The 70,268-nt window shown below is 42.4% G+C and overlaps 3 protein-coding genes across 4 annotated transcripts; all 3 read left to right on the top strand.

The window, feature by feature from the left end:
- The first annotated feature begins 9,867 nt into the window (after window positions 1–9,867).
- Window positions 9,868–11,419, top strand: LOC310730132 (endonuclease domain-containing 1 protein). Its single transcript, XM_083548945.1, has 3 exons — window positions 9,868–10,199; window positions 10,467–10,623; window positions 10,870–11,419. Exons 1-3 carry the CDS (start codon window positions 9,903–9,905, stop codon window positions 11,256–11,258), a joined length of 843 nt encoding a protein of 280 aa, XP_083405071.1. The 5' UTR covers window positions 9,868–9,902; the 3' UTR covers window positions 11,259–11,419.
- Window positions 11,420–13,887: 2,468 nt separating this feature from the next.
- LOC310730102 (bifunctional polynucleotide phosphatase/kinase-like) lies at window positions 13,888–30,658 on the top strand. 2 transcript variants are annotated; one of them, XM_083548890.1, is made up of 18 exons: window positions 13,888–14,027; window positions 14,168–14,358; window positions 17,214–17,260; window positions 17,372–17,620; window positions 17,714–17,983; window positions 18,752–18,831; window positions 18,947–19,004; window positions 20,984–21,091; window positions 21,206–21,277; window positions 23,072–23,120; window positions 25,292–25,362; window positions 25,520–25,612; window positions 26,312–26,408; window positions 26,516–26,577; window positions 27,528–27,637; window positions 27,719–27,806; window positions 28,798–28,865; window positions 30,312–30,658. In XM_083548890.1, the coding sequence occupies exons 2-18, from the start codon at window positions 14,238–14,240 to the stop codon at window positions 30,430–30,432; spliced, it is 1,764 nt and encodes a 587-aa protein (XP_083405016.1). In that variant the 5' UTR covers window positions 13,888–14,027; window positions 14,168–14,237; the 3' UTR covers window positions 30,433–30,658. The 2 variants fall into 2 exon arrangements, with proteins under 2 accessions (XP_083405016.1, XP_083405017.1); XM_083548891.1 differs by having other exon boundaries at window positions 13,913–13,987.
- A 6,744-nt stretch (window positions 30,659–37,402) lies between these two features.
- Window positions 37,403–46,091, top strand: LOC310730024 (bifunctional polynucleotide phosphatase/kinase-like; the record flags this gene model as incomplete). The annotated part of the gene is made up of 12 exons (XM_083548766.1): window positions 37,403–37,447; window positions 38,294–38,401; window positions 38,516–38,587; window positions 40,383–40,431; window positions 40,832–40,902; window positions 41,061–41,153; window positions 41,852–41,948; window positions 42,055–42,116; window positions 43,013–43,122; window positions 43,204–43,291; window positions 44,265–44,332; window positions 45,745–46,091. The coding sequence occupies 12 exons, from the start codon at window positions 37,403–37,405 to the stop codon at window positions 45,863–45,865; spliced, it is 984 nt and encodes a 327-aa protein (XP_083404892.1). The 3' UTR covers window positions 45,866–46,091.
- Window positions 46,092–70,268: the final 24,177 nt, after the last annotated feature.

The raw sequence follows: 70,268 nt of genomic DNA, 5'->3' as shown, positions 1-70,268 counted from the left end.
TGAGCACTGTGCATGTTTAAACTTAAGAACCAGGAAAATTGATCTGGACTGCAATTAATATAAACATTATAAACTGATATAAACGGATACAGTTGCCATGAACATTTTTGCATTCAAACACCTATCAGTGAACAGCTGATAACCTCAACAACGACACATCTATAATGGGTGCTGGGTTTGGTGTCACCCAGATGAGGATGGGTTCCCTTTTGTGTTCGGTTCCTCTCAACGTTTTTTTCTCATATCATCATTACTGAAGTAATAAATAAAGCATGCTAACAACGATGAGCACAAATATGTTGGTGTTTGGCTCTTATAGGGATGCTGGTGCTGTAGTCGAAACCTGCATTTATTAAGCCGTGACTCACTCTCAAGACTTGTCACGAAATAATTAGCACGTTATGTGCTGAAGCAGGCCTTGTGAACTGTGATGTACTCCCTTAAATGTGACTTTTGCATCTTTGTACTCATATATACACTTCAGGTTACTCTGCCTGAAGTAATTTCATTTACATTTCTTGTGCACAACTGGAGGTCATTCAAATTAATATCTCACATGATCAAAAAGGTTTAATATTTACTCCCCGAATCTCAGACACATTGATGTATTTTTTTTTATTATTTTTTTTATAAAAAGTAAATATTTATCATTCCTTATTTATTTTATCCTGGGCAGCGATGATGTAAACAACCATTTTTAGTAAAACTGTAGTCATGATTACAGCAGTGGTGGGCCGTGAATTTGGTATCCACCTCTTAATACCACCACTATCATGTCGCGATTATAGAAACCATCAATACTATACAAAAAAACGCAATATAACAACACGTGGCGTTACAGAGAGGAATTTAACACCAAACCTCTACACTACAACCGCAACTGTGCACCTACATCATCTGGAGTCATGTTATTTTGTCCTCTCCTTGAACTGCCACCTTAACGTGGTGGAGGGGTTTGAGTACTCGAATGACCCTAGGAGCTATGTTGTCCGGGGCTATATGCCCCTGGTAGGGTCTCCCAAGGCAAACAGGTCCTGGGCGACGGGTCAGACTAAGAGCGGTTCAAAACCCCTTATGAGAGATACTACATCAGGGACCGTGACGTCGCCCGGTATGGCGCAGCCGGGGCCCCACCCTGGAGCCAGGCCCGGGGTTGGGGCTCGTATGCGAGCGCCTGGTGGCCGGGCCTTCCCCCACAGGGTCCGGCCGGGCTCAGCCCGAAGGAGCGACGTGGGGCCGCCTTCCAGTGGGCTCACCACCTGCAGGAGGGACCGTAAGGGGCCGGTGCTAAGAGGATCGGGCAGCAGTCGAAGGTGGAGGCCTCGACAACCCGATCCCTGGACACGGAAGCTAGCTCTAGGGACGTGGAATGTCACCTCGCTGGCGGGGAAGGAGCCTGAGATTGTGCGTGAGGTTGAGAGGTTCCGACTAGAGATAGTCGGGATCACCTCTACGCACGGCCTGGGCTCTGGAACCACACTCCTCGAGAGAGGATGGACTCTTTACAACTCTGGAGCTGCCCATGGTGAAAGGCGTCGGGCTGGTGTGGGTTTGCTTATAGCCCCCCAGCTCAGCCGCCATGTGTTGGAGTTTACCCCGGTGAACGAGAGGGTCGTTTCCCTGCGCCTACGGGTCGGGGATAGGTCTCTCACTGTCGTGTGTGCCTACGGGCCAAACGGCAGTATAGAGTACCCGGCCTTCTTGGGGTCTCTGGGAGGGGTGCTGGACAGTGCTCCGACTGGGGACTCCGTCGTTCTACTAGGAGACTTCAATGCACACGTGGGCAGCGACAGTGACACCTGGAGGGGCGTGATTGGGAGGAACGGCCCCCCTGATCTGAACCCGAGCGGTGTTCAGTTATTGGACTTCTGTGCTAGTTACAGTTTGTCCATAACGAACACCATGTTCAAGCATAAGGGTGTCCATCAGTACACGTGGCACCAGGACACCCTAGGCCGCAGGTCGATGATCGACTTTGTGGTCGTTTCATCTGACCTGCGGCCGTATGTCTTGGACACTCGGGTAAAGAGAGGGGCGGAGCTGTCAACTGATCACCACCTGGTGGTGAGTTGGATCCGATGGCGGGGGAGGAAGCTGGACAGACTCGGCAGACCCAAGCGTACTGTGAGGGTCTGCTGGGAACGTTTGGCCGAGCCTCCTGTCAGAGAGATCTTCAACTCCCACCTCCGGCAGAGCTTTGACCAGATCCCGAGGGAGGCCGGAGATATTGAGTCCGAGTGGACCATGTTCTCCACCTCCATTGTCGAAGCGGCCGCTCGGAGCTGTGGCAGTAAGGTCTCCGGTGCCTGTCGAGGCGGCAATCCCCGAACCCGGTGGTGGAAACCGGAAGTAAGGGATGCCGTCAAGCTGAAGAAGGAGTCCTACCTGGCCTGGTTGGCTTGTGGGACTCCTGAGGCAGCTGACGGGTACCGGCAGGCCAAGCGAACTGCAGCCCGGGTGGTTATCGAGGCAAAAACTCGGGCCTGGGAGGAGCTCGGTGAGGCCATGGAGAAGGACTATCGGCTGGCCTCGAAGAGATTCTGGCAAACCGTCCGGCGCCTCAGGAGGGGAAAGCAGTGCCCCACCAATGCTGTTTACAGTAGAGGTGGGGAGCTGTTGACCTCAACTGGGGATGTCGTTGGACGGTGGAAGGAATACTTCGAGGATCTCCTCAATCCCGCCGTCACGTCTTCCATTGAGGAAGCAGAGGCTGAGGGCTCAGAGGCGGACTCGTCCATCACCCAAGCTGAAGTCACCGAGGTAGTAAAGAAACTCCTCGGTGGCAGGGCACCGGGGGTGGATGAGATCCGCCCTGAGTACCTCAAGTCTCTGGATGTTGTGGGGCTGTCTTGGCTGACACGCCTCTGCAGCATCGCGTGGCGGTCGGGGACAGTGCCTCTGGAATGGCAGACCGGGGTGGTGGTCCCTCTTTTTAAGAAGGGGGACCGGAGGGTGTGTTCCAACTATAGGGGGATCACACTTCTCAGCCTACCTGGGAAAGTCTATGCCAGGGTACTGGAGAGGAGAATACGGCCGATAGTAGAACCTCGGATTCAGGAGGAACAATGTGGTTTTCGTCCAGGCCGTGGAACACTGGACCAGCTCTATACCCTCTACAGGGTGCTGGAGGGTTCATGGGAGTTTGCCCAACCAGTCCACATGTGCTTTGTGGATTTGGAAAAGGCATTCGACTGTGTCCCTCGCGGCGGCCTGTGGAGGGTGCTCCGGGAGTATGGGGTCGGGGGCCCTTTACTAAGGGCTGTCCGGTCCCTGTATGACCGAAGCAGGAGCTTGGTTCGCATTGCCGGCAGTAAGTCAGACTTGTTCCCGGTGCATGTTGGACTCCGGCAGGGCTGCCCTTTGTCACCGGTTCTGTTCATAATTTTTATGGACAGAATTTCTAGGCGCAGCCAGGGGTCGGAGGGTGTCCGGTTTGGTGACGACACGATTTCGTCTTTGCTCTTTGCAGATGATGTTGTCGTGTTGGCTTCATCAGACCAGGACCTTCAGCATGCACTGGGACGGTTTGCAGCCGAGTGTGAAGCGGCTGGGATGAGAATCAGCACCTCCAAATCCGAGGCCATGGTCCTCAGTCGGAAAAGGGTGGCTTGCCCACTTCAGGTTGGTGGGGAGTTCCTGCCGCAAGTGGAGGAGTTTAAGTATCTTGGGGTTTTGTTCACGAGTGAGGGAAGGGTGGAACGGGAGATTGACAGACGGATCGGTGCAGCTTCTGCAGTAATGCGGTCGATGTACCGGTCTGTCGTGGTGAAGAAGGAGCTGAGCCGCAAGGCGAAACTTTCAATTTACCGGTCAATCTACGTTCCTACTCTCACCTATGGTCATGAGCTCTGGGTCATGACCGAAAGGACAAGATCCCGGATACAGGCGGCCGAAATGTGCTTCCTCCGCAGGGTGGCTGGGCGATCCCTTAGAGATAGGGTGAGAAGCTTAGTCACTCGGGAGGAGCTCGGAGTAGATCCGCTGCTCCTCCACATCGAGAGGGGTCAGCTGAGGTGGCTCGGGCATCTGTTCCGGATGCCTCCTGGACGCCTTCCTGGGAAGGTGTTCCGGGCGCGTCCCACTGGGAGGAGACCCCGGGGAAGACCTAGGACACGCTGGAGAGACTATGTCTCCCGGCTGGCCTGGGAACGCCTTGGTGTCCCCCCGGAAGAGCTGGAAGAAGTGTCTAGGGAGAGGGAAGTCTGGGCATCTTTGCTTAGACTGCTGCCCCCGCGACCCGGCATCGGATAAGCGGGAGAAGATGGATGGATGGATGGAACATGACAAAAACATCAAAAATCTTAATTAAAGCCAACCGACTCACCAGAGATACATGCTCATAATGTGCACCGCTCCTCAGCGGGCGTAAGCCAGTGGTACCGCTCGTATTCACTGGTCTGGAAGTGAACAAACCCTTTCCCAAGCTGAGACACACTAGCTAGCTTCAGGGTCGGCCGACCTCCTTTACGATGTCTAGCTTTTCTTCAACATTTATTTTGAAGTATGTCGGAGACCAAATCAATTTCTCTTCCTCCGTAGGCATAAAAAAGTCTAACACAGATGTGTTTTGCCAGTCGAACTTGTCTGTAACAGTATCCCTCTGACCAACCAATCAGAGGACGGAAAAATGCTGACTCTATTCTGGGCCGGCTAGCTAACAAACTTATTGATAAGATTCTCTATGGTAAAAAGGCTAGCGCTACTGATTCTGAAGGCTCTGGGCAGATTAGATTGACATGGCAGCACATAGAGGCTGAAATCTGAAACATCCACATACACGTGCTGGAAGAAGTTCAGCCAAGAGAAACGCTACGAAATGAAGAGAATAAACTGTTGGGAGTAAATTAATACAATTTCATGAAACAAATATTAGAATTTAGGTTATAAGTGTTGGTCAGTGCTTCGGCTAGCAGAGAAGGCCTTGAGGGCCCTGACGGCCCACCACTGGATTAAAGTGCTCCTGGATCAGAGAGGGTTAATGGCCTTGCTCAAGGTCCTAACAGTGGCAGCTTGGCAGTGCTTGGGCTTGAACCCTCAACCTTCCATTCAGGAACCCAGAGCCTTTACCACTGAGCCAATCAGGTTCCATCTAATTGATTTGGTCCAATTTGGTGAGCAATTGTATATGATTATTATTTATGATCAGCATTTGAGATGACTAAGTGTGAGGAACCTTTTTTCATACAAAGAACCTTTTGACCAATGAAGAGGACCCATGGATATAGAAGGTTCTTCACAGAACCATACACCTTAAAAACCAGGGATGGAATATATCCTGGATGGGACACTATTCTATTACAGGGCACCACACATGCTTGTGTTTACTGCAATGCAGTGTACATTATATTATTTCACTTGCTCACACAAAAGCAAAACAAACTTTCCATACACAATCCATATGGCGTCAGTGGTCCTGAGAATGTGTTAATGGGTTCCAGTGGGGCTACAACCTTAGTCATGGTGAATGGTTTTCGGTTGTGATAGGCTCAAAATGGCGTAGATGGGAGAAAAAAGGGTATGTAGCTACACCCCATTACCCTTAACAGAAGGTAGAGGTGGACCACAAAGATTCAGAGGTCTCTGAGGAGCTAATTTCACATATTCATTTGTAAAAACTACTGATCCCAAAGGTACACAAGGGTATTCACAGTAGAGTTATGCTTGCTGAGGTAGTTAGTCATACCAACATTGCTCATGTGTATTCCGACCTCAGCTATACAGTAACTACAGACTTAATCTGTATCCAGAAGTTCAGAGTTGCACATACAGGGTAAATGAAACTGTGTTTCTGTTAAAGATCTCAGCCTGAGTGAGGACTAAACCCAGGTCATCTATCAGGGTTGATGAGAAACATTCAAACCCAAATGCAAATGGAAAAATTGTTTGCAGTCCAGTCTGAGCTCCATGTCTTCATATATACACTATATGGACAAAAGGATTACCTTTTCTGAACATTTGTGGTTCCTCTCCGAACTTTCACCACAATGTTGGAGACACACAACTGAATAGGATGTTTTTGTATACAGTATTCAATTCATTCAATTTATTCATTCAATTAATTTTTATTTGTATTGCGCTTTTAACAATGAACATTGTCTCAAAGCAGCTTTACAAAGATAATGTGGTGATTAAAAGTAAATATGTTCTTTATAAGTGTAAGTTTGTCCCTGATGAGCAACTGTGGCAAGGAAAAACTCCCCGAGACGGCATGAGAAAGAAACCTTGAGAGGAACCAGACTCAAGAGGGAACCCATCCTCATCTGGGTTGCACCGAATGTCCATTTGAAGCAGATATACAATATTGCGGGGTCCAGTGATGATGATCAGAAGCGAACTGTAGTCCTGAGTCAGTGTAGCAGACTGTTGACATTAACTACAGTCCAAATCCATCCTCAAAGCGCCCGTTCTTACTCCGGAATTTCATGGAAACACCCAAGGCGTTGATGAGAAACCATCCCAAGCTGCACAGAGTGGCCTCCAGTCGATGTGAACACTATCCAGAGGCAGGCCTGGACGAAGTGAGAAGATCCACGGAGGGGAGAGGGGCACTGGAGCCTCAGGAGCATGTTCAACTCGACAGAGAGAGAGAGAGAGAGAGAGAGAGAGAGAGAGAGAGAGGTGACAGGAAGAGATGGATATGGATTATTAAGTGTCTTTATTGTTGTATTAAAGTTAATGTAACTGTGCAGTTTGGACTCCGGCAAGACTTTGGAATCCCTCAATACAGACATGAGGGATCTCTGGGATAAGAGACGACCCACCACACCACTGTCAACAAACCTGAGTGTCCATCTCCATTGTCCATGTGCACAAAGCCAGTTCAATGTTGATATGTTTTCCATGGGATGAAGTGAAATCTCTTGCGTGACCTGCTACATAGTTTTGACCTAAACCCTACTGAGCAACTTTGGGATGAATTGGAACGTTGACTGCACCCCAGAACTCCTCAACTCACCTATATCAGTACCTGACTTTAACACTCTTGTGGCTGAATGAGTACAAATCTCCACAAACACACTCCGAAGTCTAATGGAACATCTACTTAGAAGAATAAAAGGTATTCTAACAGCAAATGAGGATTGGCTCATATCATTTCGCCTCAATGCGGACTTCCTGTTTGTTGGGTCAGATGCAGATGCTGGGATGCATGTGCAATCTACTGAAGCAATGACTCTGCATTTACTATGCATGAGAAGGTTGTAAGTTCAAATCCAAGCATCACCAAAATGCCACTGCTAGGCCTTTAAGCAAGGTCCCTAACCCTCAACTGCATCTTCATCTATAATCTATAAGCATCTGAAGCTTTTTATTAAATAAAAATGATTCGAAAACAATTCTCTCTCTCCATCTTTAAAAACTTGAACACACAGAGGAGATACTTTTCTAATATGAGCACCAAACTTTCAATAATCACGATGGTGATCTACCCAGCGAAAAGGTTTGCATTTGTAGATTAATCCTCAAGACTGAGGTAAAAACAATAAACATGGTGTACAAAAGATGGCAGATCACAGCTAAAAAATATCAACACAGGAGAAGTTCGCTAACAAAAGATCGACGGCTTGATCCTAAAGCATTAATACTTTGTATCGAGATCTTGTCTCGAGATTCTTACAGTAAAATATTGATCCTACCTGGGACTTTTTTCAAGTGAGTTTTATAATAATTTCATGTGAATAGGAACTATTCCTTCTTCAACTGTGCTTCATTATACAAACAAGTATCTTGAGATCACAGCATCAACTGGACCTTCTGAGAGAATTTTCTCAGAGAAAGTAGAAGGGATTTGTCTCAGAGTTTGTCAGAAAAGATCAGGCTAAGGGAGGAAACGTTTCAACACGAAAAAAACTATAAAAGAGAAGACACATCATGTTTGAATGTGGTTTGTGTGACGGATTCTCTATTTTCTTTCATGAATAATTATTCAAATAAATGCAACAAAAGAGACAGCCAGTAAATTGTAGACCATTTAATATTAATAATGATGGGTTTGAAGATCTAATTGTATAACCCATCCCATATATTATGCCTTACATCCAGCCTGCATGTTTCACTTACAGATTTTTATGTACATAAATATTCTTACCAGGAGTAAGAGAAAAAAAAAGGAAAGGTGAAAAATTTCTCCATCTAGTGACCAAAATAAAGAAATGCAAGTTGAACTTATTAGAATCAAGTCAGAATAGAACAAGCCAAAGCATAATAGAAGACAACAGACACTTTTCCTCATTTATTATAATGTAATCTGTTTAGCCCTATCACGATGCCAATTACCTTTACAGTTTTCAAATAATTTATTATTCTAATGTCTTCCATTATCATTTAATCTATTTCGTTCTGACACCATATGCCAGGGTTTTTTTTTTTTCAGGTCAAGGACCCCCTAGGCGATAGAGACATGAGGCAGGGACCCCGTGATACAAAATGTGTCAAACACAGCCAATGATATTAATAAAAAGCAATCACATTATGCTAGTTATATTGTGTTAAGACAATTAGATCGATGTTGTTGTTGTACATGCATCATTGTCTGTATATGTTCATATATTTTTAAATCTTTCAGAAAGATTTATGCATCATAACAAACATATATTTTGCAATTAAAAATCGAATAGAATAGATGTGCAGTTTCAAACATTTTCTTTTTACTAGCAAGTGGATTATTATATATTTACATGAACATCAGCTTTAACTTTAATAGATCTTTAATGTAATAATTATAAAACCTTTTAAATTCAATATTTTATCTTTAATGTTTTTACCTGTGTTTATTTTTACATTTTTAAACAACAACAACAAAAAAAAAGATTTGTGATTTAACCTTAACTAGCGGTCCTCCTGCAGTACCGCCGCGGTCCCCCTAGAGGTCGCGGAAACCCGGTTAAAGGCCCATGTGATGTGCTGTTTTTCTTATCAGATGTCTAATTATAATCTCTTAGCTATTCTGATCTTATATCATGTATAAGACATACACTATATAAACAAAAGTGTTGGGACACCTGACTTTTTCAGTCATATGTGACTTTTTTCCAAAACTGTAACCACAAAGTTGGAGGCACACAGATGTCTTTCACTTGAAATAGGAGACCCAAACTTGGTCCAGCATAAAAATGCTTTTATTGCAACAACATTTATGGCATTTGGGCAGACACCCTTATCTAGAGAGACGTAAAGCTAAGTAGTTGAGGGGTTAACTTTAACCTCTGAACTCAACCCTACTGAACACCTTTAGGATATATTGCAACAAAAACCCATGTGACTGAATAAAAACAAACTCCAAAACTGTTATTCCCACACAACAGTGGAACATCTCTCCAGAATAGTGATGGTTATTATAACAGCAGATGAGGAATATATGTAAAACGAGATGTTCAAACAGGAAATACAAATCTTATGGTCAGGTGTTTACATATCGAGTATGTTGTCCACAAAGTCTTTATTAGTCTTGTAATTCAAAATGAGTTTTTTCAGAGCTTTTTGTTGAAAGTGACATAAGGTCAGACTTGTGCAACTGTTTCCAAATAGAGTGCACTGGGAAAGCAACACATGGCAGAATATTTGTGTAACCTTTGTGGAACTGATATGTGTATCAGACAATGTCAGGTCATTTGCTTGGTTTAAATCATGTTTTCATCAGTTTGACCATTTCTAGCTGTATACCCAAACACAGTTTCATTTTCAAATGTGTTTTATTTGTTCAGTTGCAAACTTTTTACAATTTGACTACAGTGTAGTCCATTTATCCACACACACTTCCAAATGTTTGCTCTTTTTGCTCTCTTGCCAAAACTTTGATAATGTGAAAAGAATGCAAAAAAAAAGAAACGTGTACTGTAGATAAGGAGCTTAATATAAGAAGAGGCGTAGAAAGTGTACACTTGCTGACTCACAACAGCTCATTCATGTTGTCCGGTGGTTTCCTGTGTGTCTTTGTGGTGTCCTTCGTTGGACTAACCCATAGTGATGTGGTGTCTGATTTCAGTGATAAGCCTGACTGCATAAAATACTTCTACAAAGGGAAAGTGCCACAATGGGGCTCGGATACCTCTGGTGCTGCTCGACTCTGCCAGCGTTTCCAGAACCGGTATCATTTCGCCACGTTGTATGACAAACACCACCGCATTGCTGTCTACTCAGCGTACGTGTTTGAGCCCAGCAACGGAGGAGGCAGAGAGAACCGTTGGTTTGTGGAGCCCCAGGTGAGGGCTGGAGGACAGATACAGAGTATATACAAGAATATTGTCCTGAGTGTCGTATTAACCTTTGGGTAAAAGGTTTGGATTTGATTTTTTTCTGCATAACTTGATATTGCTAGCCACATTCTGCTTGAATGGCCTAATAGATTAGCAAAAACATATTTTTATGAGGTGTTGATTTTTACAGGAGGACCTGCTTCTTTTTTGTGTAGCTTGGCCTTGCTTGCAGATTCGATTTTCTTCAAGCATTGCTCTTGTGTCTTTTTCCAGTTGGTGAATCAGAACTGGGGAGGGGAAATGAGAGATGGTTATTGGTTAGACAAGGATTATCCTGGTATCTACCAAGGTGAAAGACAGGCTCTGAATGAGGATTACACTCGTTCTGGGTTTGACCGTGGCCACCTCAATCCCAATGGACACCATGCAGGTATATTACTACTTACAATTTATTGTTGAACAGTGGTAAAGTTTTTTGCAAAGTAAATTTCAAATGATGTTTATGAATGCAAACTGTATATACTTCTACTTTAATGTCGAGGTAACCCGAACTTCCTGTGTGCAGCCTCCTCTGTTATAAATTAAATTTTAATCAAAAGGAGTACCCTGTGCCTTCTTATATCAATGCTTGCTTTTTAACAGTAGCCTTCAACTTTACCTTCTTTTCTTAACCTAGTGCCAAGCCGTAATGCCACATTCACACTTACGAACGTGGTGCCTCAGAACCCAAAACTGAACCAGAATGCTTGGGCTAATCACGAGTCCAACCTGGCTAAGATGTTCAGAGCTCAATGCCACAAGGCCTACGTGCTGGTCGGTGCCATTCCCTCTGCTGACAACTGGATCATCAAGGACAACGTCAAACGCGTCAATATCCCAGAATACATGTGGAACGCATACTGCTGCATCGATCGCAACGGATTTCCGATTCGAAGTGGAGCTGCAATTGCCCTCAACACTGACAAGAATCTAGTTGAGGAGTATACATTGAGCGAAATGGTTGCCTTTCTCCAGCAATACTCTAACACACCAGTAGGAGCGCTGTTCCAAAATCAATGCCAGTAATTGTGTGTAACACTGAATCTCACAGGAGTTGTTTAATTTTAAGTATTCAGTTCGATTCAAGTTCATTTGATTTGGAATAAGTTTTTAACAATGTCATAGAGCAGCTTTGGATAAATAAATCATAAAAAATATCTTAATAAAATTGTATAGATTTTCACTGGTTTTGGTATTATTGGTAAAATCTTGATTTTTTGTTTGATAAATCATTAGATAGAGAGGAGAAATATGATGTTGATGACTGACAATCTTTAGTTCTTATTTTATTAGTCAGATAAGAAAAAAAATATATACATGCTTTATATTTGTCACATGTACTTGAAATTCTTTCTTCACATATTTCAGCAGTGTTATATACAGTATATATATATATATATATATATATATATATATAGTATTCATTCATTTTCTCCCGCTTATCCGTAATTCGGGTCGCGGGGGCAGCAGTCTAAGCAGGCCCCTGCCTTCGACTGCTGCCCAATCCTCACATCACTGTCCCTTACGGTCCCTCCTGCAGGTGGTGAGCCCACGGGTAGGCGGCCCCACGTCACTCCGACATCACGGACCTTGATATTTCCCTCGTAAGGGACCCCCGGAGCATAGAGGGTTAAGGGCCTTGCTCAAGGGCCCAAGAGTGGCAGCTTGGCGATACCGGGGCTCGAACCCCAGACCTTCCGATCGGCAACCCAGCGCCTTAACCACTGGAGCCACCACCTCCTCTATTCTTTATATAGTATTTTATCATAATATAAATAATATTGATCATAAAAATGACAGAAATTAAAGAAGAGAAATAGAATAGAGGAATATAGAGGATTACATTATAATAAATACAATATAATTGCAGTTAAAAACAAAGAATTATTATTTACAATCTAAATAGAAAATGGATTTCACAATAGGCATATAATATGGAGTAGTATGAAAGCATCTTTCTCTGTATCTGTCTCTCTATATATGTAAGTAAAAAATATATAGATGAATAGATAAAAATGTGGATGTAATAAAAATACACTCTATTCTAAGTTTTTTAGTCTGAGAAAACAAAAAGGTAGAAAACAACTCTTAATAGTTGCTGTAATGTAATTTAGGTTTTAAATAATAATTCTTTGTTTTTAACTGCAATTATATTCTATTTATTACAATGTAATCCTCTATATTCCTCTATTCCATTTCTCTTCTTTAATTTCTGTCATTTTTATGATCAATATTATTTATATTATAATAAAATACTATTCCATAATATTGAATGAATAAAAAGCATGACGTGCCATTATATACAAATAATTATAAACAAATGTGTTCGGCAACTGTGTTGTCACAGTCCTGTGATAAAACAAGTGATAAAACACTTTGCACTTTTTGAAAAATAACTTGCGCATGGATAATCTAAGAATGAATGTCTAATAATTGTCAGAGGAATTTCTTTGCTTATCACTGCCATATAAGTTGAACCTACACATTTGTCAAAGCCATAAACAACATTTATAAGACACGTGCCATGGTACACAGAGGGCTATCTACAGGATAATAAAGATGGTTCTTAATTGCCGTACACTGAGTGATACCTCATGTGATTACGTGACTTCAGGACGAGAAAAAAAAGTCTCGAATGAAAAACAAAGAATGTCTAAAAAAGGAAAGCATGGTGCCAAATATATTCAAAATATATTCAGCAACATTTATTTTATTTATATGTGTAGAATTATCTGGTTTAGATGTTAATGTTCCAAGAGTGTAGTTGTAAGAAGAAAAATAATTTTTTAATCAAACTTTTAAAATTTCTTACAATTTCCTACATTTTGCTCACTTATATCTGAATATCTAAAATAATCAGGATATTGTTTCTTGGCTTAACCATAGTCTTTGGTTAAGAATCAGTAAATAAGTTTGTTAAAAAATGTAAAACATCATTAAAAAATTTAAACAATGTAAAAAAAAAAAAAAAAAAAGATGTGTATACAGACATAAATCCCTTAAAAGTTTTAAGAGGCCATGCATTATATATTTTTTTCTTTCCTGTTTTTTTGTGATAACGACTTAATTTTCTCGACATAAAAGTTGTTTTGATACTGCATCTAGAACATTTCCCTTGCATTTTTTGTGTATTTGGCAGAAAAGCATGTTCTAGAGGCAACATCATCGCAGCATAACGAATAATAACCATAACGATTAGTTCTTACAGCTGCGATGATGCTGCCTCTAGAAATGTTCTAGATGCAGTATCAAAACAACTTTTGTTATGTCGAGATCACGAGAAAATTAAGTCGTGATCACAAGCCAGCTGCCATAAATGGTTCTGGTTATTATCCATGATGCTGCCTCCAGAACATGTTCTTACAGTATACCGAATGTTTGGTATGGCAATATCACGACTTCTGTTATGAGACCATGAGAATATAAGAAAGAAAACCATAACGAAAGCCCATTAAACAATATGAAAAAAATCCTCAAGCTGGAAATGCAAGTTGAAGCCTGATCATGGATATGAACAGAAATTTGCATTTATATTTTCATTTCTTTTAAATTTTAATTCTTCGATTGAACTTTTTTGTATTATTGTGTTACTTCTTTAATTAGTAATAAACGCACACACTTCCTATACTATAATTGGTTAAAGGAACACAAGAATCCCGCCCTCTGTGATATGATTGGCTGATATTTTCAAGTCGAGCTCCGATTGGCCAGTGTATTACCCGGAAGTGCGTAGCTCTGCGCAGACACTTTGCACAGTAAGCGCGTGGAAGTTTGGCGTAAATAAAAAGCTTTGTAGTAAATATCTATTTGTTTATATATTTTTGTTTATAGTTTCTGTGTGTATATATGAAAGTGTTTATTAGTTCAGTAAGAGGAGGACAGAAGAAACATTGGGAGCGGCTGTAAACATTTACATGTTGATGTGTGATTTCCAGGTGAAATTGAATTCTGCGTCTCTGAGTTAAGTGTTGGAAAGTTGCACATCTGGACAGCGGTGCTGTGGACATGCAGTGTGTGTTGGTGAACGCAGCCGGAACCCGGATTGAGCTGGACGACGGTCGGGCCCTGATTCTGGGTCGCGGTCCTGAGTCCGGAGTGACGGATAAAAAGTGCTCCAGACAGCAAGGTACACAATCATGAACATCATCATCATCAACGATTCGGTGTGAATATGTGATTCTCTGAAGGACTGTTCAGTCTAATATTGTGCAATTCAAGCTTTAAATGAAAGAATGAATGAACTGGTGGATGGATGGATGGATGGAAGAATGAATGAATGGATGGATAAGTAGGTAAACAAAAACAAATGTGTCCTTTAAAATCCAGCTCCAAGTTGCCAGATCATTAACTCTGATCTTTTTTATATCAGTACATCATTTTTTGCATATCAATGTGTTGTACACAAACTTTTGTTTGGAACAAACAAGATAAAAGACAAAAACACAGCAAAGAATTGCACAGTCATGAAAGAAAGTGGACAGATGAGTTTGAAAAAGAGAAGTGGAAGCTTAATTGTTTGGGGTTTTTCCGGAGCAGGGAAGTTTGGAGATTTATTCCAGGTGAAAGAACACTGAACCTTCATGACCACGATTCCATACTGCAACACCATGACTGCGGCTCATTGGAACCGACCTCGCCATACGACAAAACGATGACCCAAAGCGTACATCCGAGCTCTGTACGCGTTATTTAGAGAGCAAACAGTGGTCTGGAGTGGTCATGAAATTGCCTGCCCAGTCACCACACCTAAATCCTGGTGAACGGCTCTGGGATTAAGTGGCTAAAATAGAAATCTCCAAACTAGTGAAGAACACCTTTTGCCACGTTTTCCCAAGAGACATGGCATAGTATCTCGGCTGAATTTTTGGAGAAACAATCTGCCCGGAGTTGGGCTGTTGATATCGATTATTTAAGTAATCGATTACTCTACCGATTACTTCATCGATTATTATTATACATGAGAAAATAAGACGGGCCTCTTAAAATAAACGTCATTTGTTTCCTTTTTTTTTTGCTTTTTTTAAATGAACGTTTATTGCTGAAATTGCAAAACAGAATATCTGTGAAAATAAAATAAATAAAAGTACATTACAGATTATTCTATAAAAAAAAACAAAAAACAACAGATCAATAAAATAAACCCTTTTTTTTCTTTGTTTTAGTTTACACTTTAGAAACTTTGTCTCTTTTTTAAGCCTGAATCCTATAGAAGTCCATTTCTGCCACATACATTTTTTTTCCACCTTAAAGCGCTGGAGACCTACGAGATCATCTTCAAAATCATTGGCTCAAAATGGCTAGCCAGAGATCTGTTTATTTACAGGTTGGTGCAAATGAATACAGACAGAATACACAGCTGGGGGGTACAGTAATTGCAAGAAAAAATCTCATCTTAATTTCATTTGGTGGGAAACAGACTTCCATATGAAATTTCTCCTCGCCGTTCTTCCATTTTTTTTTTATTCTAAAGCGTCTTCTGTGTTCCATGTCCAGAGCACTCCAGAGTTTAGCGGGTGGTGCGTGAGTAAAATCAGTCCGTGGGAAACACAGTGCTCGGTGTTTAGTTAAACGGACTAATTGAAGCGTTGAGGCAAAATAATTTGCTTCGATTAATTTTTGTACTTGAAATACTCGAGTTACTCAAAAAATCATTACAGCCCATAGTTGAGTTCAGTCCATTTATATATTTGTTTGGTCCAAGTAAATCTACACACTGTTACATGACCTAATTTGTATCATATAAAGAGAAGGAACATGTGTCTGTCAAAAAACACTTTTTCCGGACTATTGAGCGCACCAAAATATAAGCCGCACCCACTGAATTTGACAAAGATTTTTATTTTGAACATAAATACGCCGCACCTGTCTATAAGCTGCAGGTGTCTACAGTGAAACTAATGAACTTTACACAGGCTTTAATGAAAGACAGTGTCTGTTACACGGCTTGTATCTAAACAGTAGCCTACCAGGAAAGTCATTGTTCACCCTCTTCTTCCTTCCTTTCACAACAATTTCTCTCGAGAGTTTTTCTTTTTGAAGCTTTTCTCCCGATGCCGTGCAGCTCAGAACACAGGTGAAGTGTGTTTTTTCATGCACGGTTGTTTTCAGCGTGACGAATGATTCGCATTTCCTGTAGACAGTCCGAGTGAGCGGCAGGTCAAACGTCAGAGGAACCTCATCCATATTTCTGATGTGGTGCGGCCCGATTCAGTGGGAGCGGGTCTGATTTAATATAAAGAGTTTCATTGGTTCACCTGAACCAGTTCGGCAATTTCATTGGTCTAATGTTATGGGGCTTAGTTTTTTGGCTTGATGCTTGTGCAACTGGGAAAAACCCAGGAAAAATCCATAAATATGCCACGTCATTGTTTCAAAGCATGGAAAAAAGTAGCATCTTATAGTCTGGAAAATACGGTACTGTAATACCTAGGCACTTGTCAGTAATTCGTTCCGGAACTCTGTCCGGGGTGCTGAAATAGATAAATCATGAACAAGCAATTTGAACCACTTGAAAACTTTTAATTTAGGCTTAAAATAAGCATAAATGAGAATTGTGTTGCAGTGTTCACAAGCTGACTTGAGATAAGATCTTTTTTTAAATGTATTTATTTATTTTAAACCGTGAGACTGAAACACTCAGTCTCACACTGAAAATGCGATGGGTGCCGAAGCCGACAAGTGCTAAGGTAACTACTAGAAAATAGGAAGCGATAGGGCATGAAGGAAATGGTTTTGAACAGAATAACACACCTGGCACACTATTAGCTGGAAATATGGCCGGAAGATAAACCCATTCCAAGCCTTCCTGCACAAGCTAGGAAGCCCTTACACATAATGGGCTTGCTGGATTGTTGCATTGTTGAATGTTAGCAGGTCAGAATAAATGCAGTATGTGTGTACAGTTTGGGGCTGAATGTTAGGCCCTTTTGGAAGTTGCTATCTGATTTCTTAAATAATCCACTCTGCTTTTCTCTTTCGTAGTCAAACTTGTAGCTGACTTTGCTAACCAAATGGTTCTTGTGACCCAGGTAATAATTACATTATGTTTGAGTTTCAAAACCCTAAATCACAAAACTTTCTTTCGATTCAACACATGTAAACAGTGGAACCCATTTTTTTAATGGTTTTATTTCCTCCAGCTTGGTCCAAACCCATCTTCTCTGGATGGACAGGCTTTGGGTCGCGGCCAGTCCGGACATCTCCGTGCAAATGCCACTCTTCACCTTGTGAACCAGTGTTACCCGTTCACTGTGCAGTTTTTGGGCTCTTCATCCTCTTCCTCTCCCGAAAAGAAGGGAACAGGAGCAGAAAACAAGCAGAAGACCTTGGATAAAAGGGTGCAGCCCAAGCGGAACATCCAGGATTTCTTTGTTACTTCACCTAAAAAGGTATTTTTGTTGTTTTTTGTAGACCCAAATGAGGATACAATTTTTGAGAAATAGGTTTTTATGGAGCACCATTACATTACATTTCATTACAAGTCAACAAAAAGAGCCCTGGATCCCGAAGACGAGGCGTCCGACGCGAAACGTGGACGCACTGAGAAATCGGATGGTGAAGGGGATGATGATGATGAGAACCTGCTGGAGGAGAAGCTCAGACAGCTCCAGCAGTTTGCACAAGGCAAAAGCACAAAGCAGTCACCAGCAAAACCGTCAGCCACTGCACCGTCAGCTTGCTCGAACAGCCACTGGCAGCAGATTGGCAATCTTCTGCTCTACACCGCAGCAGGAGTCACTGGAAGCTCCAAGGTGAGAATTTGTTCTCAATGCGTAGTTTCTAATCACTCACACATCCATTTCATCTTCCTGCTTTAAATATTATCATCAGAATACTTGTTTATAATAGTAAAAAAATACACATCCCAAATACGGTATGCTGCTGTATTTGTATTATATATGAAATAATATAATCAGTGACTGTTTTTAAGAGTTGATTGTTTCTGGCGCCGTTATGTGTCTCTGGTTTCATGTTTCGAGTCCACCAGACTGTTTATCTCAGAGTATCTCACCAACAAGTGGTTAAAGGATCGTAAGACCAATTTGATTCTGGAATGAATCCGAACATGGTCAAGTTTGCTTACAGGTCAAACCTTTCTGTGGAAGATGCTGTAAACACGGTCTTCTACAGGACTGTGACGAGTCAGCATTCAGGCAGGAAGTTGACCCGACTTTCTTTAGTCTAGACACAAAGTGTATTTTTCAACAATTAATAAACTTGAAAACATGAACAACACTGTCAGGGGTATATATTTTTGAAAAAAATCGCAGTGTCACTGTGGCTACTCACTCTGCACCTGGTTTTGTTTGGGCATACATGAAAATCAATAGCGCTAGCCGCTAACTAGACAGTGGTTACCACTTTAGCATGAACGCAGAATTACCCTAACTGCTAATTGAACCAATACGCAGAGAAGGAGAAAGTACACTACTGAAAAAGTGGAAGTGATCAGTTGTGATTGTGAAATGACCGCGTTGATGTTAAATTTATAATAAAGCATCACTTTCTTTCTCATTTAGATAGCAGGGTTCGATATTGACGGCTGCATTATTACTACAAAGTCAGGGAAAGTCTTTCCCACCAGCCCAGATGACTGGAAGTAAGTCTGTTTTGTTATGAAAAATTATATGGAAACACTTCTGTTGTTGTCATTTTTCTTTTAAATTTCTGCAGTTTGATGGATTATGGTTTTTTTTTTATTATTTTTTTTTTAGGATCCTTTTTCCAGAGATAAAGCCCAAACTGACTGCTCTGTTAAAGGAAGGGTTTAAGGTAAGTCCAAAAATAAACAATACAGTATATAGTGCCTGTCAAAAGGTATAAACACCATATTTTTTTATGGTTTTTGAGAGACATGCATGGTCATTTTGTTTATATGCAAAAGAAAACCTAGATAATGTATGAAGACTTACTTTGACCAAACAAATATAGAAATGTACAAATGTTCCACTTTATTTCCATAGAAAAATCCTCCCTTAGCACGTAGAACAGATTTGCACACTCTTGGCATCAATCCATTTCTCCAAACATTCAGCTGAAATACTTTCCTGTTTTTCTTGGAAAACTCAGCCAGAGTTGATCTTCACTGCGATCCAGTTCATCCCAGAGCAGTTAATTTTTTTTTTTGTGTATCGCTTTTAACAGTAAACATTGTCTGAAAGCAGATAATGTGGTGATAAAAATGAATAAGATGTTCTTTATAAGTTTAAGTTTGTCCCTAATGAGCAGCCGGTGGCAACTGCGGCAAGAAAAACTCTCCGAGATGGAATAAGGAAGAAAGCTTGGGAGGAACCAGACCCAAGAGGAAACCCGTCCTCATCTGGGTGGCACCGAATGTCCATTTATTACAGTTAAACGATGTTGAGGTGCAGTGATTGTGAACAAATGCAAACTGTAGTCCTGAGTCAGTGTAGCAGAATGTTAACATTTCACTTCAGTCCAAATCCCTCCTTAAAGTTCCCGTTCTTACACTGTAATTTCATGGATCCCCAGGCTGTCAGTGTAAAACATCCCTAGCTGCACAGAGTGGCCTCCAATCGAAGAGAACAACGTTTAGAGGCAGGCTGGGACGATCCCTCCAGATCTGCTCCTTTACCTAAGAAAAATCTCCTGATAAAAGGCTTGAGTAAATAAATGTTTTCAGCTTCGACAACACTGAGACTGTGTCTGAGTCCAGAACACTGATTGGAAGGCTGTTTCATAACTGTGGGGCTTTATAAGAGAAAATTCTGCCCCCTGCTGTAGTCTTCATTATTTGAGGTACCAACAAATAACCTGCACCTTTTGATCTAAGTAGGCGTGGAGGATCATATTGGTACAGAAGTTCAGTCAGATACTGCGGCGCGAGAGCGTTAAGTGCTTTATACGTCAGTAGTAGTATATAATCAATGTGAGATTTAATTGGGAGCCAGTGTAGACTGATCAAAACAGGGCTGATGCGGTCATATTTTATAGATCTAGTGAGGACAATTGCTGCTGCATTCTGAACTAACTGAAGCTCATTTATGCACTTACTCGAACACCCAGACACTTAAACATTACAGTAGTCTAATCTAATTGTAACAAGCATGAACTAGTTTTTCTGCATCCTGTAACAACAACATATTTCAAATTTTAGCAATATTTCTGAGGTGAAAGAAGGTGATCCTGGTAATATTATTTATATGAGCCTTAAGGAAAAGACTCGAATCAATAATCACACCAAGGCTTTTGACTGCTGTACACGCTGAAACAGAAACACCATCCAGAGATGCTATGTAGTCGGAAAGTTTACTTTTAGCTGCATATGTTCCTAGTAAAAGTACTTCCGTCTTATCTGAGTTGAGCAGATGGAAGTTATCGAACATCCACTTTTTACACCTTTACACACTCAACATTTTTAAGCTGATCTCTTTCATCTGACTTTGCAAAAATATACAACTGTGTATCATCAGCATAGCAATGGAAGCGAATACCATGTTTATGTATAATTTCACCCAGAGGCAGCATATATAAAGAGAAAAAAAGAGAAAAGCAGTGGGCCTAAAACAGATCCATGTGGAACACCAAACTTTACCTCAGAGTGTTTTATTATTTACAATTATTGTATTGCATAGAAACAAAAGGAACATTTATCTGTCTCCAAAACCTTAAAAGACCTGATGTTTCCAAACTTTCGACAGGCATCGTACACATTTCCATACCGTCTGCTGAACTGTGATTCATAAATAAAATGTGCAACAAATGTTTGCTATCTCTGTCTCACTTTGCAGGTGGTGTTTTTTACCAATCAAATGGGTATTGCTCGAGGCAAGCTCAGACCGGAAGTGTTCAAGTCTAAAGTAGAGGACATTCTTCAGACATTGGAATTGCCTGTGCAGGTTAGTGAAGAACTTATAAAATAGTTGAATTTGATAGCCATTTAACCACATCTGCGCAAATACAGAACTGTCATGTGCATGGCGTGTATGTTATACACGTGTGATGTATTTCAGGTTTTTGTGGCAGCAGGTCCCGGTATATACAGAAAGCCAGTCACAGGAATGTGGGAACACTTGTGTGAGAAGGTGAGACAGTTTGTATATTCTGGTCTTAGTCAGGAAATAATCTGATGGATGAACGGATTTGCCTTGAAGTGTATGAGTTTATGGTTTAAATTGTTTGCAGTTGTTAATGTTTAACAGTCTATATAGTGAAAAGGGGCGTAAGTAATCGTGACAAACTATATATCATTGTAAAGCCTCAAGCATCGATTTTAGATCACTGTTTTTTAATGGAACGCTTATATAACCATACAACTCCTTGGCTAATTGTAGCTATAAAATACAGACAACATCTATAGTCTTACAATATACGTCTTTTAAATGAGCCTTTTAAGCTGCACTGGAGATTCTCCTTACTGAGCTCAGTTCAGTACCTTTTCAGTGAAATCACAGAAAGCCTTTGACATCGCCTCAATTAAAGGTAACCAAGTCAACAAGTGCTAATTTAACTACAATCCAATTAGACTGGTGAGGTTGTAATTGTTTTGTTGCTACACACTTTATGATAAACAACATACTATAAATTATATTTATGCAAGCTAAAATAAATATTGTTGCTCTATGCATAAAAGCATAGCAGGCAACAGCATAAGTGATATACATTTATTAGCCTCTTTCATTAAATGCAGAAGACTTTACTATACTCATAACTAGATTAGCTGCATACACACCTATCTTTTTCCCCAAACACTTCTTTCTTTTTTTTGGGGGGGGCTTTTGAGGGTTTAGACCTCTTTTGCCATCCATAATTTTAATTTGGATACAGTTCTCCTTACTGACATGACATCACTCCAGGTCTTGTCAGTTCTCCCACTGGAAACCCTGAAAGCTGAGGTGACGTCACCATCCCCTGCCTCTTCTTTCTGAATGTATGAGTGAGGGAACTTTTCCGGGCGGTGGGTGCACACTTTGAGTCTCGACCAGGGAAATACTTCAGTAAAGTACAGATATGTGAAAACACTAAATTAATTAAATTCGTTACTGTCCACCACTGATGACAAGGCATTCGGCACATCCGAACTGGATTGGGATCCTGTGGTTCTCTACAAAAATAAAAATTGTTGTTTTCTCTTACACGGTGTTGATTTTCACAATCTCTGAAGATGAATACCAATTAACTCTTCAATGCGCACCAGGCTTTGGAACGAGAGGTTTATCCATTTGCAACTCTCTGTAATCTCTCTATAGCGGTGCGAACCCATTCTTACCTAGAGTGCAACAAGACAACGTCCTGCTTTTTTTTTTTTCCTTAAACACCTGAGGACCAGTTATTGAACCCATGCGTTTGACTGCCCATGTCCAAGCCTATGTATTCATGTTCCTCCCATAAATCTAAATGCAGATGCCACCCCAGTCACCTAAATGCAGACGACCAGTTCCTTTCCACTGAACCCTCGTGCATACTCAACATGGATCTTTTGCAATGTTGATCCAAAAGTCTTCTAGGCATTTAATACCTGCATCAGAACAGGAGAACTTTGAAAAAGCTTCATTTTATCATGCAGTAGATCTCTCAGAAAGCACTGAAGCGTTTTGCCGTAATTCTCACCAGTACAGTATGTGATGATCAGCACGACTGCTCATATTACACTATCATTGTCAGTTATAATAATTATTAGTAATAAATTGCAAATCGAGATTTTTCGATTATTAAAACATTACGCTCCACCAAATACAGCACAAATATGCCAACAAAAGTTTTTAAAAAGGAAAAAGACTTTTCATGACATTTGTTTGAATGTTACTTTGAATAAGGCCTATTGTGTGAAATGATTGATTTTCGCCAACAAAAATTATAATCTTTACTTTGCTTATCAGGCAAACGATGGAATAGCTGTGGACAAATCACAGTGCGTCTATGTTGGAGGTGAGTGGTGATATCGGATCTTAAGGAATAGACTTTCATGCTTTTTAATCCTTGTACAAAAAAATAGGGTTTTTTTTTGTCTTACTTTAAAAAAATAAAAAAAATAATATATATATATATATATATATATATATATATATATATATATATATATATATATATATATATATATATATATATATATATATATATATATATACAGTGAGGAAAATAAGTATTTGAACACCCTGCTATTTTGCAAGTTCTCCCACTTAGAAATCATGGAGGGGTCTGAAATTGTCATCGTAGGTGCATGTTCACTGTGAGAGACATAATCTAAAAAAAAAAATCCAGAAATCACAATATATGATTTTTTAACCATTTATTTGTATGATACAGCTGCAAATAAGTATTTGAACACCTGTCTATCAGCTAGAATTCTGACCCTCAAAGACCTGTTAGTCTGCCTTTAAAATGTCCACCTCCATTACATTTATTATCCTAAATTAGATGCACCTGTTTGAGGTCGTTAGCTGCATAAAGACACCTGTCCACCTCATACAATCGGTAAGAATCCAACTACTAACATGGCCAAGACCAAAGAGCTGTCCAAAGACACTAGAGACAAAATTGTACACCTCCTCAAAGCTGGAAAGGGCTACGGGGAAATTGCCAAGCAGCTTGGTGAAAAAAGGTCCACTGTTGGAGCAATCATTAGAAAATGGAAGAAGCTAAACATGACTGTCAATCTCCCTCGGACTGGGGCTCCATGCAAGATCTCACCTCGTGGGGTCTCAATGATCCTAAGGAAGGTGAGAAATCAGCCCAGAACTACAAGGGAGGAGCTGGTCAATGACCTGAAAAGAGCTGGGACCACCGTTTCCAAGGTTACTGTTGGTAATACACTAAGACGTCATGGTTTGAAATCATGCATGGCACGGAAGGTTCCCCTGCTTAAACCAGCACATGTCCAGGCACGTCTTAAGTTTGCCAATGACCATTTGGATGATCCAGAGGAGTCATGGGAGAAAGTCATGTGGTCAGATGAGACCAAAATAGAACTTTTGGGTCATAATTCCACTAAACGTGTTTGGAGGAAGAAGAATGATGAGTACCATCCCAAGAACACCATCCCTACTGTGAAGCATGGGGGTGGTAGCATCATGCTTTGGGGGTGTTTTTCTGCACATGGGACAGGGCGACTGCACTGTATTAAGGAGAGGATGACCGGGGCCATGTATTGCGAGATTTTGGGGAACAACCTCCTTCCCTCAGTTAGAGCATTGAAGATGGGTCGAGGCTGGGTCTTCCAACATGACAATGACCCGAAGCACACAGCCAGGATAACCAAGGAGTGGCTCTGTAAGAAGCATATCAAGGTTCTGGCGTGGCCTAGCCAGTCTCCAGACCTAAACCCAATAGAGAATCTTTGGAGGGAGCTCAAACTCCGTGTTTCTCAGTGACAGGCCATAAACCTGACTGATCTAGAGAAGATCTGTGTGGAGGAGTGGGCCAAAATCCCTCCTGCAGTGTGTGCAAACCTAGTGAAAAACTACAGGAATCGTTTGACCTCTGTAATTGCAAACAAAGGCTACTGTACCAAATATTAACATTGACTTTCTCAGGTGTTCAAATACTTATTTGCAGCTGTATCATACAAATAAATAGTTAAAAAATCATACATTGTGATTTCTGGATTTTTTTTTTTTAGATTATGTCTCTCACAGTGGACATGCACCTACGATGACAATTTCAGACCCCTCCATGATTTCTAAGTGGGAGAACTTGCAAAATAGCAGGGTGTTCAAATACTTATTTTCCTCACTGTATATATATATATATATATATATATATATATATATATATATATATATATATATATATATATATATATATATATATATATATATATATATATATGAAAGTGTACCCCAAAAACTGTTGACAGTAAGATGATATTATGAGGGATAGAAGTGGTGGGCTACGCTTCAAGACCTTGCATGTGTATAGACGACATGCAGTATCATGTTTTTTTTCATTAAAACGCTTGCAAGCTAAACTTTATTCAATTATTTATCCGTCTTTATTTAGTTTTTACAAAGATTTAGGCAAACTTTCTCGAAGGGCTGCTAATTGGGCCATTCATTTACTGTTGAGTTGCAAATTATTCATGCCGTTCTTTCCGGAAACAGATGCAGCCGGACGTCCTGTAAACTGGGCTCCAGGGAAAAAGAAGAAGGACTTCTCTTGTAGTGACAGACTGGTGAGAATTTAAAACCTAAACAAATTAGGACCAATGACTTCTTTACAGTAGCACTGTAACAATTTTTGCTACTTGGTTTAAAAGATATACAATTATTTCCTGAGAACATGATGGATTACATTTTTGGTGATTTTTATTTTTTATTTTTTTTGCCTAGTTTGCTCTAAACATCGGTCTCGAGTTTCACACTCCAGAGGAATTCTTCCTGGGATGGAAAGCCGCTCCCTTTAACATGCCGTCATTCGATCCGGTGAGCAGATGTCCTCCCTCTCCATTTATTTTCCTCGTTCTTTCTAAATTTTTAGTTCAGTTGGATCTTAGTGAAAGAAACTGTGAATCTACCCATAATATTTATTAGTACTACTTATGAGTAGGCAATGATAATAATGTGCAGGGAGACGTTTTGCAATGAAAAATTAGTACCTGACTTTCCCAGTGCCCTGGTGGCTCCAAGACGACACTTTCCATAGGATTCGAGGGTAATAAATAGGGACTAAATGTGAAATTGGATTAGTTGTTGCATCTGCAGAGCAACATTAAATCCATTGTTTATGGATGGTATTGAAATAAACTGGCATGGTTGCACTGGTTTGAGAAGACAAAAATCAAATGAACAAATTTATGTGAGTTTGTCAAAAGGCATGCTGAAGATTCCACAGCTCTATGGACTTCTTCTCTGAGTCGATTCGGACTGATAGTCGATGCTACTTTAAGCTATTTCATTGCAGATTTTTCATACCATTTTCAAACCACCTGTAACATAAGGGTCAATAATGTATATAGTGATTAGGGCACCAGTTCACCTACTTTAAACAGTGTGATTGAACATAATAGGAATAATGGAGGGGGGGCTAAAAACTGTTCAAATACTCTCAAAAAGAGGAATTTAGGGAATGATCGACACTATGCATTAATGTACTTATTCATTGTATAATTTTATGGTCTTCAGAGAGGATTAGACCCAAAGGCATGCCTGTATGACCCGCCTAATGCTGCGCTCACTTCTACTAGCCAGGAGATCATTGTTGCTGTTGGATTTCCTGGATGTAAGTGTGTTTTCTTTTTTCTTTTTTTTTTCTTTTTTATTTAATGAGTGTTCTGTTTTCCTTATTGAGTAACCCTGCCAAATCTTTCCTTGTTTTCACTTTTGCAGCTGGCAAATCGACTTTCTTCCAAACCCACATTATTTCCAAGGGATATGTGTACGTGAACAGGGTGAGTAGACAACAGTTAATGTAACCTAAACACACTTAATGTGTATGGGCAAAATAAAAAAAAATAAAAAATATATATATATATATATATATATATATATATATATATATATATATATATATATATATATATATGCCAGGAGAACGGGGCTGGTCTCACTGCATTGTGCCAAGTGTAAAGTTTGGTGGAGGGGGGATTATGATGTGGGCTTGTTTTTTTGAGTTGAGCTCTGCCCCTTAGTTCCAGTGAAAATTTCATGCTCCCAGCTTTGTGGGGCACCAGTGCACAAAGCAACATAAATAAAGACATGGATGAGCGAGTTTGGTGTGGAAGAACTTGACTGGCCTGCACAGAGTCCTGACCTCAACCCAATAGAACACCTTTGGAATGAATTAGAGCGGAGACTGATTGATCCAGGTCTTCTCGTCCAATATCAGTGTCTGACCTCACAAATGCACCTCTGGAAGAATGGTAAAGAAGTTCCCATGAACACACTCCTAATCCCTGTAACAGTTGAAGCTGTTACAGCTGCAAAGGGCCAACATCATATTAAACACTATTGATTAAGTTTGGGTGCTACTCAAGTTCATTTGCATGTGAAGACAGGCAAGATAATACTTTTGGCAGTGTATGTGTGTGTGTGCATTGGCATAAGTATTATCTTGCCTGTCATGCAAATGAACTTGAGTAACATCCGAACTATAGCAGACCATCTTCCTCTCCAAAGCATGTGAACCAGATCTTCAAGGAGCTCACTTTGTGCACAGGGGCATCACCTTGCTGGAACAGGTTTGGGTTTCAAGTGAATGCAAAATTTAATTATAGCGCATTTAAAAGACGTCCTGTACAATCAAGTGCCTCCAGATTTGTTTGGAAAAAAACCCACAAAGAGCAGGAAAGATAGATATAGATATAATAGGAATGTCTAAAGGTTGTTTGGTTATTCCTAGGACATACTGGGGTCATGGCAGAACTGCGTCTCCGCATGTGAACGTGCCCTGAAAGAAGGCCGAAGTGTAGCAGTGGACAACACTAATCCAGACCCCGAGTCTCGAAAGAGGTTATTCAAAACACATCACTGTGGCCTTATTCTTCTTTGTTGCAAAACAGGACATAACCAGCTTTGCCCTTTCCTTTACAGATATGTGGAGATCAGTAAGAGTGCAGGAGTTTCCTGCCGATGCTTTAACTTTACTGCTTCGTTGGAACAAGCTAAGCACAATAACAGGGTGGGCGTATCCATCATGCGGTATTGCTGCATGTTCCACATCACACGATTTACTAAGTCTAATACTCTGCATGTACAGACATTTCAATTATAAGGAAATAACAGAAGTTATATAACGTTACATTATTTTATATGATGCAAACTTTCACTGTAAAGTTAAAACCAAAAATTCTAAAAATATATTTTTTTGGGTTCGACATTTTATGCTTGAAAGAATTTCCAAGGTTTTTGTGAAATATTCTATGTCTGTATCCATTACTAAGTGATGGCAGGATTTATATGGAGTTATTACCAACAGATGAATTATTCGATTTTGGAAATGTACAGGTTGAAGGTCAAATGTCTAAAAATACCAGACTTGTTGAATGGAATTTCATTTGCGCCAAAAGTGTAGAAGGTTTCATCTTTTCAAGAAACGAACAAATATATATAATGAACTAAAAAAAACAATGAAGTTTGCCGGCAAAAATGCCTTCAAGCCTTCATTAATAGTTTGTTTCCATTTCGCTAGTCATTGTATGTGTCATTCATGAGGTGGGCTTAATAGCCTGTTAGTCTCATCGGCTATTAAGATTCGGTTCGACACCTCCCAGGAGTAGAGCGATTTCAGAGAGAGTTCTGGGTTTAATACATGATTTCAGTATCCAGGTAATGAGTCTAAACATAGGAGGATACCCGACCCCCAAAGTATAACTAATTAGATGAAGAATTAAGCAAGTCATTTCCAATATGAAAGTGCAAACACTAAAGCCATACAGAGTAATACATCTGGAATGCTTTAGAACTTTTGATTTACATTTCTTGAATTGTGATTAAGGGCTTTTTTTTTTTGGTTTTCATACAAAAACTAAATGCTGTGATTAAAGATCAGATTTGTTCTACTGGAGTTACATAAAGAGATCTTCTATCAGAAATCATGACTATTACGATTAAGAACACAGATTCAACTTTCCTTTTTTTTTTTTTTTTTTTATGCTGGTTTACGTTCTCAGTTTCGAGAGATGGTTCCTTCATCCACCAAGCACGTTCATGTCAATGACATGGTCTTCCACAGCTACAAGTGAGTGATTCTCCGAATCCTTATCCTTAGTTCTTATCCATTCTAATGAAGGTTGAATCCATATTCTGAATAAAGATGGTCTCATGGACCCTGATTTACCTGAAAGATTAATACGGAAGCAATTTAAAGCGATGCAGTTCATTTCCAAATGTACAAGTTGCAATCACGCGTACAGACGCTTCCCACCTTACGGACGAGTTACGTTCCGAACGACCGTCCGTAAGTTGTTACTCGTTTGTTATTGACTACGCATATCTCCTAATGATGTAAGAGCTATAAAATACTATCAAATCAACAATTCATTCATTCATTTATTTTCTCCCGCTTACCTGTAATTCGGGTCGCGGGGGCAGCAGCCTAAGCAGGCCCCCGCCTTCGACTGCTGCCCAATCCTCACAGCACCGTCTCTTACTGTCCCTCCTGCAGGTGGTAAACCCACGGGAAGCAAATCAACAATAAAATATACTAAAACAAATAATCAAAATACTGTATACAATATTTTGTATTAAGTAATAAATTTCACTTCGAGGACAGGTTTTTTCGTTTCCGTGAAATGAATGTCTGTAAAGTGGGCCTTTACAGATGAACCAAGCCAAAATAGTTAATAGAACAATTCCTAATCCTAGTTTAACTTACATTAAATTAATAATTTGAACGTAAGAACATACATGCAAAACCTCCTCTGCCCTCCTCCCCCTCCCCCTCCTCACCACCACCATGCCAAAATGACAAAAAAACAAGCAACAGAAAACAAGAGAATGCTGACTTTTGTCTTTTTTTTATTTTTAGGAAACAGTTTGTAAAAATTAAAATCAGCATTTTTTTTTTTTATGAAAGCATCATTACATTATAACAACATATTTATCTCATTTTAAAGATTTAGCTAAATAAATTGTTACATTGTTTGCAAATGACTCGTTTCTTTGGCCTTTGGTCACCTCTAAAGAAAACACAAGATATTAATGCATGAAACATGTTATTTTTCTTTTTTACACGATTGTGTTTAACTATTTAAGATCATTTTTTTAGATTGTTTTTTGCATTACATTCAAATTTGAAAAAAACTTTTTTTTTCCCAAAACATTTATATAATCAATTTTCCTATTTTAAATCGATTTATCGCCAGTGAAATGTAATGAATACTTGAGCCACTGTGTATTTGGTAAACACCATCATTTCAAACATTTGTGGGGTTTTCTTTGGGAATTTGTTGTGAAGCAATTGTATATATAATATATTGTGCATTCAGAATGTATCTTTCAATGGAATATAAAAAAAAAAAAAAGCTTATTTAAAAGGAGTTGCTGATTTTACAGGTCACTAAGCTGCTTGTTTATTTGAATGGGATGCTTGTTTGCATGTTTATATATCTGTCCTGCTCGATTTGATATCGGAGTGCATTGTGAACCTCTTACCTAAATGAACTGCATGATTGTTTGTCTGCAGGAAGAAATTTGTGGCACCGACTCTATCAGAGGGCTTCTCCGAAATCCTGCAGATCCACTTTGTTCCCAGTTTTACCGACAGTCGGTCCGAGGCACTTTTCATGCAGTTCTCAGAAGGATGAAAGCTGAATTTCACAGATGGACATGAACATAAAAAAAAAAAAAAAAAAAAAGTGCAAAGATTTTACTAGCCTTAGTCTTTACTGATCTGTAATACAAATGATAAGCGCTCAAGTTTTTCACCGATGTGCATCCGTCTCTACTGATGTGCGTCTGTCTCTACCAACTCAATTAAACCTGTGTATATCTTTTCCTTTTTGATCAATACACATGAAGGTATTTTTGCTGCTCTGTTGTCAAATTTTGTTCTTGCAAGAAAAGAGACAGTTCCTATTGATTTAAAGTCAAAGTGGAAAAAGAGAATTACAGAAAGTGTTTCCTCTCCTGTCTCTAAGAAAATGTAGTGGAAATTATAGTAACTTTACTTTATATTAATACTTTTAAGATGAACCAGGCCAAAATAGTTAATAGAACAATTCCTAATCCTAGTTTAACTTACATTAAATTAATAATTTGAACGTAAGAACATACATGCAAAACCTCCTCTGCCCTCCTCCCCCTCCCCCTCCTCACCACCACCATGACAAAAAAAGGAACAGAAAACAAGAGAATGCTGACATTTGTCCTTTTTTATTTTTAGGAAACAGTTTGTAATAATTAAAATCAGCGTTTTTTTTTATGAAAGCACCATTACATTATAACAACATATTTATCTAATTTTAAAGATTTAGCTAAATAAATTGTTAAATTGTTTGCAAATGACCCGTTTCTTTGGCCTTTGGTCACCTCTAAAGAAAACACAAGATATTAATGCATGAAACATGTTATTTTTCTTTTTTACACGATTGTGTTTAACTATTTAAGATTATTTCTTTAGATTGTTTTTTGCATTTTCAGCGTCATAAATATATGATCGAGCAGGAAAGAGGAAAACGAGCAAACCCTAAATAAGCACTGCGTAGTAATTGAATGTTTGCAAAAACTTGCAGTTTTTGTTCTAAATACGGTGACATTATTAAGTTGTTCTTTGTTTCAATGCCCTTGGGGCGACCACAATTTGTTCTCAATGCGTAGTTTCTAATCACTCGCACGTCCATTTCATCTTCCTGCTTTAAATATTATCATCAGAATACTTGTTTATAATAGTAAAAAAATACACATCCCAAATACGGTATGCTGCTGTATTTGTATTATATCTGAAATAATATAATCAGTGACTGTTTTCCAGAGTTGATTGTTTCTGGCGCCGTTATGTGTCTCTGGTTCTCTTTCATCATCTCGTGTTCGAGATCCACCTATGGGAAGGGCATCCGTACCTGACCTCTGCAGAAGCATCCAATTGCACCAAGTCTGGCTTGACAGACAGGAGCGCGTGCCAATGGCAGGTAAGGCAACGCCCCTTACCCGAGTGCATAAGGCACCTGCACGCGCTACCTCTCCTCAGTTAACATTCGCTTCTCGCGACTTCTGCAATTTTTTCCTCACAGCTTCCTGGTTTTCTGGACTGCACTTTTTTTTCGTCTTCAGGAGGACATATCGTCTGATCAGCCTCCGCCGGACGTGCCCGTCCTCAGCCAGGTTAGCTTCGCTAGCCATCTACGCTTGCATTCCTTTTTTTCTTTTTCTTCATGGCGCTTTCTAAAGCGGCACCGGCTACTCCGGTGGACAACCTATCGCGGGCTTGCCCGACCGCGTGCGGCGCACTCATCGCCGCGAGGGATTCCCATCCCTTCTGTGTTGTCTGCATGGGTCTCAAGCATGCGCAAAGAGCTATTGACCTCCCGGAGAACTGTAGCCATTGCCTGGCGCTCCCAAAAAAGCTCCTGCGTCGCAGACTCAAAACGCCCGCTTCGCAGTGTGTCGATTTTGAGCTCTCCGACTCGGACGGGGAAAAAGGCGACGCCGCTGCGCACCCGGGGGCCTCCCGCGGTGCGATTTCCTCTGACTGGGCCGACTTGTGTCCTTCCCCGTTCGAGGATTTACTACCGGTCGACAACCGTCTCCCCGAAGGACCGACAGGTTCCGGGGATGAGATCGAGGCGGACCTTCTCGACGGCTCGGATGACGAGGACGCCATCCCGTCCTCCGTGGCCCCTCAGGCTCCCCCCGCCCCATCTCAATCGGTTTTGCTGGAGCTTTGTGAACGTGCTGCCGCGCGACTCGGCATCGAATGGCCGGCTCTCCTGAATGCTTCGGATCAGGAGAGGGACGTATATGACGGCAAGCTTCTGGGACCTCCTTCTGGCCCGAGAAAGCAGCTGCTTCCCGTCCTCCCTGCATGTGCTAAACACGAGATATTGCTGGGGAGATCCGCTCGACCTGAAACACGGTCTTGCTGGGTTGGAAGTTAAGGATATGGCGAGTCTCGGCATGGGCGATCCCCCGGTTATCGAGCCTTCCATCGCCAGACACCTCAACCCATCTCAGGGCGGGCTGCTCGCCCCACTCAAGCCCGTCCTCCCGGGTAAAATGGATCGCTTCTCCGCATCGATTCATCAGGCATCGTACAAAGCCTCAGCTCTCGCTATACGAGCTCTTAATGTCTCCTCGCTGTTGGCCGCGTATCAGGCCGAACTCCTGATTGATTTGGGTCAACAACTGGAGAAAGGGTCACCATCGCCTCATCTCTGGAAGGAGGTCGTCTCGGTCAATGACCTTGTTATCCGTAATGCCCGTCAGGCTGTCCAAGCGAGCGGGCGTTCTATGGCTTTATCGGTGGTCGGAGAACGTGCACTGTGGCTCAATCTTTCCGGTCTCCCTGATAGTGAGAAACGTCGCATCGCAGGAGCGCCGATTGAACCCGGCCAAGCTCTTTTTGGCCCGGCTGTGGCCCTGATGCAACAACGATGCGATGATAAAAAGAAGGAGGACGAGACGTTTAAATTGTGTCTTTCTATGAAGCAGGCGCAGCATCAGACACCATCTGTGCGGCCATCTAACACTTCTGCTGTGGGACGCCATCCCCACTACACTGGCAGAAATTACAGACCTCGCGGGAAACCACCGGCTCAGCAGAGCGGGCCACCTCCCCCGCCTGCTAAGCCCTGGGGTAAGATGTCCTTCGCCGCAGCCGCGGCGAGGAAACCCCCCAACCCCGCCCCTTAGGGTCCTAAACGAAGATGGCCGACCTGATGCTCGGCCACAGGGGGTTTTCGTTCCGCGTTCATGGGTGACCAGCCCTCCGGACACTTGTTCTTCCCTCCAAGTTCGCCGTCCAAAAGACAGAGGTTCTCCTTCAGCGAGGTCAGCCCCCCCTCGCCGGCGATGGTCACTCTCTGTTCCGCACAGGCTTCACTGTTCCCCGTGTCGTCCAGAGTGCGTTTCCCCGTTCCAGTGGGGAAAGATGTGAGATTAAGTGCAGAAGCAGTGTCACCAAACACTCCCCTTCACTCTCCTCTCACAAATTTAATAAAGGCTACGGCCCCAGTTTTTCACAAAAAAACACAAAAAATACAAAAAATATCAATAACTCTGACGAATCCTATGAATTCGTCTCTGGGAGAGAATTTTTCCCCAGATCCCCGCATGTCGTCTCTAGTTTGGCCACTAGATGACGCCATTGCACCATTAATTAATTCCGGCCGGATCGGCTCTCGGCATTTTGCCGGGCTGTTTAGGGACGCTCGGGAGTCACGTGACAGGCTGGCTGGCTGTCTCAGCACCCGATTGGGTGATTCACACAGTCACGAGGGGTTACAGACTTCAGTTTGCCAAAACACCCCCGCGGTTCAACGGAGTGGTATGGTCCCATACGGACGAGAGCTCCGCTCACATTCTGAAAGACGAAATCTCATCTCTTCTCGAGAAGAGAGCGATTCGAGTTGTATCTAAGCGATCAGGGTTTTTACTCTCATTATTTCCTGGTCCCGAAAAAAGACGGTTCGCTCCGTCCTATTCTGGATCTCAGAGTGTTGAACAAACATTTAAGGAAATACAATTTCAGAATGTTATCACACGGCCCGCTCATACGTTTAATAAAGCAGAACGATTGGTTTAGCTCGATCGATCTGAGCGATGCTTTTTTCCACATAAGCATCTATCCTCTGCACATGAAATTCCTTCGTTTCGCCTACCAAGGCGTGTGTTACGAATTCACGGTCCTTCCGTTCGGGCTCGCGCTGAGTCCGAGGACGTTCTGTCTGTGTGTGGAGGCGGGATTTGCGCCTTTGAGATCAGCGGGTATCAGAATCCTCACATACATAGACGATTGGCTTATTATAGCTGATTCGAGAGAGAAAGTGATTCAAAACACTGCCCGTGTGCTCTCTCACATCGCTGCGCTCGGTTTCAGAGTCAATGTGAACAAGAGCAACTTCACTCCCGCTCAGGAGGTCATATTCCTGGGGCTGGAGCTGAATTCCGTTACGATGCGCATGCGCCTGTCACAGAAGCGCATCTCTTCATTCATGAACTGTCTCGCACGGTTCAGGGAAGGAGCGCACATACAGTATCGCACATGCCTCAGATTACAGGGTCTTATGGCTTCGGCTGTCCATGCGTTGCCTCTAGGTCTTCTGAGAATGAGGGCTTTTATGAAGTGGGTTTTGTCCCTGCATCTCAGCCCGTTGCGCGATCTTTGCCGCTATGTCACGGTGACGCGCATGGAACCCCTCTCGGGGTCGATCATGCTGCGGAAAGTGGTAACGACAGATCCCTCCTTAACGGGGTGGGGAGCCACACAGGAGGGCAGATCAGTGAACGGTGTATGGCCGAACTCACTTCATTCAGCCCATATAAATTATTTGGAGCTCCTCACTGTGTTAAAAGCTCTAAACCATTTTTTGCCTCGCCTGCAGGGACATCATGTGCTGGTGCGCTGCGACAATACGACAGCTGTGGCACATATCAACCGTCAAGGCGGCATGCGCTCCTCCAAGCTTCATGCTCTAGCTCACAGGTTGCTGGTTTGGAGCGCACGGCATTTTCTGTCGTTACGGGCGACTCACGTCCCGGGCATTTTGAACAGGGGCGCAGACCTTCTGTTGAGAGGAAACCCACTCTACGGAGAATGGCGGCTCCACCCTCAGATAGTGAGGTTGCTATGGGAGAGGTTCGGCCAGGCTACCGTCGATCTCATCGCCTCGCGCGAAAACGCCCACTGTCCTATGTTCTTCTCGCTTCGGGACGAGGACGAACCCCTCGGCGTAGACGCGCTGGCTCACCCGTGGCCCAGCGCGCTGCTCTACGCTTTCCCTCCTCTCTGCCTGATAACCCCGACCTTGGCCAGGGTCGCGGTGCAGGGTTTGTCTCTGATCCTCATAGCTCCCAGGTGGCCCAAGGCACCTTGGCTTGCGGAGATAATTCCTCTTTTATATGCAGAGCCTTGGCCCCTCCCCTTACGCACAGACCTCCTGGCCCAAGCGAACGGGGAAATCTATCATCCTCACCCAGACAGGGTGGCTCTCTGGGCCTGGCCCGTGAGAGGGCGAATTTAAACACGTTGGGGCTTTCCCCACGTGTTATCGCCACGATTCAGAACGCCAGGGCCTCTTCCACACGTTCTCTCTATGATTGCAAGTGGCGTGTGTTTGAGGAGTGGTGCGAGAAACACCAGCTCGTCTCATATCTGTGCTCAGTTTCTGACATTCTGGGTTTTTTGCAGGACCTTTTAAGGTCTATTTAGCGGCTATCGCTGCGTGTCACGTCGGGTTCGGCGACACTACGGTGGGTCAGCACCCCCTTATCCGTAGATTCATGAAGGGCGCGTGCCGCTCCATCCCGATCACCAAAAGTGTAGTCCCAGATTGGGATCTATCCATGGTGCTGGGGGTGCTGGCCCGACAACCTTTTGAGCCCCTGGGGAAAATCTCCCTCAGGCTTCTGTCCTTCAAGACGGCTCTGCTTCTGGCTTTGGCTTCCGCCAAACGTGTCAGTGATTTGCATGCGCTCTCGGTTCATTCCTCGTGCACCAAATTCTCGTTCAATGGAGATAAGGTTTTGCTTAGGCCTAACCCGGCCTTCATGCCTAAATGCTTCCCAGCTTTCTCTGGTGAGGTGATTGAGCTCTCTGCCTTTCATCCTCCCCCTTTTTCCTCTGCGGAGGACCAGAGGCTGAATGCTTTGTGCCCTGTGCTTGCCCTACGGGTTTACATGGACAGGACAAACTCTTTTCGAAAGAGCGACCAGCTCTTCATCTCTTGGGCCCCGCCGAACACGGGGAATCCCATCTCTAAGCAACGTCTCTCTCTCGCTGGCTGGTAGAAGCCATCTCCTTAGCGTATGAATCTAGGGGCATGCAGCCCCCAGGTGGCCTTAGAGCGCACTCTACTAGAGGCGTGGCTACTTCTTGGGCTCTGTTCAGGGGAGTTCCCTTGCAGGACATTTGTGCCGCTGCGAGCTGGTCCTCTCCGCACACCTTTGTTAGGTACTACCGGCTCGATGTTACCCGAACCCCGGTAGCTCATGCAGTCTTAAGTGTGGGCTCTTCGTAGCCACATGCTACTAGGCCTGCACTCCTTTCAACCCCGTCTGCCCGGCCTAGTTATGTTAATTATTATGCTTTGGGACGTGCTGTGCACCACCCGTTTGGCCGTCCTCTGGCTTACAGGGCCTCGCTATGAGTGTATTGGGCAACCGGGGAGTTGTCTATATCTCCCATAGGTGGATCTCGAACACGAGATGATGAAAGAGAACAATAGGTTACTTTCGTAACCCCGGTTCTCTGAAACATCGAGTGGAGAGATCCACCAAGTTTGCCCCGCTTGCTGCACGAGAAGCGAATATGCTCACTGAGGAGAGGTAGCGCGTGCAGGTGCCTTATGCACTCGGGTAAGGGGCGTTGCCTTACCTGCCATTGGCACGCGCTCCTGTCTGTCAAGCCAGACTTGGTGCAATTGGATGCTTCTGCAGAGGTCAGGTACGGATGCCCTTCCCATAGGTGGATCTCTCCACTCGATGTTTCAGAGAACCGGGGTTACGAAAGTAACCTATTGTTTCATGTTTTGAGTCCACCAGACTGTTTATCTCAGAGTATCTTTCCAACAAGTGGTTAAAGGATCGTAAGACCAATTTGATTTTGGAATGAATCCGAACATGGTCAAGTTTGCTTACAGATCAAACCTTTCTATGGAAGATGCTGTAAACACGGGGCTGCATTACATCTTGGAGCATCCTGAAATACCATTAACATACACGCACACAAACACACACACATCCACATCCTCATTGTGGACTCCAGCTAAGCCCTTAACAATTGAGAAGAACATTTGGAATGATTGTGTTAAGATCCCCAAATAAAAAACAAAAAAAAAATCGAAAGAAAACCCACAGTCATCGGTCTTATACAGGACTGTGACGAGTCAGCATTCAGGCAGGAAGTTGACCGACTTTCTTTGGTCTAGACACAAAGTGTATTTTTTAACAATTATTAAACTTGAAAACATGAACAACAATGTCAGGGGTATATATTTTTGAAAAAAATCGCAGTGTCACTGTGGCTACTCACTCTGCACCTGGTTTTGTTTGGGCATAAATGAAAATCAATAGCGCTAGCCGCTAACTAGGAAGTGGTTACCACTTTAGCATGAATGCAGAATTAGCATTTATGGCTCACCCTAACTGCTAATTAAACGAATACGCAGAGAAGGAGAAAGTACACTACTGAAAAAGTGGAAGTGATCAGTTGTGATTGTGAAATGACCGCGTTGATGTTAAATTTATAATAAAGCATCACTTTCTTTCTCATTTAGATAGCAGGGTTCGATATTGACGGCTGCATTATTACTACAAAGTCAGGGAAAGTCTTTCCCACCAGCCCAGATGACTGGAAGTAAGTCTGTTTTGTTATGAAAAATTATATGGAAACACTTCTGTTGTTGTCATTTTTCTTTTAAATCTCTGCAGTTTGATGGATTATGTTTTTTTTTTTTTGATTCATAAATAAAATGTGCAACAAATGTTTGCTATCTCTGTCTCACTTTGCAGGTGGTGTTTTTTACCAATCAAATGGGTATTGCTCGAGGCAAGCTCAGACCGGAAGTGTTCAAGTCTAAAGTAGAGGACATTCTTCAGACATTGGAATTGCCTGTGCAGGTTAGTGAAGAACTTATAAAATAGTTGAATTTGATAGCCATTTAACCACATCTGGGCAAATACAGAACTGTCATGTGCATGGCGTGTATGTTATACACGTGTGATGTATTTCAGGTTTTTGTGGCAGCAGGTCCCGGTATATACAGAAAGCCAGTCACAGGAATGTGGGAACACTTGTGTGAGAAGGTGAGACAGTTTGTATATTCTGGTCTTAGTCAGGAAATAATCTGATGGATGAACGGATTTGCCTTGAAGTGTATGAGTTTATGGCTTAAATTGTTTGCAGTTGTTAATGTTTAACAGTCTATATAGTGAAAAGGGGCGTAAGTAATCGTGACAAACTATATATCATTGTAAAGCCTCAAGCATCGATTTTAGATCACTGTTTTTCAATGGAACGCTTATATAACCATACAACTCCTTGGCTAATTGTAGCTATAAAATACAGACAACATCTATAGTCTTACAATATACGTCTTTTAAATGAGCCTTTTAAGCTGCACTGGAGATTCTCCTTACTGAGCTCAGTTCAGTACCTTTTCAGTGAAATCACAGAAAGCCTTTGACATTGCCTCAATTAAAGGTAACCAAGCCAACAAGTGCTAATTTAACTACAATCCAATTAGACTGGTGAGGTTGTAATTGTTTTGTTGCTACACACTTTATGATAAACAACATACTATAAATTATATTTATGCAAGCTAAAAGAAATATTGTTGCTTTATGCATAAAAGCATAGCAGGCAACAGCATAAGTGATATACATTTATTAGCCTCTTTCATTAAATGCAGAAGACTTTACTATCCTCATAACTAGATTAGCTGCATACACACCTATCTTTTTCCCCAAACACTTTTTTCTCTTTTTTGGGGGGGCTTTTGAGGGTTTAGACCTCTTTTGCCATCCATAATTTTAATTTGGATACAGTTCTCCTTACTGACATGACATCACTCCAGGTCTTGTCAGTTCTCCCACTGGAAACCCTGAAAGCTGAGGTGACGTCACCATCCCCTGCCTCTTCTTTCTGAATGTATGAGTGAGGGAACTTTTCCGGGCGGTGGGTGCACACTTTGAGTCTCGACCAGGGAAATACTTCAGTAAAGTACAGATACATGAAAACACTAAATTCATTAAATTCGTTACTGTCCACCACTGATGACAAGGCATTCGGCACATCCGAACTGGATTGGGATCCTGTGGTTCTCTACAAAAATAAAAACTGTTGTTTTCTCTTACACAGTGTTGATTTTCACAATCTCTGAAGATGAATACCAATTAACTCTTCAATGCGCACCAGGCTTTGGAACGAGAGGTTTATCCATTTGCAACTCTCTGTAATCTCTCTATAGAGGTGCGAACCCATTCTTACCTAGAGTGCAACAAGACAACGTCCTGCTTTTTTTTTTTTTTCCTTAAACACCTGAGGACCAGTTATGGAACCCATGCATTTGACTGCCCATGTCCAAGCCTATGTATTCATGTTCCTCCCATAAATCTAAATGCAGATGCCACCCCAGTCACCTAAATGCAGACGACCAGTTCCTTTCCACTGAACCCTCGCGCATACTCAACATGGATCTTTTGCAATGTTGATCCAAAAGCCTTCTAGGGATTTAATACCTGCATCAGAACAGGAGAACTTTGAAAAAGCTTCATTTTATCATGCAGTAGATCTCTCAGAAAGCACTGAAGCGTTTTGCCGTAATTCTCACCAGTACAGTATGTGATGATCAGCACGACTGCTCATATTACACTATCATTGTCAGTTATAATAATTATTAGTAATAAATTGCAAATCGAGATTTTTAGATTATTAAAACATTACGCTTCACCAAATACAGCACAAATATGCCAACAAAAGTTTTTAAAAAGGAAAAAGACTTTTCATGACATTTGTTTGAATGTTACTTTGAATAAGGCCTATTGTGTGAAATGATTGATTTTCGCCAACAAAAATTATAATCTTTACTTTGCTTATCAGGCAAACGATGGAATAGCTGTGGACAAATCACAGTGCGTCTATGTTGGAGGTGAGTGGTGATATCGGATCTTAAGGAATAGACTTTCATGCTTTTTAATCCTTGTACAAAAAAAGTTTATTTTTTGTCTTACTTAAAAAATATATATATATATATATATATATGAAAGTGTACCCCAAAAACTGTTGACAGTAAGATGATATTATGAGGGATAGAAGTGGTGGGCTATGCTTCAAGACCTTGCATGTGTATAGACGACATGCAGTATCATGTTTTTTTTGTTTTTGTTTTTTTTCATTAAAACACTTGCAAGCTAAACTTTATTCAATTATTTATCCCTCTTTATTTAGTTTTTACAAAGATTTAGGCAAACTTTCTCGAAGGGCTGCTAATTGGGCCATTCATTTACTGTTGAGTTGCAAATTATTCATGCCGTTCTTTCCGGAAACAGATGCAGCCGGACGTCCTGTAAACTGGGCTCCAGGGAAAAAGAAGAAGGACTTCTCTTGTAGTGACAGACTGGTGAGAATTTAAAACCTAAACAAATTAGGACCAATGACTTCTTTACAGTAGCACTGTAACAATTTTTGCTACTTGGTTTAAAAGATATACAATTATTTCCTGAGAACATGATGGATTACATTTTTGGTGATTTTTATTTTTTATTTTTTTTTGCCTAGTTTGCTCTAAACATCGGTCTCGAGTTTCACACTCCAGAGGAATTCTTCCTGGGATGGAAAGCCGCTCCCTTTAACATGCCGTCATTCGATCCGGTGAGCAGATGTCCTCCCTCTCCATTTATTTTCCTCGTTCTTTCTAAATTTTTAGTTCAGTTGGATCTTAGTGAAAGAAACTGTGAATCTACCCATAATATTTATTAGTACTACTTATGAGTAGGCAATGATAATAATGTGCAGGGAGACGTTTTGCAATGAAAAATTAGTACCTGACTTTCCCAGTGCCCTGGTGGCTCCAAGACGACACTTTCCATAGGATTCGAGGGTAATAAATAGGGACTAAATGTGAAATTGGATTAGTTGTTGCATCTGCAGAGCAACATTAAATCCATTGTTTATGGATGGTATTGAAATAAACTGGCATGGTTGCACTGGTTTGAGAAGACAAAAATCAAATGAACAAATTTATGTGAGTTTGTCAAAAGGCATGCTGAAGATTCCACAGCTCTATGGACTTCTTCTCTGAGTCGATTCGGACTGATAGTCGATGCTACTTTAAGCTATTTCATTGCAGATTTTTCATACCATTTTTAAACCACCTGTAACATAAGGGTCAATAATGTATATAGTGATTAGGGCACCAGGTCACCTACTTTAAACAGTGTGATTGAACATAATAGGAATAATGGAGGGGGGGCTAAAAACTGTTCAAATACTCTCAAAAAGAGGAATTTAGGGAATGATCGACACTATGCATTAATGTACTTATTCATTGTATAATTTATGGTCTTCAGAGAGGATTAGACCCAAAGGCATGCCTGTATGACCCGCCTAATGCTGCGCTCACTTCTACTAGCCAGGAGATCATTGTTGCTGTTGGATTTCCTGGATGTAAGTGTGTTTTCTTTTTTCTTTTTTCTTTAATGAGTGTTCTGTTTCCCTTATTGAGTAACCCTGCCAAATCTTTCCTTTCATTTCCTTGTTTTCACTTTTGCAGCTGGCAAATCGACTTTCTTCCAAACCCACATTATTTCCAAGGGATATGTGTACGTGAACAGGGTGAGTAGACAACAGTTAATGTAACCTAAACACACTTAATGTGTATGGGCAAAATAAAAATAAAAATCTATATATTTATGCCAGGAGAACGGTACTGGTCTGAATGCATTGTGCCAATTGTAAAGTTTGGTGGAGTGGGGAATTTTGATGTGGGCTTGTTTTTTTAAGTTGAGCTCTGCCCCTTAGTTCCAGTGAAAATTTCATGCTCCCAGCTTTGTGGGGCACCAGTGCACAAAGCAACATCCATAAAGACATGGATGAGCGAGTTTGGTGTGGAAGAACTTGACTGGCCTGCACAGAGTCCTGACCTCAACCCAATAGAACACCTTTGGAATGAATTAGAGCGGAGACTGATTAATCCAGGTCTTCTCGTCCAATATCAGTGTCTGACCTCACAAATGCACCTCTGGAAGAATGGTAAAGAAGTTCCCATGAACACACTATTAATCCCTGTAACAGTTGAAGCTGTTACAGCTGCAAAAGGCCAACATCATATTAAACACTATTGATTAAGTTCGGGTGCTACTCAAGTTCATTTGCATGTGAAGACAGGCAAGATAATACTTTTGGCAGTGTATGTGTGTGTGTGCATTGGCATAAGTATTATCTTGCCTGTCATGCAAATGAACTTGAGTAACACCCGAACTATAGCCGACCATCTTCCTCTCCAAAGCATGTGAACCAGATCTTCAAGGAGCTCACTTTGTGCACAGGGGCATCACCGTGCTGGAACAGGTTTGGGTTTCAAGTGAATGCAAAATTTCCTTATAGCGCATTTAAAAGACGTCCTGTACAATCAAGTGCCTCCAGATTTGTTTCGAAAAAACCCCACAAAGAGCAGGAAAGATAGATATAGATATAATAGGAATGTCTAAAGGTTGTTTGGTTATTCCTAGGACATACTGGGGTCATGGCAGAACTGCGTCTCCGCATGTGAACGTGCCCTGAAAGAAGCCCGAAGTGTAGCAGTGGACAACACTAATCCAGACCCCGAGTCTCGAAAGAGGTTATTCAAAACATATCACTGTGGCCTTATTCTTCTTTGTTGCAAAACAGGACATAACCAGCTTTGCCCTTTCCTTTACAGATATGTGGAGATCAGTAAGAGTGCAGGAGTTTCCTGCCGATGCTTTAACTTTACTACTTCGTTGGAACAAGCTAAGCACAATAACAGGGTGGGCGTATCCATCATGCGGTATTGCTGCATGTTCCACATCACACGATTTACTAAGTCTAATACTCTGCATGTACAGACATGTCAATTATAAGAAAATAACAGAAGTTATATAACGTTACATTATTTTATATTGTGCAAACTTTCACTGTAAAGCTAAAACCAAAAATTCTCAAAAGATATTTTTTTGGGTTCGACATTTTATGATTGAAAAAATTTCCAAGATTTTTGTGGAATATTCTATGTCTGTATCCATTACTAAGTGGTGGCAGGATTTATATGGAGTTATTACCAACAGATGAACTATTCGATTTTGGAAATATACAGGTTGAAGGTCAAATGTCAAAAAATACCAGACTTTTGCGCCAAAAGTGTAGAAGGTTTCATCTTTTCAAAAAGAGCAAATATATATAACGAACTAAAAAAAAACAATGAAGTTGCCGGCAAAAATGCCTTCAAGCCTTTATTAATAGTTTGTTTCCATTTCGCTAGTCATTGTATGTGTCATTCATGAGGTGGGCTTAATAGCCTGTTAGTCTCATCGGCTATTAAGATTCGGTTCGACACCTCCCAGGAGTAGAGCGATTTCAGAGAGAGTTCTGGGTTTAATACATGATTTCAGTATCCAGGTAATGAGTCTAAACATAGGAGGATACCCGACCCCCAAAGTATAACTAATTAGATGAAGAATTAAGCAAGTCATTTCCAATATGAAAGTGCAAACACTAAAGCCGTACAGAGTAATACATCTGGAATGCTTTAGAACTTTTGATTTACATTTCTTGAATTGTGATTAAGGGCTTTTTTTTTTTGGTTTTCATACAAAAACTAAATGCTGTGATTAAAGATCAGATTTGTTCCACTGGAGTTACATGAGGAGATCTACTATCAGAAATCATGACTATTACGATTAAGAACACAGATTCAACTTTCCTTTTTTTTTTTTTTTTTTTTATGCTTGTTTACGTTCTCAGTTTCGAGAGATGGTTCCTTCATCCACCAAGCACGTTCATGTCAATGACATGGTCTTCCACAGCTACAAGTGAGTGATTCTCTGAATCCTTATCCATATTCTGAATAAAGATGGTCTCATGGACCCTGATTTACCTGAAAGATTAATACGGAAGCAATTTAAAGCGATGCAGTTCATTTCCAAATGTACAAGTTGCAATCACGCGTACAGACGCTTCCCACCTTACGGACGAGTTACGTTCCGAACGACCGTCCGTAAGTTGTTACTCGTTTGTTATTGACTACGCATATCTCCTAATGATGTAAGAGCTATAAAATACTATCAAATCAACAATTCATTCATTCATTTATTTTCTCCCGCTTACCTGTAATTCGGGTCGCGGGGGCAGCAGCCTAAGCAGGCCCCCGCCTTCGACTGCTGCCCAATCCTCACAGCACCGTCCCTTACGGTCCCTCCTGCAGGTGGTAAACCCACGGGAAGCAAATCAACAATAAATTATACTAAAACAAATAATCAAAATACTGTATACAATATTTTGTATTAAGTAATAAATTTCACTTCGAGGACATGTTTTTTCGTTTCCGTGAAATGAATGTCTGTAAAGTGGGCCTTTACAGATGAACCAAGCCAAAATAGTTAATAGAACAATTCCTAATCCTAGTTTAACTTACATTAAATTAATAATTTGAACGTAAGAACATACATGCAAAACCTCCTCTGCCCTCCTCCCCCTCCCCCTCCTCACCACCACCATGCCAAAATGACAAAAAAAAAAGCAACAGAAAACAAGAGAATGCTGACTTTTGTCTTTTTTTTATTTTTAGGAAACAGTTTGTAAAAATTAAAATCAGCATTTTTTTTTTTTATGAAAGCATCATTACATTATAACAACATATTTATCTCATTTTAAAGATTTAGCTAAATAAATTGTTACATTGTTTGCAAATGACTCGTTTCTTTGGCCTTTGGTCACCTCTAAAGAAAACACAAGATATTAATGCATGAAACATGTTATTTTTCTTTTTTACACGATTGTGTTTAACTATTTAAGATCATTTTTTTAGATTGTTTTTTGCATTACATTCAAATTTGAAAAAAACTTTTTTTTTCCCAAAACATTTATATAATCAATTTTCCTATTTTAAATCGATTTATCGCCAGTGAAATGTAATGAATACTTGAGCCACTGTGTATTTGGTAAACACCATCATTTCAAACATTTGTGGGGTTTTCTTTGGGAATTTGTTGTGAAGCAATTGTATATATAATATATTGTGCATTCAGAATGTATCTTTCAATGGAATAAAAAAAAAAAAAAAAGCTTATTTAAAAGGAGTTGCTGATTTTACAGGTCACTAAGCTGCTTGTTTATTTGAATGGGATGCTTGTTTGCATGTTTATATATCTGTCCTGCTCGATTTGATATCGGAGTGCATTGTGAACCTCTTACCTAAATGAACTGCATGATTGTTTGTCTGCAGGAAGAAATTTGTGGCACCGACTCTATCAGAGGGCTTCTCCGAAATCCTGCAGATCCACTTTGTTCCCAGTTTTACCGACAGTCGGTCCGAGGCACTTTTCATGCAGTTCTCAGAAGGATGAAAGCTGAATTTCACAGATGGACATGAACATAAAAAAAAAAAAAAAAAAAAGTGCAAAGATTTTACTAGCCTTAGTCTTTACTGATCTGTAATACAAATGATAAGCGCTCAAGTTTTTCACCGATGTGCATCCGTCTCTACTGATGTGCGTCTGTCTCTACCAACTCAATTAAACCTGTGTATATCTTTTCCTTTTTGATCAATACACATGAAGGTATTTTTGCTGCTCTGTTGTCAAATTTTGTTCTTGCAAGAAAAGAGACAGTTCCTATTGATTTAAAGTCAAAGTGGAAAAAGAGAATTACAGAAAGTGTTTCCTCTCCTGTCTCTAAGAAAATGTAGTGGAAATTATAGTAACTTTACTTTATATTAATACTTTTAAGATGAACCAGGCCAAAATAGTTAATAGAACAATTCCTAATCCTAGTTTAACTTACATTAAATTAATAATTTGAACGTAAGAACATACATGCAAAACCTCCTCTGCCCTCCTCCCCCTCCCCCTCCTCACCACCACCATGACAAAAAAAGGAACAGAAAACAAGAGAATGCTGACATTTGTCCTTTTTTATTTTTAGGAAACAGTTTGTAATAATTAAAATCAGCGTTTTTTTTTTTTTTTTTTTTTTTTTTATGAAAGCACCATTACATTATAACAACATATTTATCTAATTTTAAAGATTTAGCTAAATAAATTGTTAAATTGTTTGCAAATGACCCGTTTCTTTGGCCTTTGGTCACCTCTAAAGAAAACACAAGATATTAATGCATAAAACATGTTATTTTTCTTTTTTACACGATTGTGTTTAACTATTTAAGATTATTTCTTTAGATTGTTTTTTGCATTTTCAGCGTCATAAATATATGATCGAGCAGGAAAGAGGAAAACGAGCAAACCCTAAATAAGCACTGCGTAGTAATTGAATGGTTGCAAAAACTTGCAGTTTTTGTTCTAAATACGGTGACATTATTAAGTTGTTCTTTGTTTCAATGCCCTTGGGGCGACCACAATTTGTTCTCAATGCGTAGTTTCTAATCACTCGCACGTCCATTTCATCTTCCTGCTTTAAATATTATCATCAGAATACTTGTTTATAATAGTAAAAAAATACACATCCCAAATACGGTATGCTGCTGTATTTGTATTATATATGAAATAATATAATCAGTGACTGTTTTCCAGAGTTGATTGTTTCTGGCGCCGTTATGTGTCTCTGGTTCTCTTTCATCATCTCGTGTTCGAGATCCACCTATGGGAAGGGCATCCGTACCTGACCTCTGCAGAAGCATCCAATTGCACCAAGTCTGGCTTGACAGACAGGAGCGCGTGCCAATGGCAGGTAAGGCAACGCCCCTTACCCGAGTGCATAAGGCACCTGCACGCGCTACCTCTCCTCAGTTAACATTCGCTTCTCGCGACTTCTGCAATTTTTTCCTCACAGCTTCCTGGTTTTCTGGACTGCACTTTTTTTTCGTCTTCAGGAGGACATATCGTCTGATCAGCCTCCGCCGGACGTGCCCGTCCTCAGCCAGGTTAGCTTCGCTAGCCATCTACGCTTGCATTCCTTTTTTTCTTTTTCTTCATGGCGCTTTCTAAAGCGGCACCGGCTACTCCGGTGGACAACCTATCGCGGGCTTGCCCGACCGCGTGCGGCGCACTCATCGCCGCGAGGGATTCCCATCCCTTCTGTGTTGTCTGCATGGGTCTCAAGCATGCGCAAAGAGCTATTGACCTCCCGGAGAACTGTAGCCATTGCCTGGCGCTCCCAAAAAAGCTCCTGCGTCGCAGACTCAAAACGCCCGCTTCGCAGTGTGTCGATTTTGAGCTCTCCGACTCGGACGGGGAAAAAGGCGACGCCGCTGCGCACCCGGGGGCCTCCCGCGGTGCGATTTCCTCTGACTGGGCCGACTTGTGTCCTTCCCCGTTCGAGGATTTACTACCGGTCGACAACCGTCTCCCCGAAGGACCGACAGGTTCCGGGGATGAGATCGAGGCGGACCTTCTCGACGGCTCGGATGACGAGGACGCCATCCCGTCCTCCGTGGCCCCTCAGGCTCCCCCCGCCCCATCTCAATCGGTTTTGCTGGAGCTTTGTGAACGTGCTGCCGCGCGACTCGGCATCGAATGGCGGCTCCCCTGAATGCTTCGGATCAGGAGAGGGACGTATATGACGGCAAGCTTCTGGGACCTCCTTCTGGGCCGAGAAAGCAGCTGCTTCCCGTCCTCCCTGCATGTGCTAAACACATGAGATATTGCTGGGGAGATCCGCTCGACCTGAAACACGGTCTTGCTGGGTTGGAAGTTAAGGATATGGCGAGTCTCGGCATGGGCGATCCCCCGGTTATCGAGCCTTCCATCGCCAGACACCTCAACCCATCTCAGGGCGGGCTGCTCGCCCCACTCAAGCCCGTCCTTCCGGGTAAAATGGATCGCTTCTCCGCATCGATTCATCAGGCATCGTACAAAGCCTCAGCTCTCGCTATACGAGCTCTTAATGTCTCCTCGCTGTTGGCCGCGTATCAGGCCGAACTCCTGATTGATTTGGGTCAACAACTGGAGAAAGGGTCACCATCGCCTCATCTCTGGAAGGAGGTCGTCTCGGTCAATGACCTTGTTATCCGTAATGCCCGTCAGGCTGTCCAAGCGAGCGGGCGTTCTATGGCTTTATCGGTGGTCGGAGAACGTGCACTGTGGCTCAATCTTTCCGGTCTCCCTGATAGTGAGAAACGTCGCATCGCAGGAGCGCCGATTGAACCCGGCCAAGCTCTTTTTGGCCCGGCTGTGGCCCTGATGCAACAACGATGCGATGATAAAAAGAAGGAGGACGAGACGTTTAAATTGTGTCTTTCTATGAAGCAGGCGCAGCATCAGACACCATCTGTGCGGCCATCTAACACTTCTGCTGTGGGACGCCATCCCCACTACACTGGCAGAAATTACAGACCTCGCGGGAAACCACCGGCTCAGCAGAGCGGGCCACCTCCCCCGCCTGCTAAGCCCTGGGGTAAGATATCCTTCGCCGCAGCCGCGGCGAGGAAACCCCCCAACCCCGCCCCTTAGGGTCCTAAACGAAGATGGCCGACCTGATGCTCGGCCACAGGGGGTTTTCGTTCCGCGTTCATGGGCGACCAGCCCTCCGGACACTTGTTCTTCCCTCCAAGTTCGCCGTCCAAAAGACAGAGGTTCTCCTTCAGCGAGGTCAGCCCCCCCTCGCCGGCGAGGGTCACTCTCTGTTCCGCACAGGCTTCGCTGTTCCCCGTGTCGTCCAGAGTGCGTTTCCCCGTTCCAGTGGGGAAAGATGTGAGATTAAGTGCAGAAGCAGTGTCACCAAACACTCCCCTTCACTCTCCTCTCACAAATTTAATAAAGGCTACGGCCCCAGTTTTTCACAAAAAAACACAAAAAATACAAAAAATATCAATAACTCTGACGAATCCTATGAATTCGTCTCTGGGAGAGAATTTTTCCCCAGATCCCCGCATGTCGTCTCTAGTTTGGCCACTAGATGACGCCATTGCACCATTAATTAATTCCGGCCGGATCGGCTCTCGGCATTTTGCCGGGCTGTTTGGGGACGCTCGGGAGTCACGTGACAGGCTGGCTGGCTGTCTCAGCCCCCGATTGGGTGATTCACACAGTCACGAGGGGTTACAGACTTCAGTTTGCCAAAACACCCCCGCGGTTCAACGGAGTGGTATGGTCCCATACGGACGAGAGCTCCGCTCACATTCTGAAAGACGAAATCTCATCTCTTCTCGAGAAGAGAGCGATTCGAGTTGTATCTAAGCGATCAGGGTTTTTACTCTCACTATTTCCTGGTCCCGAAAAAAGACGGTTCGCTCCGTCCTATTCTGGATCTCAGAGTGTTGAACAAACATTTAAGGAAATACAATTTCAGAATGTTATCACACGGCCCGCTCATACGTTCAATAAAGCAGAACGATTGGTTTAGCTCGATCGATCTGAGCGATGCTTTTTTCCACATAAGCATCTATCCTCTGCACATGAAATTCCTTCGTTTCGCCTACCAAGGCGTGTGTTACGAATTCACGGTCCTTCCGTTCGGGCTCGCGCTGAGTCCGAGAGACGTTCTGTCTGTGTGTGGAGGCGGGATTTGCGCCTTTGAGATCAGCGGGTATCAGAATCCTCACATACATAGACGATTGGCTTATTATAGCCGATTCGAGAGAGAAAGTGATTCAAAACACTGCCCGTGTGCTCTCTCACATCGCTGCGCTCGGTTTCAGAGTCAATGTGAACCAGAGCAACTTCACTTCCGCTCAGGAGGTCATATTCCTGGGGCTGGAGCTGAATTCCGTTACGATGCGCATGCGCCTGTCACAGAAGCGCATCTCTTCATTCATGAACTGTCTCGCACGGTTCAGGGAAGGAGCGCACATACAGTATCGCACATGCCTCAGATTACAGGGTCTTATGGCTTCGGCTGTCCATGCGTTGCCTCTAGGTCTTCTGAGAATGAGGGCTTTTATGAAGTGGGTTTTGTCCCTGCATCTCAGCCTGTTGCGCGATCTTTGCCGCTATGTCACGGTGACGCGCATGGAACCCCTCTCGGGGTCGATCATGCTGCGGAAAGTGGTAACGACAGATCCCTCCTTAACGGGGTGGGGAGCCACACAGGAGGGCAGATCAGTGAACGGTGTATGGCCGAACTCACTTCATTCAGCCCATATAAATTATTTGGAGCTCCTCACTGTGTTAAAAGCTCTAAAGCATTTTTTGCCTCGCCTGCAGGGACATCATGTGCTGGTGCGCTGCGACAATACGACAGCTGTGGCACATATCAACCGTCAAGGCGGCATGCGCTCCTCCAAGCTTCATGCTCTAGCTCACAGGTTGCTGGTTTGGAGCGCACGGCATTTTCTGTCGTTACGGGCGACTCACGTCCCGGGCATTTTGAACAGGGGCGCAGACCTTCTGTTGAGAGGAAACCCACTCTACGGAGAATGGCGGCTCCACCCTCAGATAGTGAGGTTGCTATGGGAGAGGTTCGGCCAGGCTACCGTCGATCTCATCGCCTCGCGCGAAAACGCCCACTGTCCTATGTTCTTCTCGCTTCGGGACGAGGACGAACCCCTCGGCGTAGACGCGCTGGCTCACCCGTGGCCCAGCGCGCTGCTCTACGCTTTCCCTCCTCTCTGCCTGATAACCCCGACCTTGGCCAGGGTCGCGGTGCAGGGTTTGTCTCTGATCCTCATAGCTCCCAGGTGGCCCAAGGCACCTTGGCTTGCGGAGATAATTCCTCTTTTATATGCAGAGCCTTGGCCCCTCCCCTTACGCACAGACCTCCTGGCCCAAGCGAACGGGGAAATCTATCATCCTCACCCAGACAGGGTGGCTCTCTGGGCCTGGCCCGTGAGAGGGCGAATTTAAACACGTTGGGGCTTTCCCCACGTGTTATCGCCACGATTCAGAACGCCAGGGCCTCTTCCACACGTTCTCTCTATGATTGCAAGTGGCGTGTGTTTGAGGAGTGGTGCGAGAAACACCAGCTCGTCTCATATCTGTGCTCAGTTTCTGACATTCTGGGTTTTTTGCAGGACCTTTTAAGGTCTATTTAGCGGCTATCGCTGCGTGTCACGTCGGGTTCGGCGACACTACGGTGGGTCAGCACCCCCTTATCCGTAGATTCATGAAGGGCGCGCGCCGCTCCATCCCGATCACCAAAAGTGTAGTCCCAGATTGGGATCTATCCATGGTGCTGGGGGTGCTGGCCCGACAACCTTTTGAGCCCCTGGGGAAAATCTCCCTCAGGCTTCTGTCCTTCAAGACGGCTCTGCTTCTGGCTTTGGCTTCCGCCAAACGTGTCAGTGATTTGCATGCGCTCTCGGTTCATTCCTCGTGCACCAAATTCTCGTTCAATGGAGATAAGGTTTTGCTTAGGCCTAACCCGGCCTTCATGCCTAAATGCTTCCCAGCTTTCTCTGGTGAGGTGATTGAGCTCTCTGCCTTTCATCCTCCCCCTTTTTCCTCTGCGGAGGACCAGAGGCTGAATGCTTTGTGCCCTGTGCTTGCCCTACGGGTTTACATGGACAGGACAAACTCTTTTCGAAAGAGCGACCAGCTCTTCATCTCTTGGGCCCCGCCGAACACGGGGAATCCCATCTCTAAGCAACGTCTCTCTCTCGCTGGCTGGTAGAAGCCATCTCCTTAGCGTATGAATCTAGGGGCATGCAGCCCCCAGGTGGCCTTAGAGCGCACTCTACTAGAGGCGTGGCTACTTCTTGGGCTCTGTTCAGGGGAGTTCCCTTGCAGGACATTTGTGCCGCTGCGAGCTGGTCCTCTCCGCACACCTTTGTTAGGTACTACCGGCTCGATGTTACCCGAACCCCGGTAGCTCATGCAGTCTTAAGTGTGGGCTCTTCGTAGCCACATGCTACTAGGCCTGCACTCCTTTCAACCCCGTCTGCCCGGCCTAGTTATGTTAATTATTATGCTTTGGGACGTGCTGTGCACCACCCGTTTGGCCGTCCTCTGGCTTACAGGGCCTCGCTATGAGTGTATTGGGCAACCGGGGAGTTGTCTATATCTCCCATAGGTGGATCTCGAACACGAGATGATGAAAGAGAACAATAGGTTACTTTCGTAACCCCGGTTCTCTGAAACATCGAGTGGAGAGATCCACCAAGTTTGCCCCGCTTGCTGCACGAGAAGCGAATATGCTCACTGAGGAGAGGTAGCGCGTGCAGGTGCCTTATGCACTCGGGTAAGGGGCGTTGCCTTACCTGCCATTGGCACGCGCTCCTGTCTGTCAAGCCAGACTTGGTGCAATTGGATGCTTCTGCAGAGGTCAGGTACGGATGCCCTTCCCATAGGTGGATCTCTCCACTCGATGTTTCAGAGAACCGGGGTTACGAAAGTAACCTATTGTTTCATGTTTCGAGTCCACCAGACTGTTTATCTCAGAGTATCTTACCAACAAGTGGTTAAAGGATCGTAAGACCAATTTGATTTTGGAATGAATCCGAACATGGTCAAGTTTGCTTACAGATCAAACCTTTCTATGGAAGATGCTGTAAACACGGGGCTGCATTACATCTTGGAGCATCCTGAAATACCATTAACATACACGCACACAAACACACACACATCCACATCCTCATTGTGGACTCCAGCTAAGCCCTTAACAATTGAGAAGAACATTTGGAATGATTGTGTTAAGATCCCCAAATAAAAAACAAAAAAAAAATCGAAAGAAAACCCACAGTCATCGGTCTTATACAGGACTGTGACGAGTCAGCATTCAGGCAGGAAGTTGACCGACTTTCTTTGGTCTAGACACAAAGTGTATTTTTTAACAATTATTAAACTTGAAAACATGAACAACAATGTCAGGGGTATATATTTTTGAAAAAAATCGCAGTGTCACTGTGGCTACTCACTCTGCACCTGGTTTTGTTTGGGCATAAATGAAAATCAATAGCGCTAGCCGCTAACTAGGAAGTGGTTACCACTTTAGCATGAATGCAGAATTAGCATTTATGGCTCACCCTAACTGCTAATTAAACGAATACGCAGAGAAGGAGAAAGTACACTACTGAAAAAGTGGAAGTGATCAGTTGTGATTGTGAAATGACCGCGTTGATGTTAAATTTATAATAAAGCATCACTTTCTTTCTCATTTAGATAGCAGGGTTCGATATTGACGGCTGCATTATTACTACAAAGTCAGGGAAAGTCTTTCCCACCAGCCCAGATGACTGGAAGTAAGTCTGTTTTGTTATGAAAAATTATATGGAAACACTTCTGTTGTTGTCATTTTTCTTTTAAATCTCTGCAGTTTGATGGATTATGTTTTTTTTTTTTTTGATTCATAAATAAAATGTGCAACAAATGTTTGCTATCTCTGTCTCACTTTGCAGGTGGTGTTTTTTACCAATCAAATGGGTATTGCTCGAGGCAAGCTCAGACCGGAAGTGTTCAAGTCTAAAGTAGAGGACATTCTTCAGACATTGGAATTGCCTGTGCAGGTTAGTGAAGAACTTATAAAATAGTTGAATTTGATAGCCATTTAACCACATCTGGGCAAATACAGAACTGTCATGTGCATGGCGTGTATGTTATACACGTGTGATGTATTTCAGGTTTTTGTGGCAGCAGGTGCGGGTATATACAGAAAGCCAGTCACAGGAATGTGGGAACACTTGTGTGAGAAGGTGAGACAGTTTGTATATTCTGGTCTTAGTCAGGAAATAATCTGATGGATGAACGGATTTGCCTTGAAGTGTATGAGTTTATGGCTTAAATTGTTTGCAGTTGTTAATGTTTAACAGTCTATATAGTGAAAAGGGGCGTAAGTAATCGTGACAAACTATATATCATTGTAAAGCCTCAAGCATCGATTTTAGATCACTGTTTTTCAATGGAACGCTTATATAACCATACAACTCCTTGGCTAATTGTAGCTATAAAATACAGACAACATCTATAGTCTTACAATATACGTCTTTTAAATGAGCCTTTTAAGCTGCACTGGAGATTCTCCTTACTGAGCTCAGTTCAGTACCTTTTCAGTGAAATCACAGAAAGCCTTTGACATTGCCTCAATTAAAGGTAACCAAGCCAACAAGTGCTAATTTAACTACAATCCAATTAGACTGGTGAGGTTGTAATTGTTTTGTTGCTACACACTTTATGATAAACAACATACTATAAATTATATTTATGCAAGCTAAAAGAAATATTGTTGCTTTATGCATAAAAGCATAGCAGGCAACAGCATAAGTGATATACATTTATTAGCCTCTTTCATTAAATGCAGAAGACTTTACTATCCTCATAACTAGATTAGCTGCATACACACCTATCTTTTTCCCCAAACACTTTTTTCTCTTTTTTGGGGGGGCTTTTGAGGGTTTAGACCTCTTTTGCCATCCATAATTTTAATTTGGATACAGTTCTCCTTACTGACATGACATCACTCCAGGTCTTGTCAGTTCTCCCACTGGAAACCCTGAAAGCTGAGGTGACGTCACCATCCCCTGCCTCTTCTTTCTGAATGTATGAGTGAGGGAACTTTTCCGGGCGGTGGGTGCACACTTTGAGTCTCGACCAGGGAAATACTTCAGTAAAGTACAGATACATGAAAACACTAAATTCATTAAATTCGTTACTGTCCACCACTGATGACAAGGCATTCGGCACATCCGAACTGGATTGGGATCCTGTGGTTCTCTACAAAAATAAAAACTGTTGTTTTCTCTTACACAGTGTTGATTTTCACAATCTCTGAAGATGAATACCAATTAACTCTTCAATGCGCACCAGGCTTTGGAACGAGAGGTTTATCCATTTGCAACTCTCTGTAATCTCTCTATAGAGGTGCGAACCCATTCTTACCTAGAGTGCAACAAGACAACGTCCTGCTTTTTTTTTTTTTTCCTTAAACACCTGAGGACCAGTTATGGAACCCATGCATTTGACTGCCCATGTCCAAGCCTATGTATTCATGTTCCTCCCATAAATCTAAATGCAGATGCCACCCCAGTCACCTAAATGCAGACGACCAGTTCCTTTCCACTGAACCCTCGCGCATACTCAACATGGATCTTTTGCAATGTTGATCCAAAAGCCTTCTAGGGATTTAATACCTGCATCAGAACAGGAGAACTTTGAAAAAGCTTCATTTTATCATGCAGTAGATCTCTCAGAAAGCACTGAAGCGTTTTGCCGTAATTCTCACCAGTACAGTATGTGATGATCAGCACGACTGCTCATATTACACTATCATTGTCAGTTATAATAATTATTAGTAATAAATTGCAAATCGAGATTTTTAGATTATTAAAACATTACGCTTCACCAAATACAGCACAAATATGCCAACAAAAGTTTTTAAAAAGGAAAAAGACTTTTCATGACATTTGTTTGAATGTTACTTTGAATAAGGCCTATTGTGTGAAATGTGACAAATCACAGTGCGTCTATGTTGGAGGTGAGTGGTGATATTGGATCTTAAGGAATAGACTTTCATGCTTTTTAATCCTTGTACAAAAAAAGTTTATTTTTTGTCTTACTTAAAAAAAAAATATATATATATATATAATATATATATATATATATATATATATATATATATATATATATATATATATATATATATATATATATATATATATATATGAAAGTGTACCCCAAAAACTGTTGACAGTAAGATGATATTATGAGGGATAGAAGTGGTGGGCTACGCTTCAAGACCTTGCATGTGTATAGACGACATGCAGTATCATGTTTTTTTTGTTTTTGTTTTTTTTTCATTAAAACACTTGCAAGCTAAACTTTATTCAATTATTTATCCGTCTTTATTTAGTTTTTACAAAGATTTAGGCAAACTTTCTCGAAGGGCTGCTAATTGGGCCATTCATTTACTGTTGAGTTGCAAATTATTCATGCCGTTCTTTCCGGAAACAGATGCAGCCGGACGTCCTGTAAACTGGGCTCCAGGGAAAAAGAAGAAGGACTTCTCTTGTAGTGACAGACTGGTGAGAATTTAAAACCTAAACAAATTAGGACCAATGACTTCTTTACAGTAGCACTGTAACACTTTTTGCTACTTGGTTTAAAAGATATACAATTATTTCCTGAGAACATGATGGATTACATTTTTGGTGATTTTTATTTTTTATTTTTTTTTGCCTAGTTTGCTCTAAACATCGGTCTCGAGTGTCACACTCCAGAGGAATTCTTCCTGGGATGGAAAGCCGCTCCCTTTAACATGCCGTCATTCGATCCGGTGAGCAGATGTCCTCCCTCTCCATTTATTTTCCTCGTTCTTTCTAAATTTTTAGTTCAGTTGGATCTTAGTGAAAGAAACTGTGAATCTACCCATAATATTTATTAGTACTACTTATGAGTAGGCAATGATAATAATGTGCAGGGAGACGTTTTGCAATGAAAAATTAGTACCTGACTTTCCCAGTGCCCTGGTGGCTCCAAGACGACACTTTCCATAGGATTCGAGGGTAATAAATAGGGACTAAATGTGAAATTGGATTAGTTGTTGCATCTGCAGAGCAACATTAAATCCATTGTTTATGGATGGTATTGAAATAAACTGGCATGGTTGCACTGGTTTGAGAAGACAAAAATCAAATGAACAAATTTATGTGAGTTTGTTAAAAGGCATGCTGAAGATTCCACAGCTCTATGGACTTCTTCTCTGAGTCGATTCGGACTGATAGTCGATGCTACTTTAAGCTATTTCATTGCAGATTTTTCATACCATTTTCAAACCACCTGTAACATAAGGGTCAATAATGTATATAGTGATTAGGGCACCAGGTCACCTACTTTAAACAGTGTGATTGAACATAATAGGAATAATGGAGGGGGGCTAAAAACTGTTCAAATACTCTCAAAAAGAGGAATTTAGGGAATGATCGACACTATGCATTAATGTACTTATTCATTGTATAATTTATGGTCTTCAGAGAGGATTAGACCCAAAGGCATGCCTGTATGACCCGCCTAATGCTGCGCTCACTTCTACTAGCCAGGAGATCATTGTTGCTGTTGGATTTCCTGGATGTAAGTGTGTTTTCTTTTTTCTTTTTTCTTTAATGAGTGTTCTGTTTCCCTTATTGAGTAACCCTGCCAAATCTTTCCTTTCATTTCCTTGTTTTCACTTTTGCAGCTGGCAAATCGACTTTCTTCCAAACCCACATTATTTCCAAGGGATATGTGTACGTGAACAGGGTGAGTAGACAACAGTTAATGTAACCTAAACACACTTAATGTGTATGGGCAAAATAAAAATAAAAATCTATATATTTATGCCAGGAGAACGGTACTGGTCTGAATGCATTGTGCCAATTGTAAAGTTTGGTGGAGTGGGGAATTTTGATGTGGGCTTGTTTTTTTAAGTTGAGCTCTGCCCCTTAGTTCCAGTGAAAATTTCATGCTCCCAGCTTTGTGGGGCACCAGTGCACAAAGCAACATCCATAAAGACATGGATGAGCGAGTTTGGTGTGGAAGAACTTGACTGGCCTGCACAGAGTCCTGACCTCAACCCAATAGAACACCTTTGGAATGAATTAGAGCGGAGACTGATTAATCCAGGTCTTCTCGTCCAATATCAGTGTCTGACCTCACAAATGCACCTCTGGAAGAATGGTAAAGAAGTTCCCATGAACACACTATTAATCCCTGTAACAGTTGAAGCTGTTACAGCTGCAAAAGGCCAACATCATATTAAACACTATTGATTAAGTTCGGGTGCTACTCAAGTTCATTTGCATGTGAAGACAGGCAAGATAATACTTTTGGCAGTGTATGTGTGTGTGTGCATTGGCATAAGTATTATCTTGCCTGTCATGCAAATGAACTTGAGTAACACCCGAACTATAGCAGACCATCTTCCTCTCCAAAGCATGTGAACCAGATCTTCAAGGAGCTCACTTTGTGCACAGGGGCATCACCGTGCTGGAACAGGTTTGGGTTTCAAGTGAATGCAAAATTTCATTATAGCGCATTTAAAAGACGTCCTGTACAATCAAGTGCCTCCAGATTTGTTTCGAAAAAACCCCACAAAGAGCAGGAAAGATAGATATAGATATAATAGGAATGTCTAAAGGTTGTTTGGTTATTCCTAGGACATACTGGGGTCATGGCAGAACTGCGTCTCCGCATGTGAACGTGCCCTGAAAGAAGCCCGAAGTGTAGCAGTGGACAACACTAATCCAGACCCCGAGTCTCGAAAGAGGTTATTCAAAACACATCACTGTGGCCTTATTCTTCTTTGTTGCAAAACAGGACATAACCAGCTTTGCCCTTTCCTTTACAGATATGTGGAGATCAGTAAGAGTGCAGGAGTTTCCTGCCGATGCTTTAACTTTACTACTTCGTTGGAACAAGCTAAGCACAATAACAGGGTGGGCGTATCCATCATGCGGTATTGCTGCATGTTCCACATCACACGATTTACTAAGTCTAATACTCTGCATGTACAGACATGTCAATTATAAGAAAATAACAGAAGTTATATAACGTTACATTATTTTATATTGTGCAAACTTTCACTGTAAAGCTAAAACCAAAAATTCTCAAAAGATATTTTTTTGGGTTCGACATTTTATGATTGAAAAAATTTCCAAGATTTTTGTGGAATATTCTATGTCTGTATCCATTACTAAGTGGTGGCAGGATTTATATGGAGTTATTACCAACAGATGAACTATTCGATTTTGGAAATATACAGGTTGAAGGTCAAATGTCAAAAAATACCAGACTTTTGCGCCAAAAGTGTAGAAGGTTTCATCTTTTCAAAAAGAGCAAATATATATAACGAACTAAAAAAAACAATGAAGTTGCCGGCAAAAATGCCTTCAAGCCTTTATTAATAGTTTGTTTCCATTTCGCTAGTCATTGTATGTGTCATTCATGAGGTGGGCTTAATAGCCTGTTAGTCTCATCGGCTATTAAGATTCGGTTCGACACCTCCCAGGAGTAGAGCGATTTCAGAGAGAGTTCTGGGTTTAATACATGATTTCAGTATCCAGGTAATGAGTCTAAACATAGGAGGATACCCGACCCCCAAAGTATAACTAATTAGATGAAGAATTAAGCAAGTCATTTCCAATATGAAAGTGCAAACACTAAAGCCATACAGAGTAATACATCTGGAATGCTTTAGAACTTTTGATTTACATTTCTTGAATTGTGATTAAGGGCTTTTTTTTTTTGGTTTTCATACAAAAACTAAATGCTGTGATTAAAGATCAGATTTGTTCCACTGGAGTTACATGAGGAGATCTACTATCAGAAATCATGACTATTACGATTAAGAACACAGATTCAACTTTCCTTTTTTTTTTTTTTTTTTTTTTTTTTTTATGCTGGTTTACGTTCTCAGTTTCGAGAGATGGTTCCTTCATCCACCAAGCACGTTCCATGTTACATGGTCTTCCACAGCTACAAGTGAGTGATTCTCTGAATCCTTATCCATATTCTGAATAAAGATGGTCTCATGGACCCTGATTTACCTGAAAGATTAATACGGAAGCAATTTAAAGCGATACAGTTCATTTCCAAATGTACAAGTTGCAATCACGCGTACAGACGCTTCCCACCTTACGGACGAGTTACGTTCCGAACGACCGTCCGTAAGTTGTTACTCGTTTGTTATTGACTACGCATATCTCCTAATGATGTAAGAGCTATAAAATACTATCAAATCAACAATTCATTCATTCATTTATTTTCTCCCGCTTACCTGTAATTCGGGTCGCGGGGGCAGCAGCCTAAGCAGGCCCCCGCCTTCGACTGCTGCCCAATCCTCACAGCACCGTCCCTTACGGTCCCTCCTGCAGGTGGTAAACCCACGGGAAGCAAATCAACAATAAAATATACTAAAACAAATAATCAAAATACTGTATACAATATTTTGTATTAAGTAATAAATTTCACTTCGAGGACAGGTTTTTTCGTTTCCGTGAAATGAATGTCTGTAAAGTGGGCCGCGCATTACATTCAAATTTGAAAAAAACTTACATTTATATAATCAATTTTCCTATTTTAAATCGATTTATCGCCAGTGAAATGTAATGAATACTTGAGCCACTGTGTATTTGGTAAACACCATCATTTCAGACATTTGTGGGGTTTTCTTTGGGAATCTGTTGTGAAGCAATAGTATATATAATATATTATGCATTTAGAATGTATCTTTCAATAAAATATAAAAAAAAAAAAAAGCTTATTTAAAAGGAGTTGCTGATTTTACAGGTCACTAAGCTGCTTGTTTATTTGAATGGGATGCTTGTTTGCATGTTTATATATCTGTCCTGCTCGATTTGATATCGGAGTGCATTGTGAACCTCTTACCTAAATGAACTGCATGATTGTTTGTCTGCAGGAAGAAATTTGTGGCACCGACTCTATCAGAGGGCTTCTCCGAAATCCTGCAGATCCACTTTGTTCCCAGTTTTACCGACAGTCGGTCCGAGGCACTTTTCATGCAGTTCTCAGAAGGATGAAAGCAGAATTTCACAGATGGACATGAACATGAAAAAAACTTTACTGATCTGTAATACAAATGATAAGCGCTTAAGTTTTTCACCGATGTGCATCCGTCTCTACTGATGTGCGTCTGTCTCTACCAACTCAATTAAACCTGTGTATATCTTTTCCTTTTTGATCAATACACATGAAGGTATTTTTGCTGCTCTGTTGTCAAATTTTGTTCTTGCAAGAAAAGAGACAGTTCCTATTGATTTAAAGTCAAAGTGGAAAAAGAGAATTACAGAAAGTGTTTCCTCTCCTGTCTCTAAGAAAATGTAGTGGAAATTATAGTAACTTTACTTTATATTAATACTTTTAAGATGAACCAGGCCAAAATAGTTAATAGAACAATTCCTAATCCTAGTTTAACTTACATTAAATTAATAATTTGAACGTAAGAACATACATTTGTCCTTTTTTATTTTTAGGAAACAGTTTGTAATAATTAAAATCAGCGTTTTTTTTTTATTTTTTTTTTTATGAAAGCACCATTACATTATAACAACATATTTATCTAATTTTAAAGATTTAGCTAAATAAATTGTTAAATTGTTTGCAAATGACCCGTTTCTTTGGCCTTTGGTCACCTCTAAAGAAAACACAAGATATTAATGCATAAAACATGTTATTTTTCTTTTTTACACGATTGTGTTTAACTATTTAAGATTATTTCTTTAGATTGTTTTTTGCATTTTCAGCGTCATAAATATATGATCGAGCAGGAAAGAGGAAAACGAGCAAACCCTAAATAAGCACTGCGTAGTAATTGAATGTTTGCAAAAACTTGCAGTTTTTGTTCTAAATACGGTGACATTATTAAGTTGTTCTTTGTTTCAATGCCCTTTGGGCGACCACAATTTGTTCTCAATGCGTAGTTTCTAATCACTCGCACATCCATTTCATCTTCCTGCTTTAAATATTATCATCAGAATACTTGTTTATAATAGTAAAAAAATACACATCCCAAATACGGTATGCTGCTGTATTTGTATTATATATGAAATAATATAATCAGTGACTGTTTTCCAGAGTTGATTGTTTCTGGCGCCGTTATGTGTCTCTGGTTCTCTTTCATCATCTCGTGTTCGAGATCCACCTATGGGAAGGACATCCGTACCTGACCTCTGCAGAAGCATCCAATTGCACCAAGTCTGGCTTGACAGACAGGAGCGCGTGCCAATGGCAGGTAAGGCAACGCCCCTTACCCGAGTGCATAAGGCACCTGCACGCGCTACCTCTCCTCAGTTAACATTCGCTTCTCGCGACTTCTGCAATTTTTTCCTCACAGCTTCCTGGTTTTCTGGACTGCACTTTTTTTTCGTCTTCAGGAGGACATATCGTCTGATCAGCCTCCGCCGGACGTGCCCGTCCTCAGCCAGGTTAGCTTCGCTAGCCATCTACGCTTGCATTCCTTTTTTTCTTTTTCTTCATGGCGCTTTCTAAAGCGGCACCGGCTACTCCGGTGGACAACCTATCGCGGGCTTGCCCGACCGCGTGCGGCGCACTCATCGCCGCGAGGGATTCCCATCCCTTCTGTGTTGTCTGCATGGGTCTCAAGCATGCGCAAAGAGCTATTGACCTCCCGGAGAACTGTAGCCATTGCCTGGCGCTCCCAAAAAAGCTCCTGCGTCGCAGACTCAAAACGCCCGCTTCGCAGTGTGTCGATTTTGAGCTCTCCGACTCGGACGGGGAAAAAGGCGATGCCGCTGCGCACCCGGGGGCCTCCCGCGGTGCGATTTCCTCTGACTGGGCCGACTTGTGTCCTTCCCCGTTCGAGGATTTACTACCGGTCGACAACCGTCTCCCCGAAGGACCGACAGGTTCCGGGGATGAGATCGAGGCGGACCTTCTCGACGGCTCGGATGACGAGGACGCCATCCCGTCCTCCGTGGCCCCTCAGGCTCCCCCCGCCCCATCTTAATCGGTTTTGCTGGAGCTTTGTGAACGTGCTGCCGCGCGACTCGGCATCGAATGGCGGCTCCCCTGAATGCTTCGGATCAGGAGAGGGACGTATATGACGGCAAGCTTCTGGGACCTCCTTCTGGCCCGAGAAAGCAGCTGCTTCCCGTCCTCCCTGCATGTGCTAAACACATGAGATATTGCTGGGGAGATCCGCTCGACCTGAAACACGGTCTTGCTGGGTTGGAAGTTAAGGATATGGCGAGTCTCGGCATGGGCGATCCCCCGGTTATCGAGCCTTCCATCGCCAGACACCTCAACCCATCTCAGGGCGGGCTGCTCGGCCACAGGGGGTTTTCGTTCCGCGTTCATGGGCGACCAGCCCTCCGGACACTTGTTCTTCCCTCCAAGTTCGCCGTCCAAAAGACAGAGGTTCTCCTTCAGCGAGGTCAGCCCCCCCTCGCCGGCGAGGGTCACTCTCTGTTCCGCACAGGCTTCGCTGTTCCCCGTGTCGTCCAGAGTGCGTTTCCCCGTTCCAGTGGGGAAAGATGTGAGATTAAGTGCAGAAGCAGTGTCACCAAACACTCCCCTTCACTCTCCTCTCACAAATTTAATAAAGGCTACGGCCCCAGTTTTTCACAAAAAAACACAAAAAATACAAAAAATATCAATAACTCTGACGAATCCTATGAATTCGTCTCTGGGAGAGAATTTTTCCCCAGATCCCTGCATGTCGTCTCTAGTTTGGCCACTAGATGACGCCATTGCACCATTAATTAATTCCGGCCGGATCGACTCTCGGCATTTTGCCGGGCTGTTTGGGGACGCTCGGGAGTCACGTGACAGGCTGGCTGGCTGTCTCAGCCCCCGATTGGGTGATTCACACAGTCACGAGGGGTTACAGACTTCAGTTTGCCAAAACACCCCCGCGGTTCAACGGAGTGGTATGGTCCCATACGGATGAGAGCTCCGCTCACATTCTGAAAGACGAAATCTCATCTCTTCTCGAGAAGAGAGCGATTCGAGTTGTATCTAAGCGATCAGGGTTTTTACTCTCACTATTTCCTGGTCCCGAAAAAAGACGGTTCGCTCCGTCCTATTCTGGATCTCAGAGTGTTGAACAAACATTTAAGGAAATACAATTTCAGAATGTTATCACACGGCCCGCTCATACGTTCAATAAAGCAGAACGATTGGTTTAGCTCGATCGATCTGAGCGATGCTTTTTTCCACATAAGCATCTATCCTCTGCACATGAAATTCCTTCGTTTCGCCTACCAAGGCGTGTGTTACGAATTCACGGTCCTTCCGTTCGGGCTCGCGCTGAGTCCGAGGACGTTCTGTCTGTGTGTGGAGGCGGGATTTGCGCCTTTGAGATCAGCGGGTATCAGAATCCTCACATACATAGATGATTGGCTTATTATAGCCGATTCGAGAGAGAAAGTGATTCAAAACACTGCCCGTGTGCTCTCTCACATCGCTGCGCTCGGTTTCAGAGTCAATGTGAACCAGAGCAACTTCACTTCCGCTCAGGAGGTCATATTCCTGGGGCTGGAGCTGAATTCCGTTACGATGCGCATGCGCCTGTCACAGAAGCGCATCTCTTCATTCATGAACTGTCTCGCACGGTTCAGGGAAGGAGCGCACATACAGTATCGCACATGCCTCAGATTACAGGGTCTTATGGCTTCGGCTGTCCATGCGTTGCCTCTAGGTCTTCTGAGAATGAGGGCTTTTATGAAGTGGGTTTTGTCCCTGCATCTCAGCCCGTTGCGCGATCTTTGCCGCTATGTCACGGTGACGCGCATGGAACCCCTCTCGGGGTCGATCATGCTGCGGAAAGTGGTAACGACAGATCCCTCCTTAACGGGGTGGGGAGCCACACAGGAGGGCAGATCAGTGAACGGTGTATGGCCGAACTCACTTCATTCAGCCCATATAAATTATTTGGAGCTCCTCACTGTGTTAAAAGCTCTAAACCATTTTTTGCCTCGCCTGCAGGGACATCATGTGCTGGTGCGCTGCGACAATACGACAGCTGTGGCACATATCAACCATCAAGGCGGCATGCGCTCCTCCAAGCTTCATGCTCTAGCTCACAGGTTGCTGGTTTGGAGCGCACGGCATTTTCTGTCGTTACGGGCGACTCACGTCCCGGGCATTTTGAACAGGGGCGCAGACCTTCTGTTGAGAGGAAACCCACTCTACGGAGAATGGCGGCTCCACCCTCAGATAGTGAGGTTGCTATGGGAGAGGTTCGGCCAGGCTACCGTCGATCTCATCGCCTCGCGCGAAAACGCCCACTGTCCTATGTTCTTCTCGCTTCGGGACGAGGACGAACCCCTCGGCGTAGACGCGCTGGCTCACCCGTGGCCCAGCGCGCTGCTCTACGCTTTCCCTCCTCTCTGCCTGATAACCCCGACCTTGGCCAGGGTCGCGGTGCAGGGTTTGTCTCTGATCCTCATAGCTCCCAGGTGGCCCAAGGCACCTTGGCTTGCGGAGATAATTCCTCTTTTATATGCAGAGCCTTGGCCCCTCCCCTTACGCACAGACCTCCTGGCCCAAGCGAACGGGGAAATCTATCATCCTCACCCAGACAGGGTGGCTCTCTGGGCCTGGCCCGTGAGAGGGCGAATTTAAACACTTTGGGGCTTTCCCCACGTGTTATCGCCACGATTCAGAATGCCAGGGCCTCTTCCACACGTTCTCTCTATGATTGCAAGTGGCGTGTGTTTGAGGAGTGGTGCGAGAAACACCAGCTCGTCTCATATCTGTGCTCAGTTTCTGACATTCTGGGTTTTTTGCAGGACCTTATCGATCGTGGCAGAACTTTTTCGACGATTAAGGTCTATTTAGCGGCTATCGCTGCGTGTCACGTCGGGTTCGGCGACACTACGGTGGGTCAGCACCCCCTTATCCGTAGATTCATGAAGGGCGCGCGCCGCTCTATCCCGATCACCAAAAGTGTAGTCCCAGATTGGGATCTATCCATGGTGCTGGGGGTGCTGGCCCGACAACCTTTTGAGCCCCTGGGGAAAATCTCCCTCAGGCTTCTGTCCTTCAAGACGGCTCTGCTTCTGGCTTTGGCTTCCGCCAAACGTGTCAGTGATTTGCATGCGCTCTCGGTTCATTCCTCGTGCACCAAATTCTCGTTCAATGGAGATAAGGTTTTGCTTAGGCCTAACCCGGCCTTCATGCCTAAATGCTTCCCAGCTTTCTCTGGTGAGGTGATTGAGCTCTCTGCCTTTCATCCTCCCCCTTTTTCCTCTGCGGAGGACCAGAGGCTGAATGTTTTGTGCCCTGTGCTTGCCCTACGGGTTTACATGGACAGGACAAACTCTTTTCGAAAGAGCGACCAGCTCTTCATCTCTTGGGCCCCGCCGAACACGGGGAATCCCATCTCTAAGCAACGTCTCTCTCTCGCTGGCTGGTAGAAGCCATCTCCTTAGCGTATGAATCTAGGGGCATGCAGCCCCCAGGTGGCCTTAGAGCGCACTCTACTAGAGGCGTGGCTACTTCTTGGGCTCTGTTCAGGGGAGTTCCCTTGCAGGACATTTGTGCCGCTGCGAGCTGGTCCTCTCCGCACACCTTTGTTAGGTACTACCGGCTCGATGTTACCCGAACCCCGGTAGCTCATGCAGTCTTAAGTGTGGGCTCTTCGTAGCCACATGCTACTAGGCCTGCACTCCTTTCAACCCCGTCTGCCCGGCCTAGTTATGTTAATTATTATGCTTTGGGACGTGCTGTGCACCACCCGTTTGGCCGTCCTCTGGCTTACAGGGCCTCGCTATGAGTGTATTGGGCAACCGGGGAGTTGTCTATATCTCCCATAGGTGGATCTCGAACACGAGATGATGAAAGAGAACAATAGGTTACTTTCGTAACCCCGGTTCTCTGAAACATCGAGTGGAGAGATCCACCAAGTTTGCCCCGCTTGCTGCACGAGAAGCGAATATGCTCACTGAGGAGAGGTAGCGCGTGCAGGTGCCTTATGCACTCGGGTAAGGGGCGTTGCCTTACCTGCCATTGGCACGCGCTCCTGTCTGTCAAGCCAGACTTGGTGCAATTGGATGCTTCTGCAGAGGTCAGGTACGGATGCCCTTCCCATAGGTGGATCTCTCCACTCGATGTTTCAGAGAACCGGGGTTACGAAAGTAACCTATTGTTTCATGTTTCGAGTCCACCAGACTGTTTATCTCAGAGTATCTTTCCAACAAGTGGTTAAAGGATCGTAAGACCAATTTGATTTTGGAATGAATCCGAACATGGTCAAGTTTGCTTACAGATCAAACCTTTCTATGGAAGATGCTGTAAACACGGGGCTGCATTACATCTTGGAGCATCCTGAAATACCATTAACATACACGCACACAAACACACACACATCCACATCCTCATTGTGGACTCCAGCTAAGCCCTTAACAATTGAGAAGAACATTTGGAATGATTGTGTTAAGATCCCCAAATAAAAAACAAAAAAAAAATCGAAAGAAAACCCACAGTCATCGGTCTTATACAGGACTGTGACGAGTCAGCATTCAGGCAGGAAGTTGACCGACTTTCTTTGGTCTAGACACAAAGTGTATTTTTTAACAATTATTAAACTTGAAAACATGAACAACAATGTCAGGGGTATATATTTTTGAAAAAAATCGCAGTGTCACTGTGGCTACTCACTCTGCACCTGGTTTTGTTTGGGCATAAATGAAAATCAATAGCGCTAGCCGCTAACTAGGAAGTGGTTACCACTTTAGCATGAATGCAGAATTAGCATTTATGGCTCACCCTAACTGCTAATTAAACGAATACGCAGAGAAGGAGAAAGTACACTACTGAAAAAGTGGAAGTGATCAGTTGTGATTGTGAAATGACCGCGTTGATGTTAAATTTATAATAAAGCATCACTTTCTTTCTCATTTAGATAGCAGGGTTCGATATTGACGGCTGCATTATTACTACAAAGTCAGGGAAAGTCTTTCCCACCAGCCCAGATGACTGGAAGTAAGTCTGTTTTGTTATGAAAAATTATATGGAAACACTTCTGTTGTTGTCATTTTTCTTTTAAATCTCTGCAGTTTGATGGATTATGTTTTTTTTTTTTTGATTCATAAATAAAATGTGCAACAAATGTTTGCTATCTCTGTCTCACTTTGCAGGTGGTGTTTTTTACCAATCAAATGGGTATTGCTCGAGGCAAGCTCAGACCGGAAGTGTTCAAGTCTAAAGTAGAGGACATTCTTCAGACATTGGAATTGCCTGTGCAGGTTAGTGAAGAACTTATAAAATAGTTGAATTTGATAGCCATTTAACCACATCTGGGCAAATACAGAACTGTCATGTGCATGGCGTGTATGTTATACACGTGTGATGTATTTCAGGTTTTTGTGGCAGCAGGTCCCGGTATATACAGAAAGCCAGTCACAGGAATGTGGGAACACTTGTGTGAGAAGGTGAGACAGTTTGTATATTCTGGTCTTAGTCAGGAAATAATCTGATGGATGAACGGATTTGCCTTGAAGTGTATGAGTTTATGGCTTAAATTGTTTGCAGTTGTTAATGTTTAACAGTCTATATAGTGAAAAGGGGCGTAAGTAATCGTGACAAACTATATATCATTGTAAAGCCTCAAGCATCGATTTTAGATCACTGTTTTTCAATGGAACGCTTATATAACCATACAACTCCTTGGCTAATTGTAGCTATAAAATACAGACAACATCTATAGTCTTACAATATACGTCTTTTAAATGAGCCTTTTAAGCTGCACTGGAGATTCTCCTTACTGAGCTCAGTTCAGTACCTTTTCAGTGAAATCACAGAAAGCCTTTGACATTGCCTCAATTAAAGGTAACCAAGCCAACAAGTGCTAATTTAACTACAATCCAATTAGAGGTTGTAATTGTTTTGTTGCTACACACTTTATGATAAACAACATACTATAAATTATATTTATGCAAGCTAAAAGAAATATTGTTGCTTTATGCATAAAAGCATAGCAGGCAACAGCATAAGTGATATACATTTATTAGCCTCTTTCATTAAATGCAGAAGACTTTACTATCCTCATAACTAGATTAGCTGCATACACACCTATCTTTTTCCCCAAACACTTTTTTCTCTTTTTTGGGGGGGCTTTTGAGGGTTTAGACCTCTTTTGCCATCCATAATTTTAATTTGGATACAGTTCTCCTTACTGACATGACATCACTCCAGGTCTTGTCAGTTCTCCCACTGGAAACCCTGAAAGCTGAGGTGACGTCACCATCCCCTGCCTCTTCTTTCTGAATGTATGAGTGAGGGAACTTTTCCGGGCGGTGGGTGCACACTTTGAGTCTCGACCAGGGAAATACTTCAGTAAAGTACAGATACATGAAAACACTAAATTCATTAAATTCGTTACTGTCCACCACTGATGACAAGGCATTCGGCACATCCGAACTGGATTGGGATCCTGTGGTTCTCTACAAAAATAAAAACTGTTGTTTTCTCTTACACAGTGTTGATTTTCACAATCTCTGAAGATGAATACCAATTAACTCTTCAATGCGCACCAGGCTTTGGAACGAGAGGTTTATCCATTTGCAACTCTCTGTAATCTCTCTATAGAGGTGCGAACCCATTCTTACCTAGAGTGCAACAAGACAACGTCCTGCTTTTTTTTTTTTTTCCTTAAACACCTGAGGACCAGTTATGGAACCCATGCATTTGACTGCCCATGTCCAAGCCTATGTATTCATGTTCCTCCCATAAATCTAAATGCAGATGCCACCCCAGTCACCTAAATGCAGACGACCAGTTCCTTTCCACTGAACCCTCGCGCATACTCAACATGGATCTTTTGCAATGTTGATCCAAAAGCCTTCTAGGGATTTAATACCTGCATCAGAACAGGAGAACTTTGAAAAAGCTTCATTTTATCATGCAGTAGATCTCTCAGAAAGCACTGAAGCGTTTTGCCGTAATTCTCACCAGTACAGTATGTGATGATCAGCACGACTGCTCATATTACACTATCATTGTCAGTTATAATAATTATTAGTAATAAATTGCAAATCGAGATTTTTCGATTATTAAAACATTACGCTTCACCAAATACAGCACAAATATGCCAACAAAAGTTTTTAAAAAGGAAAAAGACTTTTCATGACATTTGTTTGAATGTTACTTTGAATAAGGCCTATTGTGTGAAATGTGACAAATCACAGTGCGTCTATGTTGGAGGTGAGTGGTGATATTGGATCTTAAGGAATAGACTTTCATGCTTTTTAATCCTTGTACAAAAAAAGTTTATTTTTTGTCTTACTTAAAAAAAATATATATATATATATATAATATATATATATATATATATATATATATATATATATATATATATATATATATATATATATATATATATATGAAAGTGTACCCCAAAAACTGTTGACAGTAAGATGATATTATGAGGGATAGAAGTGGTGGGCTACGCTTCAAGACCTTGCATGTGTAT

The sequence above is a fragment of the Silurus aristotelis genome (genome assembly GCF_946808225.1).
Source record: "Silurus aristotelis genome assembly, chromosome: 8".
NCBI classification, from domain to species: Eukaryota; Metazoa; Chordata; class Actinopteri; order Siluriformes; family Siluridae; genus Silurus; species Silurus aristotelis.
Note: the sequence above shows the minus strand (reverse complement) of the source record. Positions and strands in the feature narration are given on the sequence as shown.

Coding starts and splice junctions, on each gene's coding strand:
- LOC310730132 (XM_083548945.1), top strand. CDS start 9,903: ATGTTGTCCGGTGGTTTCCTGTGTGTCTTTGTGGTGTCCTTCGTTGGA. Junction 10,200..10,466: donor GTTGGTTTGTGGAGCCCCAG/GTGAGGGCTGGA, acceptor GTCTTTTTCCAG/TTGGTGAATCAGAACTGGGG. Junction 10,624..10,869: donor TCCCAATGGACACCATGCAG/GTATATTACTAC, acceptor TTCTTAACCTAG/TGCCAAGCCGTAATGCCACA.
- LOC310730102 (XM_083548890.1), top strand. CDS start 14,238: ATGCAGTGTGTGTTGGTGAACGCAGCCGGAACCCGGATTGAGCTGGAC. Junction 17,621..17,713: donor TTGTTACTTCACCTAAAAAG/GTATTTTTGTTG, acceptor TTTCATTACAAG/TCAACAAAAAGAGCCCTGGA. Junction 26,578..27,527: donor GATATGTGTACGTGAACAGG/GTGAGTAGACAA, acceptor GGTTATTCCTAG/GACATACTGGGGTCATGGCA.